At 53.2% G+C, this 67892-nt stretch overlaps 7 protein-coding genes across 7 annotated transcripts in view; 4 read left to right on the plus strand and 3 right to left on the minus strand.

Annotated features, from left to right (window-relative positions):
- Positions 1 to 13218: 13218 nt before the first annotated feature.
- PPCDC (phosphopantothenoylcysteine decarboxylase) lies at positions 13219 to 28248 on the minus strand. The gene is made up of 6 exons (XM_065641803.1): positions 28124 to 28248; positions 26973 to 27139; positions 22561 to 22656; positions 20094 to 20222; positions 17959 to 18127; positions 13219 to 14515 (listed from the first exon to the last, which is right to left on the minus strand). The coding sequence occupies exons 2-6, from the start codon at positions 27123 to 27125 to the stop codon at positions 14430 to 14432; spliced, it is 633 nt and encodes a 210-aa protein (XP_065497875.1). The 5' UTR covers positions 27126 to 27139; positions 28124 to 28248; the 3' UTR covers positions 13219 to 14429.
- Positions 28249 to 29757: 1509 nt separating this feature from the next.
- On the minus strand, positions 29758 to 37376 carry SCAMP5 (secretory carrier membrane protein 5). The gene is made up of 7 exons (XM_065641675.1): positions 37291 to 37376; positions 35829 to 35905; positions 35450 to 35578; positions 33495 to 33651; positions 32643 to 32744; positions 32346 to 32463; positions 29758 to 31676 (listed from the first exon to the last, which is right to left on the minus strand). The coding sequence occupies exons 2-7, from the start codon at positions 35833 to 35835 to the stop codon at positions 31482 to 31484; spliced, it is 708 nt and encodes a 235-aa protein (XP_065497747.1). The 5' UTR covers positions 35836 to 35905; positions 37291 to 37376; the 3' UTR covers positions 29758 to 31481.
- A 6027-nt stretch (positions 37377 to 43403) lies between these two features.
- RPP25 (ribonuclease P and MRP subunit p25) lies at positions 43404 to 44051 on the plus strand. The gene has a single exon (XM_065642121.1). The coding sequence runs from the start codon at positions 43404 to 43406 to the stop codon at positions 44049 to 44051; it is 648 nt and encodes a 215-aa protein (XP_065498193.1).
- Positions 44052 to 47451: 3400 nt separating this feature from the next.
- LOC135992752 (cytochrome c oxidase subunit 5A, mitochondrial) lies at positions 47452 to 53941 on the plus strand. The gene is given in 6 exon segments (XM_065642122.1): positions 47452 to 47538; positions 47540 to 47711; positions 50593 to 50709; positions 51645 to 51766; positions 52958 to 53078; positions 53777 to 53941. Coding segments are annotated over 5 exon segments (597 nt in total). The 5' UTR covers positions 47452 to 47466; the 3' UTR covers positions 53072 to 53078; positions 53777 to 53941.
- Positions 53942 to 54585: 644 nt separating this feature from the next.
- On the plus strand, positions 54586 to 61119 carry FAM219B (family with sequence similarity 219 member B). The gene is made up of 6 exons (XM_065641538.1): positions 54586 to 54639; positions 58090 to 58192; positions 58475 to 58565; positions 58997 to 59074; positions 59348 to 59396; positions 59934 to 61119. Exons 1-6 carry the CDS (start codon positions 54586 to 54588, stop codon positions 60090 to 60092), a joined length of 534 nt encoding a protein of 177 aa, XP_065497610.1. The 3' UTR covers positions 60093 to 61119.
- Positions 61059 to 64447, minus strand: MPI (mannose phosphate isomerase). Its single transcript, XM_065641536.1, has 8 exons — positions 64363 to 64447; positions 63915 to 64042; positions 63458 to 63658; positions 63234 to 63375; positions 62884 to 63066; positions 62603 to 62776; positions 62248 to 62456; positions 61059 to 62065 (listed from the first exon to the last, which is right to left on the minus strand). Exons 1-8 carry the CDS (start codon positions 64376 to 64378, stop codon positions 61847 to 61849), a joined length of 1272 nt encoding a protein of 423 aa, XP_065497608.1. The 5' UTR covers positions 64379 to 64447; the 3' UTR covers positions 61059 to 61846.
- A 472-nt stretch (positions 64448 to 64919) lies between these two features.
- SCAMP2 (secretory carrier membrane protein 2) overlaps positions 64920 to 67892 on the plus strand; it is an 11646-nt gene continuing 8673 nt past the window's right edge. Inside the window, exon 1 of the mRNA XM_065641486.1 lies at positions 64920 to 65045. Coding sequence (XP_065497558.1) covers positions 64989 to 65045 — 57 coding nt within the window. The 5' untranslated portion in view covers positions 64920 to 64988. The remainder of the gene's footprint in view (positions 65046 to 67892) is intronic.

Here is a 67892-nt window from a genome sequence, read left to right on the forward strand (position 1 = left end):
AGTAGCTCCAGGACATCCCAGACCCATCTGTCCCGTTCCCACCTCCAACCTGTCCTTGCCCATCTGCTTCTTTATCTTCCACCAACAATAACTGGTGAGATTAGGGGGTGAAGGCGCCCAGGAACTGATCTGGATGGAAAAATCAGATAGCAAGAGGGAAAAATAAAGTTCTGATCTCCAACTCCACCCAGTTCTCAACTCCAGGGCAGTTTGCAGCCCATGCAGCAGACCCACGGGGTGGGAATTGTTCAGTGGGTTGGGTTTGGTTTGGAAGTGGTTTCCAGCAGCAAACACCGAGGATGTCGAGTCGTGTCTGTGCCATGGGGGTGGTACAAATGCTGCTACATCTACCTAAAACTCAAGAATGGTGCATTTATTTATTTCTCGATGTTTCCCGGTCTGGGAATGGCTGCGAGACTCTGTAACCTCTGGATCCCATTCTCCATCACTTATCTCTGTGCTCATTCAGGCCAGTCTGCAGCCATCGACCTGGGAGCTGCCTCTCACCCATCCAGCTGCGCAGGTCACTGGGCACACAGAGACGCTGCCAAAGTCTTTGCAGAGGTCATCTCTTCTTCTCCTGCCTCTTCTCCTCCCAAACCGCAGAGCAAGTTGTGAGCATTGCTGGTCCCAGGCGACCAAAACTGAGTGTGACGGAGGTGAAAAAACCCCTCAGAGCTGGTGGGAAAGCGCTGCCTTGTTCCCAGCGCCACCTCTTCAAGGAGCTCCATGCAGGAGGGGATGTCACAGGAGACTAGCTGGAGCCACATGTTTTTCTGCAGCCTGCAGAAACGCAGCGTAATCACTGAGGTGGGACCGGGAAGAGGAGACTTCTCTGTTTACTCACATAGTTTTGAGGTGAATAACACAGATGCAGCCTGGCTCCGGCTCGACTTCGGTGGGGCTGTCAGAGAGCAAGACCTTCCTCACCCAGCTCACCCAGCCCCTGTGTTCTCAGGACGGGCAGAAGAACCTCTTCAGTGGAAGGACGGGGACCATCCCAGCCTCAAAACCCTCAGCCCCAGGCACAGCAACTCTTTGTACCCTTTTACTCTCGCTCCCCCTTTGTTTTGGCAGGCAGGCAGATGCTCTGATGCCCTCACAATGCAGATTTTCCACCGACAGCCAACCCTTGTGGTTGGTCCTGTGACTGGCCCCTACTGAGTCATTCCTCCTGCTGTGAAATCCCGGTGGCTCCAGCTTCCCGTGGCCACCTTGGGAAGGGGGAGATCCTTTTCCCTCATCTCCATCAGCAGCAAACCACCCTCCCCTGCTCCCAGCCCTGCTCAGGGCTGCAAGACCTGACCTGGGGCTTAGCCCACCCTTGGCCAACCTGCCCCCAGCTCTCGGACCACGGTGTCAGCGCGGGAGAGCAGATGTGTCCCAGCTGAGCCTCAAAACCCACCTCGCTGCTGGGTTTTCTTGCTCCCGTCAGGCTTTTCTTTTTTCTCCTCGGCTGGAGCAGACAGCCAGGGCAAAACATAAGACCTCGGCGAACAGAAGTTACTTCTGCACCCCTCAGAGCACCCAGCAGAGTGAGCTGGAGGTGATCCTTGTGTCCTGGGGGCTTTCTCTTCCAGGCATCGCTTTTTGAAGCCCTCCTCAGCCTTCTGCATGGTGCTGCCCTACGGCAAAGGGCTCCACACCTTGATTGTATGGATAAGCATCTCCTTTGGGTCACTTTGAGCCTGCCAGCTGCCGGACGCATCTAATGGCCTGGGTTTTTACTAGGAGCTGCTGGGGGGAGGATGCTAGTGGGATTTGGGGAACCTCCCACGCTTGCCGGGGTGCGGGGAGCCCTGTCTGGGAACATCTCGTGCTCTGCAGCTGCTGGCGAGGGGAGGTGGGGACGGTTCCCCACGGTTATTGCCGTACCGGTGGGGTGAGCCAGATCAGCGCGGGGCGGCTGGGAAACAGACCCTCTCGCCGGCGGCTATTGTGAGTGCAATTACCGCCCCGGCGCACCGGGACACCTTATTGCCCTCAAAACCCTCGTTTTGCTCGTCAGACTAATGAATTTTTTGGCTGGGGCAATCGGAGTCTCCTAAAGGGACCGCTCGCCACCTCCCTCCCACTGCCACATCCCCGCTGCGCCCAAACCGCCGGCCTTTGGTGAGACTTGGCTGTGAGAAGAACCACGTTTTTTCCTTCTCCTCCCCGAGGCAGGCTCGGAGCCATTTGCTCTGCAGGGAGAGCGAAGACAAAAGTCCCCCAAACCCACGAAAAGGCCATTTTTCCTCCCCTTTTTGTCTTGCACCCAAGCCGCGGGTGCAGGGAGCTGTCGGAGCAGGAACACTCGGGGTTTTGGCACAACGGGCGCCCAGCAAAATGCAGCCGGCCTGTCCCGTATATAGCGCAGGAGGTGCTGCAGGATCCGAGGAGCCCCCGCGGAGCCAGCGAAGCTGCCGGGGAGCTGGAGATGAACCTGGAGCCGTTCCTCGCCTTGGCAGCCAGCCACGCTGTATCGGCCAAGCGTCTTCTTTAATCCCTTCCAGGCTTTTTTTCTTTTTTTTTTCCGTGCCCAGGTGCATTTCCACAGCGCGGAGTCGAGTGGAAAATCACTGTTGACGAGCCGGTGCCAGGTCTCCACCCTGGCAGAGGTGAGCTAAGGTTGCACGTTTATCTGGGGAACTCCTCACTGTGGGATGCTGCTGCGGCTGAGACACCTTGAAGCAGAAGCTTAGATCATTTAAGAAACGAAACAGAAAGCTATTAGAAAAAATGAAAAAAAAAAATCTATTTTTTATTAGAAACACTCCTCTGGAGAGATCTGCATGTCGCAGCGCACGGGAGAAGGTTTTTTGCAGCCTGGGGCTTGCTCCTCAGAGGTAGCACAAGAAACTACAAATATATCCCAAATGGCACAAAGCAACCAAGATAAACAGAGATAAAGGATGTGCATCAACACCAGCAGCACAGAAACCCAACTGAAGGCCTTGCAAACAGCAACGGCAAAGAAATGCTTCAAAGCCGAGGAGCAAACAAGCCGTCAAGTTTCAACCTGCAACCTCGGGTTTTGCAAGAGGCTTTCCAAGCAAGCAGATGGCTGGAGTTGCTATAGGGAAGGGGGTATATATACTTCATATGTATATATATGTTAAAAAAATACATATAAAACCCCAAATACCCCACCCAGAGGGAAGATGACAGCGTCAGCAGAGAGCTCGGGGTGACAGGGACCAGCTGGTCTTGGTGCAACGATTCGTGGATGGATGGATGGATGGGTGGATGGATGGATGGATGGATGGGTGGATGGATGGATGGGTGGATGGATGGATGGGTGGATGGATGGGTGGATGGATGGATGGATGGGTGGATGGGTGGATGGATGGATGGATGGGTGGATGGATGGATGGGTGGATGGATGGATGGATGGATGGATGGGTGGATGGATGGATGGATGGGTGGATGGATGGATGGGTGGATGGATGGATGGATGGATGGATGGGTGGATGGATGGATGGATGGGTGGATGGATGGGTGGGTGGATGGGTGGATGGATGGGTGGATGGATGGATGGGTGGATGGATGGATGGATGGGTGGATGGATGGATGGGTGGGTGGATGGGTGGATGGATGGGTGGATGGATGGATGGGTGGATGGATGGATGGATGGGTGGATGGATGGGTGGGTGGATGGGTGGGTGGATGGGTGGGTGGATGGGTGGATGGATGGATGGTTACAGGAGAAGAGAGAAGCCCTTTCTGCTAACCAGGGTGTGATTCACAGACCACAAGATGCTGTTCCTCTGAGGACACAGGGGGAACATCACAACCCTTCCGTCATGGGAAAACCCTGATTTCAACACACAAACCAAGGAGCTGAGACCTGGGTGCTCCTCTCACCTTGGGCACAGCATCCTCGTGACCTGCGAGCACCCACCCCAGCACGGTTCCTTGCGGAACTTGCGCCCACAGCCTTTCATGCCTCCCAGCACGTCTCCGTGGGCATTTTCTTCATTCAAGGGGAAGGTGTGGGACCCCTTCGGGCTCTTTGCAAGGGCTGAGCGGGCACCTCCGGGCTCAGGGATGCTCGTTTGACCTGGTTTCTGTACCGCAGGGCCCCGGGGTAGCAGCACCAGGGCCGGCGGGAGGCATGGAGCGTGTCCTGCTTATATCCAGGTCACTGGAAAATCCCCTTGGCTGGGACAGAAGCAGCACATGGACATCACACACCTCAGAGGGCTGAGCGCGGCCTCTCCCCTCCACTCCTGTGGCTCCACGCCTCCAGCCTTCCCAGTTTTCTTCTGAAACTACCCATTTTTGCTGGTATTTGTGAACAGTTTTGGGGGAGTTTGCTCTTCCAGCCAGGAAGGGCAAGCCCAGGCGGGTCACCGTGCCCCGCTGGTTTTGCCATCCCCAATATCACCATCATCTTCCTCCCCCTCAAAAAGCGTGGGCAGCACCTGGGGATCTCCTCCTCCAAGTCACCTGGAAACACATCTTGGTACCACCTGTGAGATGCAGTTAGAAGCCCAAGAACAGAAAGAAATCCCAGAGAATAGATCAATAACCCAGTCCCCAGCATGGTTTTAATTATCATTATTAACGCAGACTTTGATGGGAGGATAGAGAGGAGAAGTGCTGGCCACATCTGGCTGGCGAGGCTGAGGAGCAGCGGCAGCTCTGATTTACTTGGTGAAGCAACGCGCCTTCAACTCCAGTTGTCTGCAGGGAACAAAGATTGAGAAACAGATTGATTGCGTAAAACAGATGTTAGCGCATTTGCAGCCCCAAAAATATGAAAAAAATACCCCAAACCCCCACATTCCTGCAGTGACACGCATCAGCTCCTCCCAAACACACGTGGCTGCAGTTGAGTCTGGTTCAATGGGCAGAAGCTGGTGGAGGAGCGAGCAAGATGCCTTCCTGATTTATGGAGGCTCTCGCCAATGCCAGCTCATCTTGGGCATAATCCCCCCTTTATCTGTGGCTTCGCCATCACCCCTGAGGCTGCTTCTTCACCCCACGGATCCGGCTGGGTGGCTGCTCCTTATCGGCATGGACCAGGGAGCACCACTGCCCTTCTCCCCTCTGGGAAAGTGTGCTGAGCGAGATAAGGATCCACTGGCTCCAGCGCTGGGGTGAGGAGGGAAAGAGGCTCCCCAAAACCATGCAGGTGCCTCCCAAGGACCATCCGGCATCAGACACCCGCTCTGCAATCAGCCCGAGGGCAGCTCGCACGGCAGCCACCCGCCTACGCGGCCGTCGGGCACCCGTCTCCCGGGCATGCTCGTGAAGGCTCATGGAAAGGTGAAAATTAACGTAAGATGAGATAAAACCAACAGAGGAGGTGCGAGAGAAGCGTTGCGCATCGCCGGTCATTTCTAAAGCCCTTTTCTTTAGAGCTTCAGCGGAAGAAAACTGATTTTCCTCCCAAGCTTTGTGCAGATTGAGGCCAGTGGAGAACCGAGACCTTACCACGTGCTTGGGAAAAACCAGACCCATAACCGTGGTGGTTCGCATCTCGTTTTCTGCTGGGCCTGGCAGGATGCTCAGGAGAGGGGGAGCCCCAAAACCCAGCTGAAGGGGGGGTCCATCTCACCACATCTGCAACCAGGGTGGACCCTGCTCCTGTTTTCCATCCACGGGGTAGATGTTGGGGTGGTGAAGCCCCACCTGGTGACGCCCCCCACGAGGGTGTGACAGGTCAGATGCTGCTCCAGGGTGGTTTGGTGATGCCTGAAGAGGGTTCATGGGGAAGCGCCGGGGCTCACAAGAAGCCGGAGCCAAAAGGCAGCTCCCCCGGCACGCCGGGCAGGCTGGGATGTGGCCAGCTGGGATTTTCGGCAGCTGAGTGACACAGCAAAGCAAACATTAGCAAAGAGCTCGCGAGTCGTGTAAACAACCAGCCAATTAAAAGATGAAATAAATCTCCCAGGTACATAACCTTTCCATTTAAACACCGGGCAGGGCTGGAAGAGCTCCAGAGCATCTGACCCAGTGCTGCCTGTGATCAATGTGCCGAGCTCCCGCAGGACAAAAGCGGTTGAGTTTCAGGGAGCGGCTTTAACTTTTCTGCCGTTTTCCCCCCCTAATTATATTATTCTTTCTTTCTTGCGTTGGTTTAATTCAGAGAGAAAGCCCCCAGCCCATTTCCTTCTGCATCCCCTTCCATATGCAGGGCAGGACCTGGCAAGTCGCTGCCTCCCTCCTCATCTGGGTTCCTCCAGCTCTGGAACAGGATTGACCATGTCGAGCTGTTAATTATGGGATTTAAGGCTGGTACATAGGAAATGCGACGGCCAAATTAACCTAGCAGAGTGGGAAGAGAAAAGTAGGGGTTTAAACGAAGGGCAGACATCTCCAGGGAGAGTTCAGCATAAGGTTTTGCAGGGACGAGGATGCTCCTTCCGCAGCGGGACAAGCCCTAAGTGTTTTAAGGCAGAAATCCTGAAGTGGGCTAAAAATGATGGATAAAAGTGTGAGGGATGTTGATTTTTTTTTTTCCCTTGTCTTTGGGACATGCTTATCTTCACCTTAAAGATTCAGGGTGGTTTGGCCTTCATGCCCTGTGCTGGCTGGACAGAGTGCGCAAGGAGCCGTTGTCTGAAACAGGAGCCAGGAAAAACACCGAGGAAAAGCAGCATATTTTCCAAAACCCACCATCAGGCAGGATGAGCTGGGAGCATGGCTTCATGGCTGTGCTGTCCCGGAGCATCCTCACCAGAGCTGATCCCCCCCTTGCCATCCCCATGTCCCCATCTGTAACCAACAACTCCCAGCGCCGCGGGGCCAAATAAGCATCGTTCACTTAGTTGGTGTGTACACATACGCACGCACATCACAAGAAGAGCCAGAGGCCACGAATGCATTGCAAAGAGCAAGTTTTATTTTAGTTACCTCTCTACTGGGGGAGCTCCCATGCAGAGGTAACACAAGCAGGGACACAGGCGCTGGTAAGTTCAGCCCTGTTAAGAAGATCCCCGGTTCTGCTGAGCTCGCCTGTATTTCAAGGCTTCAGGCAGGCGCAGCCTCCAGCTCTTTCCCACAACAAAGCAAGAATCTCAGACATAGTGATAAGGTGCCCGGAGTTTCTCACAGGCCTATGTTATCTAACAGAGAGGTTCTACTCATCAAGCACACAAGGTCAGTAAAACAACTAGTGTGATGTATGTGCTTTTTCTACAGACAGGTGCAAGTCACTTTGAGGGTATTTACATTTAACTAACCTCCTCGCGAAATCTTCCGCTACATTCCCATACAGTTGGTAGCCAAAGGCGATGCTCAGTAGCCACGTGCTGGGAGGTGAGGGCTTCTGGTCCCCTCCAAGGTGCTTGTCATGATGCTTACTGGGAGTGTTCAATAATAAATATATAACAATTCCTTAGAGAAACAACAAATCTGACCATCTGGGTCTGCATCCTCCCCTGCGAACAGTGACACCCTGCTAAAGATTCACCCTAAAGATTTCAGGGTGACTTCTGTGCCCTGCAGCTCAGCTGACGGACCCAGGGACCAGCTCACTGAGCCCCGCAGCCGCTCCACCCTTTCAGCATCCGACCCCAGACCCCTCGCCCGCTCTCAGTTCATCCCCGTGCAGCTGCTCTGCTGATTCAGGACAGCGGGGAACTCACCCCCGCCGGCTTCGGCACAGCCTCTAATCCCGGGTTTAACTTTAATCCCAGTTTCAGGTCCCACAGAGGACAGCGGGCTTCTCCCTGGGCAGAAACACCCCAGCCAAGGTCACGGCCAAGCTACACTGACTCTTTCCAGGGATGGTGGTGGGGGAGAATGTACTATTTTAATTAGGGTTGCTAATTGGTCTTAAATCCGCACACCTGCCCGCTTTCATTGCACTGCATGGAGGCTGCAGCGATAAGGACTGCTAAGGGGAGCACATCGCTGCTTTTCGTGACTGAACACTTATTTTCCACACCAGCGTGATGCCAGAACCTCTCCGCGGCACCCGCACACGGGGTCGTGGCCATCCCTCACCTCTTTTCTTTATGGAGCAAGAAAACACTTGCTCGACTCCAGACTGAAAGCTCTTCCAACCCTTAGTGACAGCATTTCATCTTTAACAAAAATAGCTTCTATTGAGGTGCTCGATGTACCAAAGCACTCTGCTCTGCCCTGCCGCCAGGCCTCTGCTCCTGCAAGAAATATTTTGGGGCGGGCAGGGACCAACAGGAGATGCAGGCTGCTTAAAATACTAAAATATCTCTCAGCTTTGGTCCTCCCCAAGCCCCCGTGGTGGACGGGGCACCCACCTCCGGCAGCACCAACCCCACCTGCCCCAGGGAGGAATTTATGAGCAGAGACCGGGGAGGGAGAAAAATAGACCAAAGCCAAGAAAACCTGCCCAGACAGGGAAGTGAAAGCCCCAAAGATAGCGCTCCCACTCTTTCACATCGAGGCTTTCAGTAATCACAGCTGCTTTCGCTTCTCCTTCGCCCCTCCGCCTGTTCCTCCACGGGTGGGTTTTGGTTCCTCTCCGCTCCCCCGGCACCTTCCCCCTTTCGAGGCCGAGCCTGCAAACCGCTTCAGCTTTTATCTCCAGCTTCTAAACCGCAGGGGTGCCGCCGGTTCCCATGGCCCGTGCTGGGCTCCGAGCCGCCGTCCCCTCCGAGGAGCTGGGGACACGACGGGGATGGGGAATGAAGCTGCAGCCATGCCAGGATCTCTCCCCCTGCGCTGGTCCAGCTCAGATGGATGCTCTGCGGGAGGATGGATGCTCTGGGGAGGAAGAGAGGAGTGAGAAACATGAAGCAGAGCAGAAAGTGGATCTCTGCTTCTCCATGGCTTTTCTTGCGTCTTTGACTTCTAATAAAGCCCCAATAAACACAACCTTTTTCTTTTTTTTTTTTTTTTTAAGAATTGGCAAACAAAGCCGGCACTGAAGGGAAGTGCAGGGCTTTGTTCTGCTTTTGGTAATTTTAGTTCCGACACATGCAAATGCTGGCAAAGGGTCAATATTGACTTTCTGCTGAAGCAACCGGCAGGGTTCATTGACTGGAGGCTCCAGCCACCGCAGCCTCGCTGAGGGCCATACCCTGCCTGCATGCTGCCCTCACCCTGCCCTCACCCTGCCTGCATCCTGCCCTCACCCTGCCCGCACGGCGGGAGTTATTGCCCTTGCTGTGAAAATCCTTACATTTAAAAGCAATTTCATATCAATGCGAAAGTGCTGCAGTGAATAATGTCCCCATTTCAGGCCAGAGCTTTCCCCACCACCACCACCGAAGGAAGCCTCGGCTGCAGCAGATTTGGGGGACCTGAGGCCAGGCAAAGCGAGCTGTGCTTTCCTGCAGCAGCGATAGGTGGTTTCCAGCTATTTTTTTGGGCACATGTTCCCATTTTGCCCCCTTTTACGCCCGATCCCCTGTCCTGGGGCTTCTGCCAGCCACAGGCTGGGCTCTCTACCGGCCACATTCCTTCAGGTTGACGTGGCTTTTCTTTCTTCCCCCATCCTTATCACGCTTGAGTTCCTGAGTCATATTTCTCCAAAGCTATAAACTACCCAAGCAACCCGTGTAAATGAAGCGAGACAGAAAGCAGAGCCAAGCGCGGGGGTTCGGGCCGCTCTGGGGGTATGGCTCTCCTGGGGAAAGGCTCTTCCAGCCATGCAAAAAAGAAATCCCTTTTACAAAGCTTTTATCGCTGCGCTCGGTGCCCCTAAGGCCAGGAATTCTGCTTTCCCTTGTTTGGGCGGTGGGAAGACGAGGCGGCACGCTGCCTGCCCCGGCACGCTCGCCCGCCGTGCCAGCAGCGCTGGAGGCAGGAGGCGGGGGGGATTTTTTGGCTGCCTCTGCCACGGGCAGAGCTGGTGCCGGCGGCTGAGCAGGTCCCAGGGATGCTCAGGCCCCATACGGGGCTGGCACCGGCTGTCGGCGACTTGCCGGGGGCTCGGGGCGCACTGGGCTCTCCCAGCGTTCAGACTGGGGTTTCTTTGCAGTCGCATTGATGGAGCTGGATTTTTGCAGTCCCCATGGCAGAGCCCATCTCGCTGTGCTCCCTCCAGAGAGCCTGCGGTCAGGAGCTGAGCGATCTTATCCTAACTGCAATGACTACATGCCTAAAAGTCGCCTTTATTCTTCATCTCCCCGGCCAGCATGAAGCCTTGCTGCTGGGCCTGCCCTCTTTATCCTCCCTTTTCTTCCCAGAGAGACAGAAAAGTGAGGTACAACGTCAGAGCCAGGATTTCCATTACACAGGCAGGAGAAAAATAAATCCCAGTGTCCATCTGACAGACAACATGACATCGCACAAACAAGAACCCAAACAGGGTGAGACCCAGCAGGGCATGACTGCCCTCATGGGATTATTTCTCCGCCGCCTCCCTGCATCTCTGAGCATCTTCAGCCCCTGCATGACTCTGACAAGTACAGAAACCCCGAGCAGTACAGCCTTGGGGAAATTCAAGCTTCTAATTAAGCTCAATTACTCCTGGAAACAATTTTTAAACTATTCACCGAGGTTGCTGGCCAGGGCAAGAACACTGCACCTGCAAGTTTTAATTGCAAGGTTGTCACCACCAAAGCCAAACTATCAGCGCAGCTGGTGCCAAGGAGTCTGTGCCGAGCGGTGCTGGGTCCTTTGGCACCAGCCTTATCGCGGGCCGGGGCGGCTCGAGACGCAGAAAAACTGATGGAAAGCAAAACCGCGAGGCTCTGCAAAGGCCCCAGCTTGTCAACGGACAGGTTAAAATCAAAGAAATACGATTTTATAGTGACCTCTTTCCCATGCTCGGTGCTCACTCATAGCAGGGCAGCTTTGGGTGGGACACACCGTGAGCTCAGGAGGGGCAGGATGAACCCTAAAGCTTTCTGTAACACAGCCGGTTACAAATAGGTGGATCAGCAGTTCCTTTGCAGCAATTTGGAGCCTGAGACCTGGGAACCACCTCCCTTTGCTGCTAAAAAAGTCCTTGCCCATTACCCAGAGAGAGGTAGCGAGTCGCTAGGCTGAGGACGGGGAGCAGGGCAAGGCTTTGCCAAGCTCACCCAAGGTCCAGCTTTGCAAGAGCCTAACAGTGATCCCACGCTGCCAGAGCCCTGCAATCTCTATATAATCCATAACCAGTCTTGCAATCGCTGTGTAAACCTCACAGAAGCAAGATTCACTTCTCAGGGCTTTATTTGGGGCTTTTAAATTCTGCCCGAGCGGGGAGAGCCCACCTGTACCAGCACCCCCACCTTCTCACTTGCCACCACCGACTTGTCACCCCTTGTCAGCTGCCGCCCTGTCCCAGCACCCGGGCCCGCTGCGGTCGGGGAGGTAAAAAACGCTTCCTGCCGCCCCGTGCTTTTGAAGATCCGAAGCAGGCGGTGTCCCTGCCTCGCTGCAGGCGGGTGTCAAATCTGGAGCTCCGGGTGCGAAGCCGCCGCACGCTGGCTCTCGAAACCAGGAGCACCGCGGAGACGTGACTGCTGAAAGTCTAAAAGTGGGGAGGTTTTGTCACTTTTTAAATTTTTAAACTGGAGTTTTTCCACCACCTGTTCAGGTGCCTTTGCTCCTGCAGGCTCGCAGGACAAAGGTGTGGGATGGGACAGGGATGTGGGATGATGCACGTCCCACCCCGAGTGACAGAGGAGGGACCGGAGATCCGGGGAGCTGACTCCTGCCCAAAGCATCACGCTTGGAGCCAGGAGCATCCGGACACAAAGCATCACCACGGCATCTCCCTCCTCCTCCTCGACCTCGGGAAGGCAAGCAGCAAAGGGATCACATCAAGTTTGGGATGGAGGAGAAGCAGCTGGAGAAAAGGATGCTCAGAGTCACATCCGAGCCCAGGCGAGGAGGAGAGCTGCTGCCTTCGCTGAGCTTTTGTCCCGGCTGTTGATCGCTCCCCAGTCAGTGCTGAGAGAAACAGTTTTAGGCGTGAATGAAATCGCAACGCAGCAGGTTTCACGGGGATGCTGCCTCGGTCATCGGAGACTTTCCTGGGAAAGCGAAACAAAAAAAATCAGCGTGCAGCTTAAAAAGAAGAGCTGAAGGAAAAGCAAAAGCCACCTGCACGAACCCGAAGCACGGACAGTGAGGGATGGAGATGTCAGCGTGTCAGACAGGACTTCTCCTCTTGCTGCTTTCCCACACAGGGGCTGGCAGCTGGCTCTCACTTCATCCCTCTGCCTCCCCAAAGGCACTCAACTGTTTCTTCTCTTTGCCCTGAAAGAAAGACGGTTTGGGCATGCGTTTATCCCAGCCTGGAACACTATCACGACCTGCTGCCAATTAGAAATCACAGCAGTTATGCTGAGGATCGTTTAGCGGCACAATTAGTGCATGTTTCTGCAGCAGCGATGAGACAGACAAGGAGCCGTGTTCTCCACGGAGGAGTTTTGTGGGTTTTTCGGCCACTGTGAAGTGCTCCTCGTTCCCTCAGGCTCTACTCAGCCAGACTTTTCTATATATTTGCAGGACAAATAATTAACTCCCTTTATTCCGGGATCTGTGAGTTCATTGCAAGCCTTAACTTAAGCCTCTCAACAAGGCTGAAAGGCAAGTCTCACTCCTTAGCAGTTTCTTTCTGCCCACTGAGACTCGTGCCACGATCGCCAACACCAGACCTGTGTGCTATCAGGCGACCTGGCATAAATTCTCGAACCAGAAAGGCCACGTTACCCCTTTCTGCTGAATTATCAGACCTTGGGCTTCGCAGCGTACACCGTCCACTTCTCTTGCCCGCTCTACGGTGCCAGAAGCCAGACAATGCCTACCAACATTTCTGGAGCCAATGAACCGGATTTGTAACAGATGAATGCACTTATCAAGGACTTGGTGTTTTGACTTGGTATGAAGAACTTGTCGATTTTTCTGCGTTGCCACGTCATGGACAAGGAGGAAGGATAAGCAACTGCAGCCACGTGAGATACCGCCAGCAGAGCTAAGAGGAGAGCCCCAAGGTCGAGTTACGGTTGCAACTAATGGAACACCTATTTCTCTGTGAGAAGAAGCAACGTTCACTACAAAACTCATGGAAACCAAAACGCATCTCTTCTGCTGCCTTCAGTCAGCCTTGAGTAAGATCCTCTGATAAGGGAAAAGCTTTCACCATGCTGAGAACATGGACAAACATTGGGAAAATGCAAAGTTCATGACCACGGTACCACCACGGCCCTTTGCATGGGCCATGAGCTCTGCTCCCACGAGGCTCCTTCTGACTTTATCCCCAGAAACTCTGAATCCCCAGCTCTCTGTTGGTGAAAAAGCCAAAAATGTGAAAGTTCATAGGTTTTTATTTGTGTGGAATGGATAAGGAAAGCAAACACACCCCGATAACCTCTTCCCTAGTGCGCAGCAGTCTGAAGGTTGCCCCCATGGGCGAGATGCACGTTCTGTACCAAACGCCTTAAATTTGCCTGGGTCTAGTTAAAAATAAACTCTCTGTGCAACCAGTGCTCTGCTACAGTGACGTGTTCCACAGTCCCAGTTTGCTCCCATTCCCCTCCGGAGCGGGATCAGTTTCCAAGGAAAGGCTGGACCGGGAAATCCCCGGCTGGTCTGGTCCACGGGGTCACAGGATTTCCCAATTTTTTTCATGCCAGTCGGTTAATTTTCAAACCGAAAAGGACTGTCATCAGCAAAGTTTGACTTCGCTCCCTTGGGAAACACCCACCCTGGCTTTCCCCTGAGAGCCCAGCCTGCTAATTTCCTGATGGGAACACCCAGACAGGCAGGTGTCGGTTTGGGTCACAGTTGACCGTCTGCATCCCTATCCAGTCAACAGACAAAAAAGGGCAAAGGCTAAGCTGTTTTTAGCCAATTTTTTCCCCATTTCTGAGAAAAAGAGCATGCAGACACAATGATTTAACAATGATGTCAGGCACAACTTCCCCCCTCAGAGCAGCTACAAGAGGCAACTCTTCAAGGGCGGAATTAAAAGGGTTTTTTTATTAAGTTCCTGAAGGGAAAATGCTTTTTGGACAGTGACTCCTGCTGGAAAGGTGAAGTCAGACAGCTCTGGAGCAGACAGGCTGGAAAGGGCTGGAAAGGGCTGGAAAGGGCTGGAAAGGGCTGGAAAGGGCTGGAAAGGGCTGGAAAGGGCTGGAAAGGGCTGGAAAGGGCTGGAAAGGGCTGGAAAGGGCTGGCGTTATCCCCATCACCACAGCTTGCACAGCTCTCACCTCTCTAGCATCCCCCGAGGGAACCACAGGACCCGAAATCCATTGGCAGTTCCTTCTGCAGCCTCCTCAGAGAGGAGCACGTGTGAAATACCAGGGGCCGAGTGGCCTGGGGGAACGTTACTCCCTCTCTGCGAGACACCACAGTTTCCCCACACTAAAGAAACGTGTTCTTGGCTTTGGTTTCTGTAAGCCTGCAGTGATGTACCACATTTCAGTTTGGCACCAGCTGGAAGACAACCGTTTCACTCCTTCGGTTGAAGAGCACGCTACGGGTCTGCGCACCATCTCGACTCAGCTTCCTGTTGGGTTTATCTTCAAATCATCGGGGAGGCACACAAATACAATTTACATGACAAACCATCAGTTCTGCACTGGCAAGTCCCTTTCTTCGAGGATCTTTTTCACACTCTCCACGATGGTCCCCACTTCTGCCATGGCACCTTGACCTGCAGGGTGAGAGCAAAACCACACAGTGAAATCCATGGCATGAGGCACGTGCTTCCTCTCGTCCCACCTCCTCACTTCTCCACACGCCGCAATACTGCGGAAAATGAGATGTACAATGGTGGTATGGCACAGCAGAGCTCAGCGAGTATCTCCCCACGTGTTTCCTCGTGACTCGCCCGACAGAAAGCATCTGCGGGGGGCAGAGGATCTGCTCAGTTCAGCTGGTTCTGCAGGGGTTTTGTGGCGTGGTTGAATGCCATTGGGGAGGAGAACGAAAAGAGTATTCGTGCTGACTTAGTCTGGCTCCTAACTCAGAAGTCTAAGCAGGAGCACAAGCTCCTCAGTCAATGGAGAGAGGCAGAAAACCTTCAAAGGCAACTCATGACCTTAATAAGCACCTCATGTTCTGAATCATCCCCAGAGGTGTCTGCACCTAACCCATGGCCGCACAGGGAGCCGCTGTCTTAGCTCATACTGCCCTGGGCACGAGGGAGTAAATGTGCCCCAAAATACCCTATTTCACCTCCTTTCTCCTGGGTAAACATTGTCTGTGTTCAGTATCTTTTTGAAATGGCCTTTGCCTATAGAAAAGATTTGCTGAATTCCTACCATTCCCATGACTCTGCAGTTAGACGCACGTTAGACAAGCTGTTCTGGATTTGTACCTGCTTGAAGCTTGGGAGGAATTCTTGGAGAAGACCGAGTGCTGGACAAAATAATGTAAAAGCTTTTCTCTCCCACTTGCTCAACATCCTTGGCAATTCACAGCTGGTTTTTTTAGGTTTAGCGAAGTCTTGTAAGCAGCTTGTTTTAAAGCACGGCTCATGCCTACAGGTAGAATCTTCCAGTGTTCCAGGCTCTAGAAATCCAGCCAAGGATGATGAAGATACCAGCAGTTTGGAAACATTTTTGCAAAGGCAAATCGCTACAGGTCCATGTGTGGCGTAGCACCTCTCAACATGGACATCATCAAGGCCAACGGCCAGTAGCTTACATTTAACTATCCAATCAAGGAAACATTTTGATTGGCAACTTGATTTAATTTCTTATTTTAACTCACTTTTAGCTGGACTCTATGTCTAAAAAACACCCATTTACTACAGAAGAAAAAGAAATCAGGTAAAGCTTGTAATGCAGAAACTCAGCGGCAGTCATGATCTGGCCCGTTTCAGGTGACATCAGCCACAGGAGTGGAGGAAGATGAACCTCTTTTACAGCAAGATAAACCACAATATCAACAGACAAAACTGATGCAAACTGAATCTCCTTTCTTCTGCACCAGATGTGTGAGCTTTGCTACCTGCTGGGCAAACTCCTTTGTGGATGAAACCCACAAAACTGAAATTAGTGTGGAAGACGAGGCTTTGAGGTGAAAGGCCTGAAAAAAGAAAGGAAGAATGGAAAAAAGTCCATGGTGGAAACCGTCTTGTGTCTTCAGAGACGTGGAGTCCACTACTGCTGTGCTGGTTTTGGCTGGGATAAAGATAATTTTCTTCCTAGTAGCTGGTGTGGGACTGTGTTATTGGATTTGTGCTGGAAACAGCGTTGATAACGCAGGGATGCTTTGCCATGATTTTCCTACCTACCGCCAGGAAAGTCCTGGAGTTTGCCAACAGGAAAATCTTGTTGTGAGTTGACTCACAAACACAAGCAGAATCGAGTCAGACGTGGCTACGGCTGCCCCAGCTGTCTGTACCATCCTTCTCCTACACGCTCCCTCAGGAGCTTATTCTCACAGTAGAGACAGCTGAACCGAACTTGAAGCAGCTCCCAAATAACTGGCGGTGGAATGAGGTCACTCCCAATAAGCACCAGTTTACTTTGTCATTTTGAGCTGCAAACCACAGCAATTCACATGCTGCCTCTCACACTGCTCACATCCCCCTGTCACAAGGGCAGCAGCCCCCAGGAGAGGGGCAGGGCAGAGCAGCAGGAGGTGGAAATCGCGTTCACCATCCAACTCGACATCCATTCGTGCTGGTGAGTCAACTCACGTGGCCCTTTCGCAGCCCAGGTCCCTGTCTGTGAAATGGGGATGACAACACCACAGCTCTGCCGCAGGTGCATGAACCTGGAGGAATAAGTGCATGACCCATGAGGAGGCAACTCAGCTGCTTACTGCAGCAATAGAGATCCTAGATACGGACTAAAAAAGATGAAGGGAAAAAAATAAAGGACAAAAAAAGCTCAGCCAGATGGCTTTTCCACTTCTGCCAAGATGTCTGCACAGAATGACCTCTTTTGGGCGTTTTCCCTTAACATTATTACAAGTACGTAAGAAATTTGATATAATCAGGTCTAAAATCCCAGCTGACGCATAATTGTTCAGGATATTTCAACTGATGCCTGAGTTACTTGACTACACTTACCTAACTGTAAATATTTCTTGGTCTTCAGCTCCAAAAAAAACATTCACCAGGAGCACTGCATCTTCCTAAGAATTCAGAAACTGAGCCAGCCCTAGAATTTAACCATCAAGAATATTTTAACGTCTTGTCTTCACTACGGACTGTGTATTGAACTACCTGACAGAGCACTTAAAATCCTGCTAGAGTGGGGGTTGTTCAACAAAAGTGTAAGGCCACTACTGCGAAGGTAATAGCACATTCACTATTATGGCCAGAACTGGGGGACCTTTGACAGGCAATTTATCTAGCAAAATTTTGACAAAAAGCAAATCCATTCGATCAAATTGCTTGTACAAAAAAAACTTCTCAAAACCTCCAAAAAGTCAAAATACTTCCAGTTAAAGCAGCTCCTAAAATACAAATGAGACCATTTTAGTAGCATTTCTTAGCACTGCAAGTTAAACTGAGCATGACAACTTTCCCTACCCCCCTCCTTCACTTCACAGATGAGTCTGATGTCAAAACCCCAAATCAGAACTCCATTGGGAAGCTGAAAAGTAACCCAGGCAACAAACCATAACAAATGTTAAATGCACATCCAGCTACACCCTCAGCCACGTCTGCAAAGTGCTTTTTCTCACTGCCTGCTCTCGGGGATAAGATATTATCCCCATGTCAGAGATGGGGAACTGAGGCATGATGCAAACAGCCCCTAGTCACAGCAGAGGGCAAGGTAAGGACACCCAAATCCCAGGCTGATAACACTTACCACAAAGGCTGCCTTCTCTTTGATCTCCTCTCTTCCTGAAAGAGCATTTCTTTTAAATATCAGGCCTATCTAACGGCTCGTTTGAAAGCCTGGCTTGCATGGCCTCTTAAGACTGCTTAAAAATGAATGAAGAAGAATAATAGATACCAGCTAGCACAGGGCAAAGCTTCAGGTTGTTTCTATAAACCCTGGCAGTGAGACCCTGCTCTCCTCAGTCCAACATCTTGAAGGCCACGTGGCAAAAGAACGCATGTCCCTGCAGGAGAAGAGCAGCACTCGTGCAGGAAACCAGTCAGAAGACGTGCAAAAAGACAAAAGGACTGACCTTCGTCTCCACACACCAGTTTCTTCACCATGCAGGGGATCTCTGTGTAGCCAAAGCCTTTCAGCTGCTCCACCTGCTGAGCTGTGAGGGGATGTTCCCACATGGCCGTGTTCATGGCTGGGCAGAAGAGCAGAGGTTTGCTCAGATCCCAGGCGCGGATGACACAAGTCTGCAAGAGAAGCCAAGAGGTTTGGCTTTGGGATGGGTTGTCTCTCCTCATTCCTTCTTATCGCTTTGCTGCCCAGGAGTGCTTTCCCAGCCCGCGTGTTGGCCAAAAGCCTCAATCTGTCAGCGCAGCTGGAATATAATACAAGTTAATAGCAGCCCTGCGGATTTGCCTTGTATTATATTCCAGCACAGCTCATCTGTGATGGGCAAGAATGAGGAAGGAGGCTACAAAGAGGATAGATCCTATCCTACTCCGGCTTGAGGCCATTGCTGGAGCAAGCCAAGCGGGAATACACCACATGCAGACTGCCAGCTCATGTGGGAGAGCGAGGGCAGCTGAGGGGTGGCCACAAAACATATCAGCTATAAAGAAATCCTCAGGCAATGCTTCAGATAAGCCAGCTGTAAAGCTAAACAGAAGAAGCTGGCAAGTGAGTCTTTTTTTAAATGATATGCCAACTGGATCCATAACTGCTCACAAAGGAAGCACTGCTGCTTCCAGGATCCCAACAGAGGATAACATGAACACATCTGGGCTGCTGCAGAAGATGCTGACAGACCACGAACCACCCAGCAGCTCCTGAAAGCTACAGGGAACCATATCTGACTCCTCAGTAATAGAGAGCTTCCAGATCACCCAGTGTTACCTCGTCTCCTTCAAAAGAAAAACTCTGGTTGCTCTTAGTGCAAAGCCCATCAGTTTCCCCAGGCCCAGTAGTATTTAAATCATGCAAAGGGAGCTTCTCAGGTCGCAACCGTCCCTGGTGCAGGGTCTCTGCTCAGATGACACAGTGTTTATGAGAACTCTGCCCATCCTTTTTCATGTCCTGTGATTTGAACCCTTCCCGGCCCTGGGAAGTGTGCTAGAATTTGTTCTAACTTGCCAACCAGCACCTCCAGCACTTGTTTTCCTTGGCTGGAGCTCTTCCCTCAACATGGCTCAAGAAAAAGACCGGCAGGATTTTGTGTGAAGCCATGTGCTCCTAACATCCTTCCTGAGCTACTCCCTCTGCTACCACCATCACATCTCTGGGACCAAGGGGACACAGATGGACAAGACATTGCTTGTCGCCCCCGCAGCTCCTTCTGGCTTCTCGCTGATCTCCAGTGATCTGCTCATACAAATGAGGGCTGTTGCTCTGGGTGTATTTTGTTCATCTATTTGCCTCCCTTCCTAGTTCTAGCCTCTCTGCATTACAGAAGGGTGATGCACCACAGAAACACTTGCAGATCTGCAGCTTCCTGGCAGATCTTTCGAGTAGTTAATGCTTATGACTTCTCCTAATGAAGACTTAATAGCTGGACACAAAGCATTCAGCCCCACTGAAGGTCCCCATCACCCAACAGAGAAGCACATTCTCTTTTAGTACCCTTTCTGACCAGCCTTTGAGCCAGAGCGCTTTTAATACCAGAAAAACAAGCCTGAACAAGCAAAATCCCCCATAACTGAAACTGGAAAGTAAGTAAGTGTGAGCATGTTTGAATTTCTGTGCTATGCAGCGAGGTGAGGGCGGAGGTGAGGTAGCAGGAAGTAAACAATTTTATCAGATCTCACAGGTGTCTTTCCAGATTACATCTAAAAAATGCAGAGAGGAACTCAAAAGTGAGTGTGAGTGTGTATGCGCACGTGTGTGTGTGCACATGCATGACAGAGAGAGGGTGGAGGTAGAAAGAGAGAAATACCACCCGTCAGAAAAAGCAGGAAAAGCACAAAGCAGAGACTGGGAAATACTGGAAGAGAGTGATGGAGCTGCGGAATGGAAAGGGATGTAGTTCAGGGAAGGAAAGAAAAACTAATTGAGAAGGAATAGGGGACCATACCAGAGGAAGAGAGACAAAAGCATATGAAGCGGGAGCAGAACATGCAAATCTGAATGTTCTCGACACTGCAGAAGCACAAGAATTTCCATGAAAGAAAGGTCAGACAGTCTGACACTGGGAGGTGAGAGAACTCTCTGGTTACTCACCAACAGGTTGTCACAGATGCCATTTGCCAGCTTTGCCAGCGTGTTTGCATCAAGAGGTGCCACCAGCATAAGGTCAGCCCAGCGTCTGAGCTCGATGTGCAGGACTGGGTCCGAACGGCCATTCCACAGCTGCGGATGAGAGCAGAGGCGGATTAGCGAACTCTCGCAATGCACACTGTGAACAACGGGAACTTTATCAATTCCGCATTAGTAACCACTATGTAAACTTCAGGGGAAAGAATTACACTCCCATCAAGCAAGATCTGAGAGTGAGGGGAACCAGGAACTGCAGCCACAGTGCTCACTTTTCTGATTTCCTCCCTTCTCCAGAGAAAGCTGCATGTTTAGGAAGCACAGTTAACAGATGGCACCGATAATATGCTGTCCATAAATGGGTATCCTTTCCCTACAGAGACAATTCACACATCCACCAAACACAGATCTCAACTCACAGGAAAGATCTTTCCCCATTCTTATCATCCCTCAGCTTCAGAGTTGTTCATAAGCGCTCCCTCAACACGTAGAATATCTTAGCAGGGAAACGAGCTCCATCCTGTCAGCCAACTGAAGCCAGACAGGCCCAAACCAGCGGTCACATTTCCTGAGGAACTCATGGGATTTAGAAACTTCACGTTTCTTTGACGTGAAGCTGTTCTCTGCCTTTTAACGAGGTATAGACCCCTAACTGCAAAACCACTTCCAATTAGGATGGACGCTCCTCAGCAGCAAAGTAAACCCTCGTAACTACAGTAGGGAACAGTCCTGGTGGCTTTTTCTGGGCTGGATGAGGTTTAGCCAACTGGGGTCCTCTCTTGGCTGAATATTTCTATTTCTATTTCTATTCTCTCTTGGGTGAATATTTCTATTTTCACTAGAGCTCTAAGATGCTCAAGGGAGCCCTGGTTTTTTCTTAAGAGCACAGTTAACTTGGAAAACGTCAAGAGAAACAGCAAACAGCATCAGGTGCTTAATCCTCAGAGGACACACACAACCACAGGCCAGCAAGAGGTGCACCAAGGCCACAAACTGTTCCTTCTCTGAGTCACTGGAAACCACAACAAAAAGACAGCATCCGTAAAGCTGCTGCTTCCTGACACCTTTCCCAGCTCCTCCACTCACTTCTATTTTTTTCTAGAAGTACTGAAAACTGTAGTTTTACCTTCAGAGGAAAATATCTCGCAAACAAATGCTGCGCGGACATATTTCCCCACCCTCTGTCAGAACGGTGTGTTATAAGGGCTCCACACCTGCTTTCCAGCATGCCAGCAGTCCTCAAACCCCAATCTGCTCCTCTTCCAGCACCCCACAGAGGGTTCCTCAGAATTAATTGGCTGGATACCCAGTAGATCTCCAGCAGTCTCCCAGACCAGCCAGAAAGCTTCCTGGCCATTGCCACTAGCATGTCTCTCTCCTCATAAAAGTGATGCTCGTGTGTGAGCGGATTGGTAAGAGTACTGGTAAAGAGTAGATCACCTTGTTCTCAGATTGGTACAGTGAAGTAGGCACAAAATGTGCAGAAAAATAAATGTTGATGTTTATACAATGAACTTCTTCATACCCAGGGACCCTGAAAGCATGTCAGCAAGACTAATCAAGGAAAAAAAACATTTCACAGGGTCTAGTGATGTTCACAGCCCTGACAACTGAGCTGTCCCTTACTGGAATGGCTCTTCCATGTGGGCGCATGAGCACAGACACAGACACCTCTGAGGCAAACACCCCTTCCACCGGGAGAACCTTTCAAACTTCCAGCCACCCATCACACTGGTGCACGACATCTCCAGGTACTGGCCTTCCTCTGCCCCACGACATCGGCACAAAGAACGCCTGTCAGACACCAGGCTGTGCTTTAAAGCAGTGTGGGTAGTTTTGCGAATATCAGCGATGTCTGTAGATTCAGAATACGTAGTGCTAAGCAGAATTAAGCTGTTGACTTGGTGACAAGTGTGACTCATGACAAGCACCCAACACCCTCACCGCAACTCTGCAGTGGCTTTTCGTGACATTTCCTGATTCTCCTCTCAGAGCTGCGGATAGCAGCGGAGCCTGGGGTGGTGAGAGACCACTTCTGCCCTCGTTGCCTGCTGCAAGTCTGCTGGGGCCGGACAAAATCCTGCCGTGCGGCCAGGGCAGCCTTTCTTTTCTTCCTCATCTGCAGCATGGTTGGAACCATGCTCTTTGAAAGCCGTATCCTAAAGCATACGTTACCAGAACAAAGAAGCGAGTCTTGGCCCAGGATTAAAAAATAAATAAATGTGGTCTCTTGCAAAGAAACTTAGAGGAACACTTCTGTTCCTCTACGTGAATCTCCCAGAGAGCCTGCCTTTTTTTTTTTCTGAAGCATGACCCACTGGCCTTCTGGAAGTAGGAGGCATGAATGCATAACAAAACTACTTGAATTACAAAACACGTAGCTAGTGGGGACAGGACAGAAGCCCTTGCAGTCTCCAGAGGAAGAACAACTCACCCGCCACTCATCTTCATCACTGTAGAGTGTGACAGGAATCTCCTGGGCTTTGTAGAAATGCTTTGCTCTCTCAGTAGTGACCACCTTCACTTCGAGCTAATCAGAAAAGACAGAGCAATGGTTAGACTTGAGGACAATCCTGTAAAGCTGGGTAGAGGAGGAGGGCTTGAGCAACAAAAATTTTGAAAGCTACGTAGATTCTCAGAGGACCTTCACAGTTGAAAGGTCAGGCCACTGCAGGTGTTCACAGCAGCCAATGACTCATTTCACATCACCCTAAAATGGGCAGGTGATTAAGCCGCCACCTGCCAAACACGTTCACGTGGCCAGTTCGCAGCAGGGAGAGCAGAGAGGACAGAGAAGGTCAGAATGAGACACAGTTCTGCACCGAACTTCAAAGAGACAGTGAGAGGCAGCAGACTAAAGCTCTGTGAAAGATGCCCTTTAATCTCCAAACACACCCGCCAAAGGGAGCCGGCGAGCACCCTGCTCCATGGATTCTCTTCGCCGCAGCGCAGAGGAGCGCCGAGGGGCGGCATGCCCGGACAGCATCGGCAGGATCGCCCTTCCCACACTTGGAGCCAAGAGGCAGCTCTGTGCCAGGCCATCAAACCAGCAGCCCAGTGGCTTCTCCAAAGCTGGGTGAAAGTATACGAAGGTTCTCTCCGAAACCTTAGATACACTTGCCTGCCTTGGTGAAGGCCAGTGGAACCTTCAGTTATATTGTATATCCTGGTAAAGCCCGATTATGTCCCCTGGATGTTTCAGAGGTGCTAAGATGCCCTATGATGTGAGATTTCATTCCCTCCTGCAGAAATCTGAACAAGTGGGAAAAGGGAAGGAAGTTTCCCATTTTCCTTGTTATTGGCCACCTTCGGCCACTGTCTGCTCCTTCAAGCAGCTGACAGTGCAACCCACTGCATGGTTCTAGCAGCCCAATGGAGAGGTGGCGAGAAACCAGCCTCAAAGACATCTCCTTCCCACCAGAAAACTGCGGCCTGAGGTACAAAACTGATGAAGTGCTTGGTCTGCACGCTCTTGAAAAAACAGACTGCCAAAAACCTCCGACCTCCAAGCAGCTATCTTCCACAGCAGTGGTTGAAGTGACAAAACATGTTAACCTATCTCCCCGACACTATCTAATATTTGACGGGGAATGGAGCAGAGTTGACTATCTGCACGCAACGTGACTAGAATAACAGCTGGGAGCAGGTGAAAATCCCCGTCTTAGCATACCGTGGTCTTTGGCAATTTTTCCCATTTCCCGAAGAAAAAGTAATGGGAAAAATATAGCTGCACATGACACCAGCATTTGCTACTGTACATTTGGTTCTTTGCCTCTTCTAAACATCTGATCTTTTTCAAGCAACCCTAGTTTGGAATCACAGCTGAGTTTCTAGCAATTTCAAGTGTGAAGATCATATTCACAGCAACCAACTGTCTTGTTTCCATATTCACCTCACAGGAAGCTGTTTGGAGCCAAGCAGCGACACCCACAAAGGTGCTAAAGCTGCTCTCTGCTATGCCACGGCCTTTGGGGAGGTGTTAAGGTGAAAGATACTACTTATTTGGGGATCTTAAAGAGCAATATGTAGTTTAAAGGGGCATGTTCTGCTCTCTGAAATGATATGAGTAGGCCAGGTCTGCATGAAAAGTTTTCAGCAGTAATGTTTGTTAGTGGTATTCTTATTTTACAGTTAGTCATAACAACACAATGATTTTTAGGTGACCCAACTCTATCAACCTTATGACATGTTTTGTCACTTGCATCATTATTCAAAATCTAGACCAGAAATATCTAAGGCTAAAGGATACACAGAAATCCCAAAAAGACACTCTGCTATTTTTTCCCATTGTTTAAAGGTAGTTCAGGAACAGGGAACAGCAGGCTCTCGAGTACTGCACTCCATCCACCACACGCTATGACATACCAGAGGGATATGCTCAAGGCCTCTGAGCAGTGGTGATTCCACCTCTCCCCCAAGCAACTCTATTAGTTAGAACTCTGATAGTTAAATATTCTACCTAACTAAGGCTTTCTGCTGCAGTGGGCTCCTGGATCCCTTGTTCTGAGCAAGTCCTTCAAGTCCCTCCACCTACACTGGAAGGAGATCAGTGTTCTCAAGATCACTTTAGCCTACACAGTTTTTTTTTTCTTTTTATTTACCCGGCACACCTTTTGTTTGCCTGTCGTTATATCTCTGCTTAAACAGTGAAGTCGGTCTAGCCACACTCAAACTCCTTTTCTGGAGACAGTTTAGACTAGTTAAGAGTTCTTTCACTTGGACCATTTCAGGCAGTTCTCCAGACAAAGCTTCACTGCTCAACTGCTCTCCTGTGTTCACGCAATATTGTTGGGCTCTGGTAGAGGATTCTGCCGTCACAGCTGTTTCTGCTCGGGGTATCCTGCCAATTTGATTTTTGCCATCGAATTCCTACCAGGACATCCCAAAATCCCAGGAATCAGCCTGAGTCAAGGTGTGTGAGCCTAGCACAACTAGGAGAGTTACCCACAGTGTCCTGACAAGACCCTGGGTGCTGCCTCCCCACAACACCAGGTGTGAAGGGAATAACCCCAAAGGCGTACGCTGCTGCCCTATAAATTTCCTAGATCTTCAAAGAGGTTAAACAAAAGGCAAGAAGACGTAGTCACATCCCTTACCACCCTCAGGGAGATGTTAAAGTTTAATGAGGGCAACATCACACTGGCAAGCTGTTCACCATAGCCAAAACATCAATTTAAACGAACCACTCTGCTTTCAAGCCTCTGACCACATCTATTCTGGCAGCAAAGCCTTCCTGCGCTCCTGCCCCACTTCCACTGATGGCTTGTTCAAGTTCTGCTCCATCAGTAAAGAAGCTGATGCAATAGGCTTGAGCAGGACTTAAACTCAATGGCAAAATTAAACTGACTCAGCAGGCCTTGAAATCACACCAGAAATTAATAAATAATTTTAATTAATAAATTAAGTACCCAAAGCTCCTGGGCTGGATGTTTCACCTTCACTTTGTGGCCACCAGTTTTAAGCTCTGGTTGCATAAAAAGCCTGCAATGGATGTTGCAGAACCTATGGGCCTTCGCAGAGAATTTAGGTCCAGCCCTCTGCAGTTTTTAATCAGGAATCAAATGCTCAGAGAGAAGGAACATGTCTGACCCGGATTCCTACAGTGGGTCATTTCCATCCTTCCCGTCACCTGTCAAGAAGGATGTTCCGAATACCAGGAGCAAAGGAAAAGAGACAACAGCCAGACAGAAGATCCCTGGCTCTGCTCTGCTCACTCCCCTTCCTTGGTATCATTTTTTCTTTGGCCCTCTTACTTCAGACAATGACTTTTGGCCTCACTAATCATTTCAGGTCAAGTAATAAATTAACTGAGGCCCCTCTTTGCAACCCGCAGTGCCAGCCCAACTGGCAGAACTGGTACCCAACAGCTTGCCGCATCTCTGGTATCCTTTGCAGCTTGGTTATCAGCATCAATCAGAGACTTCAGAGTTACTCAGGGACTGTAGCTCTTTTGACTTTAGTTTAATACATCTATAGATCTGAGCTAAAGCCTCCCACATCATCCAAAGCAATAATCATTAAATAATCTAACCAATATATCTGGATATGTAAGTGTACGCTCCTGCTCCTGCCACTTCCATTCCACTGCTCCAAAACAGATGCTTTGTTTCTTAAAAGCTAAAAGTTTCCTATGGTTTCCTCTAACTTTATTCTACAGCAAACCTCTGCACATTTCCCTGTCTGATGCCAGTCACTAGTGGCCTCTGCCGGACACCTCTGTTACTCCAGACAATACAATGTATTAAAAAAAAAAAAAAAAGCACAGACACATATAGTGGCTTGTATTTTCTATTTCTGTTTTTAACAAGCTCTGTTTTCCTTTTGTTGGTCACACAGCAGTGTCCATGCTTGCAAACCCACATCTCACCTATGGCAAACAGCAAGGTCCTAATTAAGAATTTCAAATTCCAGAAAGCATCCACCTGTTTTTGTAGCCAGATCTGAGAACTTGACTGATAAGGACATAGTCCAGAAGAAAAACAAAACAAACCACAAAAAACCAACAAGACAGGACCTATTCAGTCATTTTTGAGAGAATGCAGCAAGCTGAGCTGAACAATAGTGCTTTGATATTCCAGACTTTAAATGTTTGCCTACGGATGTATCCAGGAACAGTTACTGCCCTTAAAACCTGATTTAAAGCTAACTCTTAAGTGTAAAGAAGTATGAAATGATAGGAAAAAGTATAAATAAAAAAAATTATTAATCAGAAGTATCCCTCCCAGAACACACTGTCAAACTAAAGGGCTCGAAGCCAGAAGGAACTTTTCACTTTAGACCTTCCCTCGAAATGAGAAGCAGGATTAACACCAACTTCCCGAGACTTCTACCAATCAATTTACTCACCCCAGGGATTTTCAGCAACTCGGTGACGAGGAGAGGCAGCTTCAGGGCAGCCACGCTTCCAGTCACACCCACCAGGACATGGTATTTTTCCTGAGGCGCAGACGAGCTCTTTTTTGCAGGAAACTCTGGTTCTGGTGGCGAGAAGGGCTCCATGCTCCCACCAAACTCTACAAGCAAAGAAAAACCAAAGACACTTGACTAACGGTGCCTCCAGTGTCTCCCCGAGGGCACAGATCTAAGCCTGGACTACACCAGCCCCAGAGTAATTCAGCCTGAGGATGAAGACACAGCCTCTGCTCTGCAAAGCTTTCAAGCACCAGCAGACTTTCAAGCACAGCAGCAGCCTACTGGTCCTGTTTAATTACAATTTTTTCTCAGGTACTAGCAAACAGAAGGGTAAAACCCACGCAGGCAGGGCCACAAAAGTGTTCTGGTGCAGCCCACGGCCCCCAGAACAAAGAGACGCTCTCACACATTGAACACGGTGTAGAATTAACAAGAAATGCGCCTTTCCCACTGACTGCTGAGAAGACACGCGACCCCCAGCTGAGCTGGTCTCTCTTCACACTCTCTGGTGAGGAATAAATCTGGTGAGAAAAATCTGAGAAATGTGTTTCTAGCAGAGACATGACTCTGGGATTCAGTACAGTTTGTTCAGTGTTACCAACGTCCTTGTAGTTTGGAGAAAACTACTTGGGCCCCTGATGTTTCTCAGCGTGTTTATTAAAGAAATTGCTGGGACGGGAGCAGGATTTGAGCCGGAGCTTCTAACTGCTGATTAGCAAGAGTAATTAGAGGCAAAGAAACCCAGCATGCATACTGGCTAGGTGATTTCAGTGCTACTGCGACACTTTACATGTTTATCTATATCTAATTAAAATTAAGTTAATGCCATCACGGCAAGGAAAACATCCACTTCCCTTATGATTACTAAATGACAATTAAATCACTTTCCTCTCACCCAAACGCAGCTCCAGGGAATCAGCTAAGAGGCCATTTGGAAAGCGAGCAGCTTACAGGCCCGCTTAGTTATTTTATTATCTTTAACTCCGCAGTTACACCGAAAACGACTTCTAAAGGCCGCCGAGACAAACAACAGAACCGAGAAACCCCGGAGATTTGCCAAACTTAAACAAGCCACGTTTCTATACCGGTAGAGGCAGGCCGAAGGTCGGGAGGGCGATACCGGCCCGAGCTCCAGCCCGGGTGAGCGCAGGGACCTGGTCGCGGCCTGCAGCCAACAAGGCCTCTGCCCGCCGTCGCCTAGCAACGGCGCCGCGACCCCTCCGCGCCCCGGAAGCCGAAGGGCACGCTGGGAAACACCGCCCGCCCTGCCCAGCGCTGATTGGTGCTGGCTGCGCCCTGCCCAGCGCTGATTGGTGCTGGCCGTGCATGCGCAAGTGCGGCGGGGAGAGACCCGGAGGGGGCGTCATGGCGGCGGCCGCGCTGCCCGCTCCCCGACCCCGGCCACCCCCTGCCCCCCCCGCGGTGTGTGTGTGGGGGGAAACTGGGGTGAGGAGAGTGTCCCAGGGGTGCTCCGGGATCCCCCCAGGCAGCTGAGCACGGGGAGGCTTCGCAGCCCAGGAGCGAACGTTTTCCTGCGGGATTCAGGCAGGCACAGCGGGGAACGGGGCTGAGAGGAGCCTCGTTCATTGTCCAGAGCAAAAACCCGGGGCAGCGGGGGATCCCCCGTGAAGAAGGAATGTTGTTTTTACAAAACCTGGGACCTGGCGCCTGACCCCAGCCGGGGGGAAGGACCGAGAGACATCGGACTATGAATCCTTGATGTAAAACACAGTCTCTTCGAACTAATCCCAGAATGCAAACTGATTCCTGTATTTAAAAAAGTTAAGCTAGGGGGAAGGGTAACCAAAGAGCCAGGAACCCATATTTTAAATAGATCAGTAAGGGGAGGGGGTTGTTAGAATTAGATGAATGAGACATGTAAACTGAGGCAGGGTCGGGTGGTCTGTAAACCCTGGAGTACCCAATTAATGGGGAACAGGGGAAAGAATTTGAGGCCGGGATTAGGGTGATATAAGCAGGGGCTTTTTGCCCTATTCCGTGTGCCTACCTTTAGGTAGAACACCCGGCCTTGCAAAATCGTTAATGTGTTTTGCTGAGAGATGAGAAAAGGCTGAGGGAGCTCGGGCTCTTGAGCTTGGAGAAGAGGAGACTGAGGGGTGACTCATTCATGGTGATCAATATGGAAAGGGCGAGTGTCACGAGGATGGAGCCAGGCTCTTCTGGGTGACAACCAATGATAGGACAAGGGGCAATAGGTACAAACTGGAACACAAGAGGTTCCACTTAAAGATGAGAAGAAACTTCTTCCCAGTAAGGGTGATGGAGCCTGGACCAGGCTGCCCAGGGAGGTTGTGGAGTCTCCTTCTCTGCAGACATTCCAACCCGCCTGGACACCTTCCTGTGTAACCTCATCTGGGTGTTCCTGCTCCGGTGGGGGGATTGGACTGGATGAGCTTTTGAGGTCCCTTCCAATCCCTGACATTCTGTGATTCTGTTTCCTACACCCTGCCCTTCCCAGGGTGCTCTCTGGGCATCTCCCTAAGGTCGGCAAGAAATAAACAGCAGGAAAAGCAAGAGACAAAGGGCTCTGGGACACGAACAGCTCCCACCCGCGCATTCGGGAGCCACACCGGAGAGTGGGGTTAGATGCTGAAGCGATGTCTGTTAGTTACAGCTCGTTACGGTTATTATTGATGCGTCTTATTGTAAATGCAAAAGGTGAAGTCACTTAAATCCATCATTTCTCAGACATGGATGACAGAGCACGTGATTCGGCATAGTAAATTTTAGGCTAGCTATAAATGAATTGCACAATATTTAAACCTGATTAAGTACATAATAGGCTCAGCAAAGGATTACTTTTCTCCTTAACGTTTTATACATATATATACACGCACACACAGACAGGCATTTTTAGCAGTTTAGTCTTGCCAAGAGACGACTGCCTACTGCAGAACGACTGAAGTGATACCCTTAAAAAGGAAACTATTCTTGGGGTGCTTTGCTGGGAAAGAGAAGTTCCTCTTTGAGGGGATTTCTCGGGGGTGGGAGTCACAGACAAGCATCACCAGAAGGGACAGGCTGGGGACTCGTGCAACCCTGGCAAGCTGCGGGCACGAGCATGAGAAATTCGAGCCACAGGGATGGATCTGCTTCTGTTTGGGCTGCTTTTCTAGGACTTGGAGAAAAATTTGGCTTATTTAAAGTGCATTTAGAGTCTGAAAAGCATCCAGGAGAAGGAACTTTCCTCCTCCTGCCCTGCAGTGTCCATCAGCCCCCATTTCTGAGGCGATCGCCTTCCCCAGCTGCCACAGCCCGTGAGGTGTTAGTCTGAGCTCAGCTGCCTCCCACTAAGGCCCAAGATCATTATTTAAAGTCTGACCTCCCTGACCTGGGCAGGGATTTCTGCACCAGGAAAAATACACAGCTACGCTTCACTGCACTTTTTTAGAAGCGCAAGCAAGCGATAATAGCCTTCCCACCAGCCCTAAAGAGCCTCAAAAGCTAACGGGGACAAAACTCAGCCTCACTGTGTACAGTGAGACCAGTTCTATATGTTTGTGCACGGGGTGGCACGATTTGATCCGGAGCCTAACCCAAGAATAGATCCTCTGAGAAACGCTCTGCCTGTTTTGTAACCGCTTTTCAAAACAGAGCCTTTAAAAAATGCAGGGAAACGCTGTCCTGGCTCCCCAACACACGCACACACGCACACAGAGCGCGCTGGGGCTCCTGCCCACCGCCACGCACAAAAATTGGTCTTTCACATCAAAATGTGAACTAATTTACAACACTGCGCACTGAGAGAAGTTGTAGATCCTGAGCCAAGGTGTAGATTAGGAATCTCTTGGCTTCCAGCATATCAATGGCAGGTTTCAGGGTTTGGGTTTGGTTTTGGGTTTTTTTTCCCTTTTTTTAAAATGCTAAATCAGCCAGCCACCTCCTAGTTAAAAAGCAAAAGAGAAGGGAGAATTCCCAGGATTGCTGAGACAGCAGCAAGTGGCTGGACACTACCAAGTGAAAGAGAAAACTCACACACGTCGGAAACCTGTGGTTCAGGGCTTATTCCAAGAGGGGAGGTGGGTGCTGGTTGCTATTTTTATCTTCCCCTTTTGGGGGGATTTTGGCTGATGTAGTTCTAACATATACCTATCACCACAGGAATTAAAAAACCACCACCACACACTATTTCACAGGGAAAAAGAAGACACGTGAACATACACTTACTACCACGCACAAAAAGAGCCCTGCAGGTCAACTCATGGCCTCTTCAAAATGAAAAATGAAAGAGAAAAGAAGAGATAAGACAGTAACAGGGGGAAAGAAAAAAAAAAAATCCAAAATTATCTCATTACAAAGAATAGGGAAAAGAACCGCTATGGTACACTCTGACTTTCTGAAATAGCTGCACAAACTGGGCTCAGCCATCCTCCTCCTCCTCCCTTCCCCATGATCTCTCGCCCGAGGCCAGAGTCCCGCTGCTCACATCTCGTTGGAGTAGGTGTAGTTGGGGGTGGCCGAATACGGCGTCTCGTGCTGCATCATGGCCCCCTGCGCCGCCCCCATGGCCGCGCTCTGGGCTGCCTGCTGCACGTGGGGGTTCTTCCAGGCCCCCGTGGTCCACTCCTCCTGCGCCTTGCTGAAGCTCCCGCCGCTCCCCCGGTAAAATTTGTGCACCTGGAAAAGAGAAAAAAACGAAGGCGCTGAGCGGCTGCAGCTTGCGCTGAGCCCCAGTTCAGTATCTGGGGATGTTCAGTATCTGGGGATGCAGGATTTGGGGGTGCAGGGTGTACGGGGAAGGATCTGGTGGTGAACAATTTAGGGGTGGAGGTTTTGGGGGATTTCAAGGAAAACGGGTTTGGGGTTGAGGGATTTGGGGAGGCAGAATTGGGGGTGCAAGGTTTGGGGGTTCAGGGTTTGGGGTTGCAAGGATTGGGGGAAGGATTTGGGGTGCAGGTTGTTGGGGGAAGGATCTGAGGGTGCAAGATTCAGGAGTGCAGGGTTTGGGGTTCAGGGTCTGGGTGTGCAGGGTTTTAAGGTGCAGGATTTGGGGGTGCAGGGTTTGGGGGGGCAGGGTTTGGGGGGGCAGGATCTGGGGGTTTAGGGCTTTAGGGTACAGGGCTTGGTGAGGCAGGATTTGGGGGTACAGGGTTTGGGGGGAAGGATCTGTGGGTGCAGGATTTAGGGGTGCAGGGTTTTGGAGTGCATGGCTTGGAGTACGGGCTGTGGGGAGTCAGGATTGGGGGGCACAGGGTTTGGGGGAGCAGGACTTTGGGGTTCAGAAGGGTTTCCTGAAGGAACACAGCACCTAAAAATGCGGCACCCCCCTCTCCTCCCCACCCGTACCATCGTGAGAGCGATGAATGAGAAGACAGCCATCACCGTGAATAGGACGGTAGGGATCAGCATCACCACGGCCGAGCCCACGTTGGTCCCAAAGAAGGAAATCGCTGCGATCCAGCCACTGCGGACAGATTAAAACAACCAGCTCAGGCTCCCCCCCGCTGGCTCAACGCACCCCAGCTCCTCAAACCGTCTCCCCAAGGACAGAAAGCGCTGAGGATGTTCAAACACCACGAGCCCGGAGCACCAGCGCAACAGTGACTGTCCATGCGTGTGACACCAGAGCAGCATCTCTCTTACCAGACGCCCCAGCCCGGGATTCCCACCGCCTGGATGATGCTGATCACCAGCTGCGCCATGAAGGTGAAGAAGAAGGCCATGAAGCTGAAGGAGCTATCTGTCCTGCAAGAGAAGGCTCGGTCACTCCCTGCGCCTCCATCCCCACGGAGATGCTCCCACATCTCAGACCCTCACAGGGCAGAAGCAGCTGTGGTTTAGCGAGAGGAGGGCGAGAAGTGGAGCTGCCCATGGATACCGGAGCAAAACTATAGGCAAAAGAGAAACTGTGAGAGGCTGAAGGTGCTGAGGGGGCACCTGGGAAAGCCACAGGGCACCAGGCCCTCCTCACAGCTCGGCCAGCTCTGCACACCAGGCAAGAGGGCATCTGCGTTGGGACACAGCTCTCAACGCACACCACCCACCGTCAGACTCAACCTTCCCGCACGGGGAAGAAATACACCCCCAGTTTTGTACATTTGGCGATACCGCCCTGGGGATCGACCTCGGCAGCAACAGATAATCAACATAAGCACCTCGAGGGCTCGTGGAAAAACAGAAAAGAAGCCTCAAGGATGGGCAAAGAGGGGAGGGAAAGTTGGCACCCCAGCTGTATCCTCACCGCTGCCCCCGACGCTGCTCAGAGACACACGTCAGGTCTTTCTATTGCCTGGTTGGGGTTTTGGACCTTGGGAAATCCCAAACACTCTTGCTTTGAAGGTTAGAAAGTCACACTAAAGGGCTGGACAGAAAGAGCAGAAACTCACTCAAATATTCAGGCAATGCCCCAAGCTAAGTGCTAACTGTTTAGGAAGGAAAACAAACAAACAAACAAAAAAAGACCACAAAAAGCCGGGCTCAGGCGTGACCACTTACTTGAAAGCTTTGTAAATAGGTCTAAACCAGCAGACATAGGAGCAGGGCGTAAAGAGAATGAGCCAGAGAATTGCCAGTCCAAAATTAACAGCTCCGCCGCCTCCGATCAGCCATGCGAGGCAGCCCACGAGATTCACCGCCAAGGTGATGCTGTTCACTGCAAACACACACACACACACAGAGGCAGCAGAGTAGCGCGTGTATGCGAGGACATCGGTGCGATACCAGAGACCCCGACCCCATGGATGCCTGTGTGGGGCTGAGCTCCAGCAGTGTGTTAACCTAGACGGGTTTCCTGTAAATTACCTTAATTTAACTGAGCGGCGCCAGGCTCAGCCAAAGGGGTCTAACCTGAGCTGAGGAGCAAAATGAAAAAAAAATATATATATACATTGCTCAGAGTTGTTATGTCTTAAGCAGGGCCGGGGCTGCAGGGACAGAGAAGGGCCATGTCCCTCCACTGCCAACGAGCTGGGGCACGTTTCCACCAACAGAAAGCAACTGGTATGTTTGCTTCTCCCACCCCTGCTTGGGGTTAAGCGAGACAAGGGCTGCTACTATGAAGCCCAGCTTAGCAGACACAGGACAAAGCCGAGAAGGCTCATCTGCATTCTGACGCCTCCGATTTTTGAGAATGATTCATTATTTCTTCAAGAATTCCAACCCTCCCACTGCCGCCTGCGAGAGAGCTGCAGCTGGCAAGAGAGGGAGCTCAGCTGGCCGGGCTGAGCAGGCGCTCGGCTCCCCGGAGCCCCCAAGGACACCACGGGGACCTGTCAGCCTCTCTGTGCCCACATCTGGCTGGGTGTTTGCGGAGGAGTTGGGGAGAAAATGATCCAGAGAGGAACTCCGGAGAGAAACAGGTTCAGAGAGCTGGTGCTTGTGCTGTGGGAGAGGCTGGAGCAAGAACCGAGCTCTGTTAAATTAAGAACGGCCAGATTGGGATGGGGAGGGGATTTAACACCCCCAAGACAGCTTCTCTAGGGAAACACAATGGTTTTTTTCCTCCCCCTTCATAGAAAAGCTCCACTAACCCTCCTGACACAACGGGGGACGTTACCCCAGGGTCACCTTCCCGCTGGGACACGGTCCCCAAAAGCTGAAGCAAGGTTTTGGGCAGGGGATGCCAGCCCAGCGCTGTGCTGAAAGCAGGAACACTCGACCTGGCCAGTGCCAGCTCAACCCATAAACTGCCTGCAGAACACAGGGTGTGCCCTACGCACTGATATGCTTCCAAAGTTCAGGGAAAACGCCTGATTAAGGAAGTAAGTTCTTCAAGATAAAAAGAAAACGCTGGTGCCGGCTTGCCCTGAGCTGCACACGTACGTTTCTACATACATCAGGGTACGATCTGTCCCTCTGGCTCTTCTCCCCGCACGGGGTTGGTAAGGAAAAGAGACCCAGGCTAGTTTTAAGAGTTAGAAGACAGTGACAGCTCTGTTAGCACAGCACGGCACACAGAGGCATGCAAGAGGAACAGGCAAGAACAAGGCGCAAGGCTTTGGGAGAAGCCCTGCGCTCCCCTGTTTCGGGGAGCAGGCACCCTGGCCCTCCAGTCCAAGCAGCATCTCCAACTCAGGCCGCTGCCAGAGGACTCTCAATGGCAGAAAAAGCCCTTTTCCCCAGCCCGGCTGCCAGAAAAAGCCAGGGGAGGCTTGGCAGCTCAGCGAGTCAGAGAGGGGAGTAAATCCTTGGGCAGGAGGACGTGTGGGTGGTGAGCCGTCTCCTCCTCGCTCCAGTGCGACACCAAGGTCACCGACGGCCCTCGGATGCTGAGCCAGCTCCACACCCTGTCCTGGAGCCTGGAACCCCCCGAGGGGTTTTAACAGGGGACACTGGGGCCTGGAGGAGCAGAAGGACTTCCCCAGGTCTCGCTCTGCTCTTTCGACCGGTGCCTTCCAGAGGAGAACCCTTCAGAGAGGGAAACGCGAACCCACCCGAGCCCACCGACTCACACATCCAGAGGTAGTAAAGCCGCTTGGCCATGGTCCGATGCTGCGGCGGGATCTCTGCGTCGAAGTCCTGGTAGAAACACGGCTTCAAGGGGATGAACTTCGGCAGCGGAGGGAAGTTGTTCACTTTTTCTGCAAGAAAAAGGTTTCGCCGCCTTTGGGCACCGCACAGAGCTGAATGCGAATCAAGAGCCTTCTGAATTGGACTCGTTCAACCCCAAGAATTGAGGGAGGAATTAGGGATTTCCCCTCACAACCACCCACACGCACAGAGACAAATTTAGCCCTGCAGATCCTGCAAGTGCAGACACCCGTAACCCCACCAGGGACCAAGGAGGTGACATTACAGCCCCAGGCCCTTTCGGAGCCGCACCCCCCGTACCTGCCATGCTGGCACACACTCAGCCTCTCCGTTCCAGAGGAAAAATTAGGGATAAAAACCTGGGAGCTTTACCAAAGCTGGAGGAAAACGAGAGAAAAAGTGATGTGAAGTGGTCAGGGACCTCCCCAAAGAGCGTTCACCTTCCCCCCAGCTCCAAAATAGCTCAAGGACAGCGCTGTAAGAAGGCAGTTTGTTTTATTTATGCGGACACTCTACACTATTCACACGTCCGGGCTTACTGCCGGCACCTGGCTGGCAGCAGAATAAATCCCTGTCTCTAGGGCCCGAGGCTTTATGCACCGGTTAAGGCAGGAGATTAAGAGAAGATCCAGTGATGTGGGGCAGGGCACGGGCTTAACCTCCCTCTCCTGCCTGACCTAGATCCAGCCCTGGGAGATGCAGCCCCACCGGAGGCAGCCGTGGGCAGTCTGAAATCCTCAAGTTCGTTACTTGGCCCTAAACCAATTTTTTTTTTTTTTTTTTTTTAATATTGCTTTTTGCAAGGAGAACCAGCACAGGGAACTAGCGAGCTACCTCCTGATGGCATCGCAGCTCCCATCTCTGCAAGCCCAAGCCAGAAACCAGGCCGAGAGGGAGCAGGGAAATAGCTGAAAATATCAGCTGGGAAGGAAAAAGGAAAAAAAAAAAAAATCAGTGGTGATTGTCAGTAATGAGTCACTTGAGTGCTGGCTTGACGATTACTCATATCATTTGGCACCTTGCGCGGTGTCTTGCAGGTGGGAGAGGGGGGAGCTCAGCATCCCAGGATGGTCCCGGCCCGTGCCCTGCTCAGCTCTGTCCCAGCAGGGAAAATTAAGCAGAATTAAAGCAAAATATAAGACCTGAGGTTTTAAATACGAACACGAAGATGGCTATCCTGCGCATCCCCGCGGGGTCTGCCCTCTCCCGGGCACGTTTCTCCCGACACGGGGTGCTTCGGGCTCTCGGAGGGGGTTTGGGGGTCTCTACCAGGGCAGCCCCCCCCGCCAAGCATCACGCAGGACACGGGCCGGGCAAAGCAAACCCGATACCCGCGGGCTGCCCACGGGCGGCTCCCCAGGCAGCAGCGCGGCCCCACGCACGAGTGCCGGCAGCGGGGACATGTGGCCGGGCGTGTCCCCCACTCCACCGCGGCGCTGCGGGAGCTGTGCAAAAACCAGGGGCTTTGGCAAAATTTGGGTGGTTTTTTGTTTGTTTGTTTGATTGCAATGCGCCACCGAGGAGAAACCCCAACATCCCGCCCCACCCGGGGCGATCCTCGGGGAGGGCGAGCAGTGCTCGGTCCCGGTGGGGGATTGCACCCACGCGTGTGCGGGCGGCGCCGTGGGCGCCTCCACGCCGCGCACCCACCCCCCGCAGTGGGGTGCAGCGGGCGGGGGGTGATGCGGAGGGCGGTCGCCCCGCTCGGGGGCAGCATCCGATCGTGTGTCCCCCCCACACACCCCACGGCCCCGGCACTCACCCGCGTGACGTGACGTGACGTGACGTGACCCGGCCGGTCCCGCGGCGGGTGGCGGCGGCGGCGCGCCCGCCTGGCGCTGCTCCTGCCGCAGCGGCCCAGATCTCGCGAGACTACGGCGACCGCCGCCGGTCCCGGCTACCGGCGGCCGCGAAATCTCGCGAGAGTAGACTGCGCTGTCCAGGGTCCTGGCGCCGCCGGCGGGGAGGGGCGGGGCCGCCGGGAGTGGGCGGGGACACATAGGGTTGGGGGCTCTATGGGGTGGGAAGGGACCCAATTTAAGGGACCCCACGTTTGCCCCCCTGCTGCGCTCCAGACCAGGGTCCTGCAGTGTTGAACGCCGCCCTGCTTTCTGTGTCACAGCCGTCACACTGTCCAGCATTTTGCAACTATTACTACTTTTTAATCCACCTTATTAATCCTTTAACCAAGCACAACGGGGCTGGTGGTGCAGCAGCAGGTAACACACCCACGCGTGTGCACCTCACAAAACACACAGGAGATGGGCTTGCAGGGCACGGGCTGTTTGCAATCCCCTGCAAGAGAGGTCAGGGAAGTTGGTATTTTAGTGAGAAAACAGCCTAAGAAAAGCCAGGTGCTGCAGCAAGTGTGCTGGCGGTACAACGGGAATTATTTCTCCCTCTGGGTCACCACCAGCCCCACTCCCAGGCCTGCCAGGGGAGCTGCCCTGCTGTTATTTTTCTCATCTCAGGGCTGCTCCCCAGGATGGCAAAAATCCCACGCCACTGTTTCTGAGAGCAAGAAGCTTCCCACTGTTCCCATCATCCCTCCTGCGCTCCCACAGTGGTCTGTCTCACACCCAGTGCTGCTCTGTACAGTAATTAACTTCATGAAGGTCAGAGGATATGTTGATTGCTTTCCCAGGTCATGCTAAGGTTGGGAGGCAAAGGACAGGGGCTGGACTGACTCACAGGTGGGCTTACGGTAGGGACAAAAAGCTTCTAAAGGGGACATAAATCCCAAGTCACCCTGAGGAGGCCAAGCAGCATGAGGAGGACCCCACAGGCAGTATCTCTTGTCCTCAGTGTCATCACAAGGAGCACTTGGACCTCCTGCCTTGGTGCTTGGGAGCATGTCAGTGCAGTGTCATGAAACTGGTTTTATTTGACAACTAAACTGCCCTCCCTTCTGGGGGTCCAGCCTTGAGCTTCAGCACACTGTCATGATTTATTGGGCATGAAGGGTCAGCAAGGACAATGTCCCACCATAGGAAGGGGTGAAGAGCAGGGCAGGGAAGCAGCTAAACCACCACCAGTGAGCCTTGGTCACCAAACACCCTCGGCAGATGAACGGCATCACTCCACAGGGATGCTAGGAAGGAAATCTGGCAGAAACGGGGAAAACACCTATTTCACAGATGGTGAAATAGAGGGAAGCAGGAAAATAAGCATGCCACAGATGACCCCATATCTGAGGGCCCAGCTGTCCATTCTAAGCTCCTGCTGGGTCTTGGGCCCTGAGCTGCTGGTCCCTGCAGAGAGCAGAACCCCCATGCATCCTTGTGCAACAGTAGGAGAGCAAGGGACAGGACACCAAACAGCAAGGGGTGAAGGGGATGTGGCTGTGGATCCCCATTCTCACCAAGTATCACTGCTCACCCACGGGCAAGACCTTACAGGGGTGCTCTGAGACCCGGAGAGCTGCGCTGGCCCTGCCTGCATGCCCTGGAATTTAAGGCTAGCCATACACCCCAGCCCCGCTCCCTGGGGAGGATTCCTCAGCAGACTCAACTCAGTCCTGGTTTTACTGTCCTTATTTCTCATTTCTTGGGTTTCCTCTGATCAGGATTTGTTCCCTACCTGGTTCTCTGCCTGTCTCAGGTCCCCCAGCACCTTCCCACCTCATTGAGACTTTGGGGATGGCCAACTGCAGAGCTGTTCCTTGCCCTAGCACCACTGTGTTTCCACCTGCCTGCAGGTTTTACAAGAAGAAAAATTCAAAACCAAAGGGGTGTGTGCTCCCCTTGCTTGCAGGGGATGCCCAGGGAGCCAAGGGTATAACTGGGGTTGCCCAATGCTCGTCCCACACTACCTGAGCTGGGTGGGTTCAGCCAAGAGTCCAGATCAACCAGCAAGTAGAGAGGTTCAAAGCCAAGCCACAAAGTCAACCTGTGGGTCAGGTTCAGTCCATGGGTTAGAGCCCAGACATACAGATAGCTGCAGCTAACCTAGAGACCAGCCCCAACAGAGCTCAGACTAGGACTAAGCCCCCTGGGCTGAGCTTAAATAGAGTTCCCAGGTGGTGGGCAGGATAGGGGTGGGGGGTCCCAGATGGGGCTGATCAGGATCATCAGGGTTTATTAACACCCTCAGGGCCCTTAGGGTGTCTCCCTGCTCATTGTGCTGTAGATCTGCAAAGAGACTTGCCCTATAAAAGGTGGCTTTCCCTTTTTCTTTTGCTGCTTACTCAGGGTAAGGATTACCTTGAGCTCTGCTATTTTCTGTTTAAGGTAGGGATGAAGGGTTTCCTTTGTTGGCTTAGTTAGTGGGGAGCTGGTACCACCTCAGGATGCTCTTAGGGTTTCTCTAGCACCTGGAGTCTAGGGTTGTGTGTGTTGGGAAGCAGCAGCTCCCAGAACCTGGCTAGGACTGGGGAACCCCACAACTGCAGCACCTCGGGGGTCCCTCTGTAACCTCAAGCTGGAGCTACAATCAGCTTGGGTGTCAGCCTGCAGCTGAGTGCAACGTGATGAGAGCCTGAGACCTGAGCTGGGCCGATGTGACGCAGAGGTGGATGTTGGCGCCAAGTCTTTCCTTGTATCGGATGCTTCAACTTTCCGAACTGCTCCCATGAAGGGACACCTCAGATGAAAGAAAATATAGAGAGGGCAGGTGGAGGACAGGGGCTCAGGTTACTGCTCCTCTCCAGCTGATGTGCTTTCCCTTAGGAATATGTTTCTGGGTTTTTTCCCCTTCACCTTTTCCCAGGTTTGGCCAGGTCCCCTGTCAGCTCTGGCTCTACACCATCCCCTGCAGCCTTCTTCATCCCTGCCACTGCCAGCCCTCCTCTGCCAAATGGTCCTTCTAAGCTCACACCTGCTGGGGGATCAGGGAAGAGGGTCCTGCAGGGATGGGGCACCCCCCAGGATGGGACCCCCGGCCCTGCAGGGTGCTGGCAGTGCCTGGCACTGGGATGTGGGATGCTCAGAGAGAAGCTGCAAAGGGAATGGGAGGAAGAAACCAGTCCCTGGGTCCCAGTGTGATCAGAGTGGGTGCTCAGGGAGGACAGACATGATACGCAGGGTGTACTTGCTTTATTCATATTTTTGTTTTCCATTCCTGCCTTTGCCATCTGCCTCTTCTCCATTTTAACTGATTCCACATTCTCTCTCCCAGTGGTTTTCTGCTGGTCCCCCCATGGCTGGGGCTGCCTGTGCCTTTGTGTCCCCGCATCCCCGCTCTCCTCCCTCTCATAACCCCTGCTCCCTGCGGCTGAGCTCATTTCAGCTATTCCTTCACTTGGAACAACCGATCCACTCTGTTGTCCTCCAACAAATAAGCTGACAGGCTAATGAATGGCTTCAGAAGGTAATTAGCGATGGAGTTGCTAATAATGAATTGCATTTACATTTTAAGCACTGCAGAGGAAAAGCAAGACCCTGTCATTAATGCCCCCCGCACCGTAGCCTTAGCCGTAGGGGGAACGCACCCTCCGCAGCCCTTGGAGGGATGCAGAAAGCCTCGGTTGTGATTGCGCCTCCTCTGCCTCCATTTCGGAGGCTGCAATAAGCAGAATTTGTTAAGCAACAATTAGAGGCAGCAGTGGGGAGAAGCTGCTGCTGCTTCCATTGTCTGATGGGTGAGGAAGGTGCCCTGACGCCACACAAAATGGGTCATGGGAGGCAAGAGCTGGTCCTGGGCCAGGAAAGATGGGCTGGATGGTTCACCCTGCTCCAGGGATACATCTGGTGCCAAGCAGCCCTCAGTGGCCGCAGGACCCTCCTGTGCTGCCGGCAGCTGTTTGTACACTTGAATAACCACTTGGAGGGATTTCTTGGCTCCCTCAACCGCGCATGCCCTGCAAATGGTTGCTAAAATCCTTCCTGATTATGTTCCTAAGGTTTTAGCATCTTTTGAAGGCAGCAGTTTCCCCGAGAGGCTTAATCCATCCCTGCCTGCCTGAGGAAGGAGCCAAGTGCCTTCAGCAAGGATGCTACAGATAGTCATCAAGCAGAAAGGGGGGAAAAAAAGCAACATTGTGTTGTCTCATATGAGTGAGGGATTCACGGTGGAAGCGCAGCGAGCAGGCATGCTCGCTGCCACAGGGCTTGGGGGATGCTCAAAGCCTGAATCTGGCCCTGGGGGTGAGCCTGGGAGTGTTCTGTGCCCTGCCTCAGTTTCCCCTTCTGTGTCAAAGGGCCTGGCGGGGTGTCAGCTGGGTCAGGAAAAGCTGCTTTCCGTCCCCTCGCGTTTTCCAGCACAGTGGGACACTGCGTGGATGGAGTGTCCCATCCCACGTGGGTGACACACTGGCACTCTCCTCCCATCGCCCGCAGAACCCCAGACCCCAGCCTGGTGGTCAGATCAGGGGGTGTCCCATGCCCCCTGGCCCCCCTTTTAGGGCAGCGGTGCCCACAGAAAGCTGCTCTGGGGACCACTGTGATGCAGGGGTTTGCCTCGGCTGGTAGGGGACAGCCATATCCTGCCCTCACCTCTGTGGCCATTGGATAGATTGATTTATTTATGTATTTTTTTTCAAGCCCTGCTCTGAGTGAAAACAATCCAGGGGCCTCTGGAGGCCGATAAGTTTTGACTGCAAGTCAATACTCTGCATGTCTTTCCACTGTGCAATGATCCTCCCTGCCTGTCGGGTGGAAGGCTGGGGGTGCTGGGGACAGGCAGGTGACAGGAGCAGGGACATTGCCTCTGCCCGGGGCAGAGACTGGGGGCAGAAAGGGGACAGCTTCTGGCCTGCAATAGGTATCTCTGGGGATATGTTGCCAGGGGCTCAGGTAGTAAATATGATGGTGACCCATGTTGGGGACATGGAGATGAGCAAGGGACAGGGTCTGGGAAAGCAGTGGAGAGCAGGAATGGGAAAGGAGGAGGAGGATGGAGGTAAACCACCCGTGAAAACCGGCTCTGCCATGACATCTGCTCTTCAGGGCTTTTGGGATGGAGATGTTTGAGCCAGGGCTGAGGCTGTGGGGTCTAGGGGGAGCAGAGCCCCGGTGTGCTCGGTGCACGTCCCAGCCCCGCAGCCAGGCACAGCCACGGTGCCATATGCCAGGATTCCTCCTGCCTGCGGGTCCCAGTAGCTTCTCTGATGGCTGGTAAGGGTTGAGCTCAGGCTGCTGGCTTTCTCCAAGTACCTCCTGCACCTCAGTGCACAGCGTGGCCAGGACCCCTCATCCCCCTGGGGATGCTGCCAGGGCGGCAGGGTGACAGGCAGGCCCGCTGCCCGCACTCTGCTGACATTTGCAGTTAGCAGTTGGCGTCCTTGAGCGGAGCAAGCACCCAGAGAAGGGACCAGGTTCTCTTTAAGGGGGCAGGACTCCGGGAGCATCATGAAGGCAAGAGTGAGCTTCTCCCTTCGCCTGCCACCTTCCTCCCCTTCACTCCCCTGCCTGCTCCTGGCTGGGGACCTGGGCTCCCTGCCCTCCCCTTCACCTTCCCCGGCTCTGGGTGCGGGGCAGGGATGAAGGCAGGTGCTGGGATGGGAGGCTGAGCGAGAGGAGGAGGAGGGGAGAAAGGGGGGAGAGAGGAGGGAGAGGGGGAGGATCTGCTAATTACACCGAACAGCTCTGGGGGCTGCTGAAGTCCAGAATGAAGCAAAGAGCAGCAGAAGCGAGCGCTGCAGTGGGAGCAGAGGAGCCCGAGCGTCACCGAGAGCTAGAGCCAGTCGTTCTCCCTGCTGAGAGCGACCGGGGGCACCCAGGGGATCCTGCAGCCCTGTCTCCCCCAGGGGACATCCTCCAGCACAGCCACCGAGCCCACTGCCAGCTCCGGGTGAGGAGAGGGGAAGGGGCTGGCAGTCCCGGGGGTGCAGGGTTAAGCTCAGCCCTCCGGCAGGCTGGGCTGGAGGGCAGTGGAGTCAGCCCCGCCGTGGTCCCGGGGGGCTAGGAGCCCAAGCGGACCTCCAGGAAAGGGGGAAGGATGGCTGCCGAAGGAGGGGGAGCCAAGCCCGTCGCCCGGTCCAGGATGGAGAACTTCCGAAAGGTGAGGACCTCGGAGGAGGAGAGCCCCTTGCCCTTCCCCGACCTGCCCCCCGACGTGGTGGAGATGAAGGTGAAGGAGGGCAGCAAGATCAGGAACCTGATGAACTTTGCTATGGCTCAGATGGAGCTGAAGGGCAGGCGGCAGATCGTCTTCAGCGGCTGCGGCAGGGCAGTCACCAAGACCATCACCTGCGTGGAGATCATGAAACGGAAGCTGGGAGGTCTTCACCAGGTCACCAAGGTGCGCTACAAAACCTTGCAGGAGGTCTGGGAGAACCAGGACCCGATGCTCGGTGGCACAGCACAGAGCCTGACTGTCCACAAGAATGTCCCCTCCATCTGCATCCTTCTCTCCAGAGACCCCCTGGACCCCAACCAGATGGGCTACCAGCCCCCGGAGCCCCAGAACGGGCTGGGGACGCAGCTTGGTGATGCAGAAGACGCATCCAGCTCCTCTGCCAAGGGGCTGAAGCGGCCCCTGCCACCTCCCCGCGAGGAGCTGCTGACCAAGAAGTCGCAGGTACAGGCACCCAACAGCCCGAGGGGCTCGGGGACCCCAGACCACCAGCCAGACCACCACCACTGACCCCACCACCTCCTGCCCTGACCGCCATACGTTGGGTGTAGAGGCAGGAAAATGCTCCCTTTAAAGGCAGGAGATTATATGCTGAAGAAACTCTGGGGGGTTTTTAGCTGCTTTGCTGTAGATAAAGGCACAGTGCTTGTTTTGGGGTCACTGGTGTGCTGCAGGGTCCCCCACCTGCTGCTCCAGGTGAACCCCGTGCATGGGGGCTTGCAGCTGGGGGGGGCACCATGTCCCCAGATTTGGGGTGAGGGTTAAAGAGTTAAACCTGCCAGCCCTTGGTTACGGACTGAAGCAGGGAGGGATGTGTTTTGGGGAGCCGCTAGCCCCACGTTCAGCCCCCCAGAGGCAATGTCCCCCCCCCCAGTGACCCCACGGAGCCAGAGCGCCTGCTGCCTGTCACCGAGGGCTGCCCAGAGCGGGGATGGCGGCTGCACATCATCGCTCCCCACTGCGGAGTCTCAGCCATCAGGAGCGACAGTTTTGCCCCAAGCCCGTTGGAGTAACACCTTCATTGTCAAAACCGCTGCGATTACGTCCGGAGAAGAGCTGTCAGGTTTATTAATGCTGGGCTCAGCGCCCTGTGGAGCCGCGAGTCATCCCGAACAAAACACTCCCATGAGCAGACGGGCCGCTTTCTCCCTGGGGGACAGCAGAAGAAAATAAAACAATTATTCTCCTCCCCATGTCGGATATTCAGGTCTTTGCTCTCCCAGAGGTGTTTGCAGGGTCTGGAGCTGGGGTGCAGCCCCATTGTCAGGAGCTGGGGGCTGGATGTGGTGCCCAGGGTGGGATGGAGAGGTTTTGGGGTGGTGGGCTTGGCTGCAGAGCCCTTTGGAGCAAATCCCTTGTTCCTTCAGGGGGTAAAGGGAAACAAATGGAAAATAAAAGCTTTTTAGACATAGTTGAAATATGTTTATGGGAAAATGGGGGGGATCATCTCGGCTGCGGACCACAGCACAGCAAGGGTGAGACTGCCGCTGAGCAAGGATGAGGAGATCCTGGCCAAACCCTGTCCCAAGGGGGAACGGGATGGGGAACGGTTTCTCCTACATGCCCTGGACTCGCTGGCACGGCGAGCCTGGCAAAGCCCCTGTGCTGGGGACCGGGGATGGGTTTGGGAGGCCAAGCAAGCCCCGAGCCCCCTCCTCACCCTCCGGGGATGGTGAGAATCCCCTCTTTTGGCAAGGGCTTGGAGTGGGCATGAAAGGAGACAAGGAGAGTGAGGAGGAGGAGGAAGCAGGGGGCTGTTTTGTTTGGCTATGACCTTGTTCTCTCCCTCAGCAGCAGCTGCTCCTCCAGGCTGGAGGCTCATGCTTATCTGCCCTGCCACAGATTGAGTCGCTTCACTTATCTGCTGCCCTGTAGTTGAATATTAATTTCCAATTGTGTGGCGGGGGGTGGGTTTTTTTCCGATGACTATTTTTTGTAGGTTTAGGGCTAGGAGAGCTCTGGGCTCCATCCCACCCAGCAATCGTTACACCATCCTCCCCTCGCAGGTGTGGGCGCCGTTTGGGTTCAATCCTCTGTCGGAGCACCAGGTATGGGCTCCTACCCCACATGCACTTAAAATCATTTTAATAAATAAAATCTTCTGTAAATACTCTTATCAGAGCCTAAAGACTGTCCTGAGTATGAACAGCCCTTCACCTCCCCAGTGCTGCCCCACTGCTGCCCTCTCACATTGCTCGCAGCAAAGAGGAAAAAAAAAAATATAATTCGTTTATTATTTTGTTAATGCGCAAAATTACTTTTAATTGATTTTTATATGCAGGCAATTTCCAACCTTTGAGGCAAGAGGAGCCTGGGGATTTAGCACTCCTCACTTTGTTGACTGCGGACCAAGGATTTCCTGCATGAGAAGACGGTTAAAAAAAAAATTACTGTAACCCAAAAAAACGAAGCATGTAAAATAGCGTGATGACACCCGGCTCCACAGGGTCCTAAGACGACGCGATGATGTTGTGGTACGGCGCTGAGGCACAGCCCCGGGTGCCCACAAAGAGCAATTTTGGGGTGATTTTTTGATCCCGATGGTGTCCCGAGAGCCGGTGGCCGGGTCAGCCCTGCCCTCCTGCTGGCACAAGGGGCGATGGGTGCCGAGGGTGGCACCTGTGAGGTTTGGGGACAAGTGAGCAACTATTTGATGCTTTATTTTTTTTTTGATTGTGTGGCCTCGCACCTCGCTTGCCGGTCACACTCAAATAATTTTCCGAAGACAGAATTAATTTCTTTGAAGTGTCTTTGGTTATGTTCGTGTCAATAAAATCAGTGCTTTACAAGCGTTAGTTAAATGCTGGTTCACACAAGAGGGACTGTTCTACCCTCTTGTAAAGCTAGGTACCTTGGGACAAGAAGATTAAAATTTCAAGTGTCTGCACGTATTGAGGACCTGCTTTGACATGTGTAGGGCCTCATTTGCCTGGGGGAGGTTGGAGCTCGCAGTATTTTGTATTTTTGTACGTTCAGGCCTCAGTGCGCCATCCTCAGATGGCTGGTGTCCTGTCCAGTCCGGTGTCACCACCCCACGTTCCCCATGTCACCCACGGGGAGAGCACAGAGGTGTTCGCTGCCTCAAGCTGCAACCTAAATAACGTCTAAATTCGTTGTGTGAATTTTGGGCTTGTCATATGCAGGGGCAGGAGCTGGACTCGATGATCCTTGTGGGTTCCTTCGCACTGTAGGAAACAATTATTCTGCAAATAGAATAGGCTCAGGCGGGATCTCTCAGCAAAGCGATTTTTTTTTAAATAACGATATTGCAGCACCGGGTGTTCCACCTAAAGGCAGGCACACATAATAGGGCGAAAAGCCCCTGTTTATATCCCCAAAAATCCCAGCCGTGATTTCCCTCCCTGTTCCCCATCGGTTGGTCCTTCAGGGTTTACGGACCACCCGACCCTGCCTCAGTTTACCTACAAAACCCTTCCCCTTATCAATCTATTTAAGGTATGGATTCCTGGCACTTTGGGTACCCTTCCCCATAATTAATACAGGTATCAGTATATATTCTGGGAAGAGATTGTGTTTTACATTAAGGATTGATAGTCCGATGTCTCTCAGTCCTTCCCCCTAAATTAACTTGTAAAAACGGGTGTCAGTATGTACACAGGTACCAGTATATATTCCGGGAAGAGACTGTGTTTTACATTAAGGATTCACGATGTCTCTCGGTCCTTCCCCCGTGCTGGGGTCAGGCGCCTCAGTCATGAGAGAACAACAGCCCTGGGCCAAACGTCCCTCACACACATGCGTGACAGGGCGGGTGTCAGGGGCAGGGCAAGCGGGAACAGGGAAGGCCCCGCCTCGCCCCCCTGTGGCCCCGACCCACCAGGGGACACGGGTGGGAGCCCACACTCTGCCCACGCCCCCACGGGCGCAGCGACCGCAGCCCCGGCACCGCCTCCCCCGCCACAAAATGGCGGCCGGCACCGCCCCGCGGCCGCCGCGCCAAGCCCCGCCCCCTGCGGCCTTCCCGCCCTCAACGCGGTGTGTCCCCGCGGCGCCGCCGTAGCCGCCGCCGCCTCGCGCCGTCCGTGCCCGCAGCGCGCGGTCCGGTGCCCGGTGCCGCTCCCGCCGCCATGCAGGCCGCCGCCGCGCTCCTCCGCCGCTGCGCCCTCTCCGGCCTCCGCGCCGCCGTCCGCCGCCCCGCCGGCCCCGCAGGTGAGCGGCCGCCCCGCGCCTTTCCCGCCCGCCCCGACCCCGCCCCGGTGCGGCTGGGAGCCGAGGGGCCCGGGCCCGGCGGGTGCTCGGCGGCGGGGCCCGGCCGGTGGCGCCGTGTCCTTGTAATGACCCGCCGGCGTCACTCGAGGGCAGGCCGCGCCTGCGGCCTAGCGCGCCTCGCCGCCGCCGGGCCCGGCCGCTGCCCGCCCCACCACGCCGTCCCCGGGCCCCCCCCCCACCCCGGTGCCACCGGCCCCGCCGCATCCCGGGGAGCCGGGTTCCATCCCGGGGGCTGGAGCGGGGGCCGGCGGCGCCCTCCCCGGGCCTCCCGCGAAGGTGACATTGACGGAGGTCGGCGGTGACCTCCGCAACCGGGCGGCTCAGCCCCGGCACCGGCAGCACCGGGAGCACCGGGCCTCCCCCCGGCCCTGCTCCCGGCCTGCGCTCGCTTTCCCTCTTAACACTCCGGTTTGTAAAAAAAAAAAAGGAAGAAAAAAAGCCATAGACAGTGCGGCACATGCTGGGCAGAGCTCAAACACCGAGACTGCAGAGCAGCCGGTGCCTGTGCAGCTCAATTAACAGCTAATTAACAGCCAGCGATCACGTTTAAAAGGCTCCGAGACCTGTATTTGCTTTTCCTGCAGCATATGTAAATTAAACCGTTGCCATAGAGAGTGGATTGCTGCATTTTTTTTCAAAAATGCAAAGTAACAAGAGGTGGTCGTTCTGTTTGCATACTGGGATTCCTTAGATACTTCTTAAAGACTTTTTTTGTTTTGGTTTGGGTTTTTTTTAATCCATTAAAATTCTTTGCTCGCGGTTCCTTTGTCCCCCAGCGGCTCCTGGCCCTCGCTTCCCTTTGCTCAGGACCGCGCTTCGTGTTCCCCTTCTCCAAGGTCTTGTCTTACAAACGCCCCGTTCAACACGTCTGACCCCGTTCAACACGTCTGACCCCGTTCGCCTCTCCCGCTGCCCTCGGGGGGTTGCGTTTCGGCGAACCGAACACACTGGGTTCATCTGGCCAGCCCGCGCTCTGCTCCTCTCCCTGCGGCTTTAGTTTTTACGATACATAACGCCCCTGGGCTTGTCGCTGCCAGTCTGGCCTTTTTCAGTAAACGGATGCACCTCTTGATGGGTGTTTTCCATCTGTGGTCATTAACAGGGAAGATGTAACACATGTTTGTGTAGTATTAGATGATTATAGGCTTCTCGGGCTCTTGAAGCTTGTTAAGTTGTCTTGAAAACGCGCCTCTGCAAACGTACGTGCCCTTTGCCCGTTCCCTGAGTTGGGAATCTCCGCACGGCTGCTTTGACTGTCACACACATCGAACGCGTGGCCGTGACCTTGAAGGACCCCGCCGAAACGCGAGGCACCGGCGGGTTCCTGCGGCGCTTCTGCTTTGCTGGGGTGCCTCACAGCCCAGAATATAAATGTAAATATTGGCATGGAAAACAAAGGGTGGGAAAGAAACGCAGCAGCGACTGAAAAACACCTCCTGGAAATCCAGAGCTCAAATTCTTGTGGTCTTTTTTTTTTTTATTATTATTATTCAGGATCCTTCTAGTCTAACCAAGTCGTTCCTTTGTTTAAGACTAAAGGGAATGGTTTCGTTTTGGCCTCAGTGGAAAGACATTTTAGTTTTTTTGACTTAAAAGTGGCATCGGAGGGTTTTTAGCAGTGTCCTCTCGCTCCCTGCCTGGGCACAGGGCATCTACAGGAGTGCTCTTACTTGGAGCTCAGCTGGGCATGGGATTTATCGGAGAAAGCAGCGTCAAGGGTCTGGTTTGGAGCTGGAGAGGGAATGGGGAGTCTCCCTACAGAACGGCAAAGGAACATTAGCATTCTGGCTTGGCTTGCCATTTACTTTTCTCTTACCTAATTATGTAGATCAAACAGGGAAGAATTGAGTTTATAATCACATCAACCTTATTTGCCTGTTGGAGTACAATCCACTCTAGTGCCTTATTAATTATCAAATATTAATGCGATTACAACCCTTAAATCCAGGAGTTTTATCTTGATTAGATACAGAGACAGCAGTAATTTTGTTTTCTCCTTCAACTCTTCAACAGCTTGTCTTAGCTCTTGTCCCTTGTGCTCTTGAGAGACTTTATAGTTGGGCATGGGGTCATTTTGCACAGATTCCTAAAAACACAACGAGCCTTCATCAGCTCCGACCTCGTGATGGAATTGAAGACCTGCAGCTCTTCGCTATTGAGTCATCCATCAGAGTCTGTTGGTTGTGAAATCTGCTTTTCCTGGATTACAGGATCAGTTAGGGAGCAGTTTCAGGAGTAGGAAGTTAGTCCAGGATAAACCAGTGGATTCATCTGAAGTGGATAACAGTATAACTAAAGGGCATAGGGATTTATTTCTGGAAGGAATGCCTCTGCAAAACTGATTCATGTACCTAAACTTGCTGCATGGACATGTCCTGTGGTTTTGCGAAGGGTTGAATGCGAGGAACAGAACAATCGTGCTACTTCGAAGTGTCTGATGAAGTGCATCTATGTTAGGTTTGTCTGGGTCGCGTGGCTCTGGACAGAGGGAAAATTCCCGTATCTTACAGAAACAGGGATCCCAGAAAACTTCTCTGAAGGACTGGTTATATGGAAAGTTTTCCTCTTGCATTTCCCTCTCTCATAAAATAATCCTGCTCTTACCAAGGGTCTGGGAACACTTTGAAAGTCTGATGTAGAACAGAAAATAACGCTTTGCCACGGAAGAAGCAACTGGTATTTAATAAGGTATGTTCATCCCATGCTTATCCAGACTGTAGTGAGTTAAATACATATATTATGGCTTTTGGTCTCTTGGTCAGGACTAAAGTGCAGTTATTTTCTGTTTGCTCAAAGTGTCTTCCTTTCTTTTTGCATTCAGCTGTACTGCCTGCCCGCTGCTACTCTCATGGATCACAAGAATCAGATGAAGAATTTGATGCTCGCTGGGTGACGTATTTCAACAAGCCAGATATCGATGCCTGGGAGCTCAGGAAAGGTATGTTGAATGACAAGGGAAGAGTAACATGGAGTAAATATAGCTGCTTTGTAAGAGGTTTGTGTCCAGAAATAACAACTTATTTTTACTTTGCTGTTGGAGAGCAGAAATAGTCAAAACGGGGAGTTTGGTGTAGGAGAGCAGTCCCGTAAATACCCAGGCTGGAAGGAACCGCACACACAGAATGAGGGAGGTGGGTTACAAGGCAGAGGGAGTCTTTGTAAATTTTAATGCTCCAGAATACGTATTTTAACACCTGAGTGGGAGGGGGAGAAACCTTTGCTCCGAGGAAAGTGTATTTGAGCTCAGTTGTTGCTTAGCAAATAACCACACACATTTTTCTTTGGATTTCGGTTTAATGGCGTGGCCATAACTCACCGTGGACTGTCTGTCTGGTTGTCTTCAGTTGTTATTTGCTGTGGAGTTGCCAGCTCCTATTAAACTACCCCAATTAGGGTTTATAAACGTGTTTGCATAACAGCCAGAGGGGTCATTCCAGCATCACCTGGATGACTTATGTGTTGGGCTCTTCCCTTGGAAAGGAGAAGAAGGGAAGAGATGGCAGCTTGAATTCTAATTTCATTACACCTGTAGGAATGAAGTCATTAGGATTTCTTAATGATTCCTTAACCAGTGTGCTGTGGTACAGACACTTTGGAAGCGTGGATGAAACTGGCCCAGTGAGATTTCATGAAATCCACTTAAATTATGGGGTGGTGAGCAACAGCGAGAGGGAGAAAAGCCAAGAGTTTTCCTTGGCCTTGTGTGTGTGTGTCCCCAAAATAACAGTGAAAATTGTCATCAGGTTCCAATGTTGACTGGTGGCGTGGTAACACTTAATTCTAAAAAAAATAAAAAATAGTGCTCACCATGTTCCTTTTGACAGCACAATGAGTTGATGCCAAGTTCCTCTTGGCGCTTCCTTCTTTTCATAGGCATAAACACACTGGTGGGTTATGACCTGGTTCCGGAACCAAAAATCATCGATGCGGCTCTGAGGGCGTGCAGACGGTTAAACGACTTTGCCAGCGCTGTCCGCATCTTAGAAGTTGTAAAGGTGAGTGGCACGGCAGCCCAGGGCGGAACTGCTGTGTCTGCGTTGCTGAGAGCCCGGCAGTGCAAGAGTTTTTTTTCTCCTTGGCTTACTCTTAAAGGTGCAGAGGGAAACCCACTATTTCCTGCTGCCAGAATCAATAGCTTCGCTATGAGCATGTGCTCAGTGGCTTGAAATAGTTGTTTTGAGGTCAAAGTACTCACCAGCGCAGCTTCACAAGTGTAACATTCGTACTTTCATATTTTCCTTTCCTGATGCTTACTCTGATGGGAAAGTCTCATTTTTCTTCCTTCTTATTTTTTTAATACGCATTACTAGGGATATCTAAAGCCAAGGAATCTTACTGGCTTCTTAAAGTTGACTGGGAGTAGTAACTCAGGAAGCTGCATAGGCTTGGAAAACAACATTAAACCAACACCTTGAAACCCCAAGCCCAGCCTTCGCTTATCAGGGAGTTAAAATGGGTGGAGATTTCAGTCCTAGAAGCCAGCAGTTATGCTCTTCAAACTGATTTTTTTGCCACAGCTGAGGGGGACTGGCACGGAGGTCTTTGCTAACTGCTAAATCCACTTGCTTCGAACTCTACTCCACAATCAGTTGCTTCTCAGTTTGCTATTTCTGCATTCTTCTGTAGAACTGAAACTCTTTCAGTGGTTTTAGAGATGTGAAACCAATGGAAGAATCTTCACAGGTTTTCCTTATCTCCTTTTCTTTCCTGTCCTTTTGTCCCCCCCCAGCTAGGGGACAATCCAGTTTATCAGAACTTGGGGACAAATGTATGCTCTTCCTGGAGCTCCACCTAAATATATCTCAAGGGATGATGTTTTTCCCTTGATTTCCAAGCAAGTTAAATTTTCTCCCAGGTCTGCCCAAAAGCTGATTTTATGGGTTTTTTTCCCTTTTACTGATCAAATGTCATTTGCATTCCATTTCCAAAGGTGTGAGACGTTTTTGGGCTGGTTTGCAAAGCCTCCCTTGTTCAAGGAGCTTGGCTCGGCCTTTAGTTTTGTGTGGTGTGACACACACATCGTGAGTCACATCGGTTAAGTGCGGGGAAGGGTGCCAAGTGTTAAGAATAATCTGCAAATCCCGCGAAGGGCAGTTCAGACCCTTTTGCGAACAGGCACCCAGCAGGCGTGCGGTGAACCTTGACAACAGCCGGCTGTCGAAATAACACCGTTCCTTTTCACCTAGGACAAGGCAGGACCTCATAAGGAAATCTATCCTTACGTTATCCAGGAACTTAGACCAACTTTGAGTGAACTGGGCATCTCCACTCCAGAGGAACTGGGCCTGGACAAAGCATAAACTATCGGTAAGGGATGCGGTCACCGCCCAGCACAGTTGCTCAGGAAGAAATAGGGTGGTTGACAACCATACCAAACCTTGCAGAAATGTCTTTTTCTGTAATTAAACGCTCATTTGGAGGACCCCTTGCTTCCAGAATAAACAGATCAGTTGTAGCCCAGCCAGAGCTTAACCACTCTGCGCAGAATATGGAAAAGCATCCGTAGATAATTTCAGAAGCCTCAGAAAGCCACCTGTTTTATTGTCTTCTTAGACCTGAACTTCTGAGTACTTCCCAAACTTGGAAAAAGCAATAAATAAGGCATTTACATCATAAATACCAGGCTCTTGCATGAACTGCAGCGCATGAGGGCGTTGTTACCAGCTTCTCTGGTTAATGAGAATCTGTCATGAAGTATAAGTGAGACCTAATGTGCTATAATCCCAGACTAAAATGAAGCCCTAAATAAAAATCCTCATGGAAGTGAAGTTATGTACAGTCTCTTAACTTCTTTCAGGAGATGGCCGGTGTCATATTCCAGCCTTTTTCTTTTTTTAATATTATGCTTATAATAGAGCTATCAGGTGTCAGACTACAAATTTGGAAGCTGCACAGGGTTAAATTGGGATTTGAGTGTAAAAGCAAAGAATATAACACACTGGAGACTTGATGGAAACTCTGTGGGGGTAATGTGCTGTTTTAATGGCTTTTCTGTTCTGTTCCAGGTGCATTACTTGAGCATTTTACTGATGCTACTTGATTGTACACAGTCGCCTGGAGACACAAATGTTAAAATATTACCTTATTTGAGAGAACTTCCTTTATTGAGTCACAATGTACATGATGTGGAGTTGGACCTAATAAAGGAAAAACCGGTTTGACTGATGAAATTGCAGTGGCTTGTGTGATTTTTTTTGTTGTTGTTTGCTTTTATGGGGAAATGGTGACCCTCTTGCATGCACAGATTTGAAGAGGAGGAGAACAAGGACTCGCAAAACTCACTGCCCTGGGAGGAGGAATTTCCCTGTGACAAGTTGGGGCTTAATGAAGCTGCTGAAGTGGCGCCTGTCTGCAAGGGCTGCGCTTGCCGTGGGGCCTGTGCAGGCTGGGAGTCTGTTCCGGGAAAGATGTTGCTGCAAGGAGCCAGTTTGCCACCTCGGTTCTGGTGCAAGCAGGGATTTTTGGCAGGAAAAAAAAAAAAAAAAAAAAGGGAAATCCCTTTATTGCATTTTAGAAGGAAATTCGAAACAAACATAACCAAGAGGAACTGGGGCAGGGAAGTGGCTCCGCGTTGCACAGTGGGCTCACAGCGTCCCGCTGTCCCCGCGTCCCGCTGTCCCCGCGTCCCGCTGTCCCCGCGTCCCGCTGTCCCCGCGTCCCGCTGTCCCCGCGTCCCGCTGTCCCCGCGTCCCGCTGTCCCCGCGCTCCGCATGCGCGGCGGAGGGGCGCGCCGCTTCCCCGTCTCCCATTGGCTGGGGCGCCGCCGCTGCGCGCTGCCATTGGCGGGCGGCGCGGGGGCGGGGCAGCGGCGGCCATGGCGACGGGCGGCGGAGCCGGGAGCGCTCAGGGCGGGCGGCGGGGAGCGGGGGTACGTGCGGGTGCAGGGCTGGGCCGTGGGGGTGGCCTGGGACAGCGCAGGATGTGTGCATGGGGATGGTATGGGGCAGTGTAGGGTATGTGCATAGGCGGCGTAGGGCTGGGTACGTGTCTGGGGCAGTATAGGGCATGTACATAAGGGCTATAGGGCTGGGTATGTGTGTGGGGCAGTATGGGGTATGTACATGGGGCTATAGGGCTGGGTATGTGTATGGGGCAGTATGGGGTATGTACATGGGCAGTATAGGGCTGGGTATGTGTGTGGGGCAGTATGGGTTATGTACATAGGGGCTATAGGGCTGATATGTGTGTGGGGCAGTATAGGGCATGTACATAGGGACTATAGGGCTGGGTATATACGTAGGGGCTATAGGGCTGGGTATGTGTGTGGAGCAGTATGGGGTATGTACATAGGTGGTATAGGGCTGGGTATGTGTGTGGGACAGTATGGGGTATGTACATAGGCAGTATAGGGCTGGGCATATGTGTGGGGCTGTATGGGGTATGTACATGGGGCTATAGGGCTGGGTATGTGTGTGGGGCAGTATAGGGCATGTACATAGGGGCTATAGGGCTGGGTATGTGTGTGGGGCAGTATAGGGCATGTACATAGGGACTATAGGGCTGGGTATGTACGTAGGGGCTATAGGGCTGGGTATGTGTGTGGGGCAGTATGGGGTATGTACATAGGTGGTATAGGGCTGGGTATGTGTGTGGGACAGTATGGGATATGTACATAGGTAGTATAGGGCTGGGTACGTGTGTGGGGCTGTATGGGGTGTGTACATAGGTGGTATAGGGCTGGGTATGTGTGTGGGACAGTATGGGGTATGTACATAGGCAGTATAGGGCTGGGCATATGTGTGGGGCTGTATGGGGTATGTACATGGGGCTATAGGGCTGGGTATGCGTGTGGTGCCGTATGGGGTATGTACGTAGGCAGTATAAGGCTGGGTATGCGTGTGGTGCCGTATGGGGTATGTACGTAGGCAGTATAGGGCTGGGTATGTGTGTGGGGCAGTATGGGGTATATACATGGGGCTACAGGGCTGGGTATGTGTGTGGGGCAGTATAGGGCATGTACATAGGGACTATAGGGCTGGGTATGTACGTAGGGGCTATAGGGCTGGGTATGTGTGTGGGGCAGTATAGGGCATGTACATAGGGGCTATAGGGCTGGGTATGTGTGTGGGGCAGTATGGGGTATATACATGGGGCTACAGGGCTGGGTATGTGTGTGGGGCAGTATAGGGCATGTACATAGGGACTATAGGGCTGGGTATGTACGTAGGGGCTATAGGGCTGGGTATGTGTGTGGGGCAGTATGGGATATGTACATAGGTGGTATAGGGCTGGGTATGTGTGTGGGACAGTATGGGATATGTACATAGGCAGTATAGGGCTGGGCATATGTGTGGGGCTGTATGGGGTATGTACATGGGGCTATAGGGCTGGGTATGTGTGTGGGGCAGTATAGGGCATGTACATAGGGGCTATAGGGCTGGGTATGTGTGTGGGGCAGTATGGGTTATGTACATAGGGGCTGTAGGGCTGGTATGTGTGTGGGGCAGTATAGGGCATGTACATAGGGACTATAGGGCTGGGTATATACGTAGGGGCTATAGGGCTGGGTATGTGTGTGGGGCAGTATAGGGCATGTACATAGGGGCTATAGGGCTGGGTATGTGTGTGGGGCAGTATGGGTTATGTACATAGGGGCTATAGGGCTGGTATGTGTGTGGGGCAGTATAGGGCATGTACATAGGGACTATAGGGCTGGGTATATACGTAGGGGCTATAGGGCTGGGTATGTGTGTGGAGCAATATGGGGTATGTACATAGGTGGTATAGGGCTGGGTATGTGTGTGGGACAGTATGGGGTATGTACATAGGCAGTATAGGGCTGGGCATATGTGTGGGGCTGTATGGGGTATGTACATGGGGCTATAGGGCTGGGTATGCATGTGGTGCCGTATGGGGTATGTACGTAGGCAGTATAGGGCTGGGTATGTGTGTGGGGCAGTATAGGGCATGTACATAGGGGCTATAGGGCTGGGTATGCATGTGGTGCCGTATGGGGTATGTACGTAGGCAGTATAGGGCTGGGTATGTGTGTGGGACAGTATGGGGTATGTACATAGGCAGTATAGGGCTGGGTATGTGTGTGGGGCTGTATGGGGCATGTACATAGGGGCTATAGGGCTGGTATGTGTGTGGGGCAGTATAGGGCATGTACATAGGGACTATAGGGCTGGGTATGTACGTAGGGGCTATAGGGCTGGGTATGTGTGTGGGGCAGTATGGGGTATGTACATAGGTGGTATAGGGCTGGGTATGTGTGTGGGACAGTATGGGATATGTACATAGGTAGTATAGGGCTGGGTACGTGTGTGGGGCTGTATGGGGTGTGTACATAGGGGGCATAGGGCTGGGTATGTGTGTGGGGTATGTACCTAGGCAGTATAGGGCTGGGTATGTGTGTGGGACGGTAAGGGGTATGTACATAGGCGGTATACAGCCAGGGCATATGCCCAGAGGAGCACTATGGGGCAGAGCACGTGCAGAGGCTGTACAGGGAGGTACAGCACACACGGGTGCGGGGACATGGGCAGAAGTTCGCTGCCCGCCCGGTTAATCCCGCTGGCTCGGGCAGCCCCAGCTCCCCGTGCACAGTTATTCCCGTCTGTAAGGCTCTGCCCTACTAATTCTGGTTTAAGACACTGATGCTAATCCTGGTTGTGCTCTCTGATCACCACCCCGGGTCCTCTGCCTTGTTTCTTCATTATCTGCTTCCTCTAATTCCCTGTCCCTTCTGCACCAACTCTCTGCTCATTTTCTGACCGTTCCTCTATTTTATTTATTAGTTATTGTATTTGTAGAACTGTTTTTTCTGCCCGTTCCCATTCAGCAGTTCCAGGTCTCCTTGAAGATAAATGCTTTACAGACGGAGGAGGCTTTTCCTTAAAGCCCTGACTCTCAGACCTGATTATGCGACACTACTTTCATTTTAATGATGTGGTTTCATCATTGCATGGGGAGAAGCTTGAAAGGCTTAAAACCCGTGGAGAAATTAAAATAAAGTATCCTCATGTTCTGTTTTATGAACCTGCTAGTTAAATCTCCCCTGTTGCATCATCTCCCAAGTGTTATTGGAGTTAGGCTTGCAAGGAAACTGCCGGTCACCATGTGAGCTTTTAATTTAGCTTCACCATTCCCAAATAATCCCTTCGGCTGCTATTAGATCTGCTTATTCCTTTTCCTCTCCCTCCTCCAGCTGCAGCGCAGGGCTGGGGAGGAGGTTCCCCCCCAGCCAACGTGGTGGCACATTTCCCCATTGATATTGAGTTGCCAAGAACGACCAGATGCTCTGCGATGACTCCGCTTGACTTCATCCCCATAGAGAGATGCTACCAAATTTGCTTCTTTTTTTTTTTTTTTCTAGCTGATCCGAGCTGAAAGCAAGAGGCTGAACAAGCCGATGGATGCGGTGGAGAAAAGGGGACCGTACATCATGAACAAGCCTCCCTCCCTTCACGCCAAGCTCCGTAAGTGATGCTCGGTGTTGTCCCAGGGGCTCTGCCGGGGTTCGGCGAGACATCTGCACCCCCCGCCCAGGGCGGGAGTGACCGAAAGCCTCTTTATTCCTTGGTGGGATAAAACCATTTAAAAAAAAAAATAAACAAACCACATTTAAAAACCCACAGGCCTATGGAAAGCACTGCAATGCCCCCATGCTCTCCCAAGGACCCACCTGCAATGCCCCCCGCTCCCGAAAGAAAAAAAACCCCTTGGGTGTTTGTAGCTCTGTCCCTGTGCTTGGCTTTCAGAACGGCAGCGCGAGCTGGCGAAGGCAGCGCTGCGGAGACAGGGGCTGCTGGGGGGACCCGCGCCGCACCAGCCGAAGCCGGCGGCGAAAAGGTCTGATCCCGTTTTTGCTTCTCCCAAAATGTTATTTGTTTTATTTATTTTTTTTTTTCCCCCCACATTCCAGGGGAACTCGGGGGATTGAAAAGTGAGTTTGGGACCTTAGTCTGCTGGCTCTGTTCCAGCCAGCAAGCATCTGATATGGAATCAAATAATAAAAGAGGGCCCTTCCCCTACAAAAGTTAGGAGTTGCTCTACCAGGGGCCACGCTGCTGCTGCTTGGTTTCGGTGTTAAGGATTTAATCAGGTAGCCTAGAGCATGGCTGGAGTTTATTCTCAGGTCGTGGTGGCCCTGGACAATGCCTGGGTGGGTAGGGACGTTTGGAACAGGGATTTCTGCCCTGGCTCCTCAGTCCACCAGCTTTGTGTCTGTGTTTTCACACCAAAAATGCCTGTTGCGAGCTCGCTCTTCTGCTTTCCTGCAGGTCGGTGAAGTTTAACAAGGGCTACACGGCACTCAGCCAGGTGGCGGATGAGAACCTGGTCTCCCTCGACTCAGACAGGTGGGGAGCGGGCAAATATCCCAGGATTTTGGGTGGGGGCGTGTTGCAGGCTCACAGCTGGCTCTTTGTGGGGATTGATTTTCCTTGTAGAGCATCCCCGATTGCACTGGGCACCTCTCAGCAGCGAAACGCTCCTCTTGTCCCAAATTGTGCCCAATTTAACAAATCCCTCGGGGTTACACTGCCGGCTCCCCTTTTCCCCTCCGAGATTCCCTTGTCTGCATCCCAGGCAAAGACTCCCGGCTGGCTCTGACCGTGTCCTTCTTCTCTCAGCGACGGGGAGCTGGGATCCAGATGTTCCTCAGGCTACTCTTCGGCTGAGGCAAGTCCTGGGGTTTCCTCCTGACGGCGCGGTCCCCACCGGGTTCCCTCATCCCCATTACATCGGGGTCCGTACAGGGGCTGAAATGAAGCATCACCCTATGGAGTGTGTATGTGCGTGTCCATCCCGCAGAGCTCTGCTTTGCAAACTGCTGCCCAATGTAGGCACGCATTTAAGCCACGCATAAATCTCCCTTTTGCAAGCCCCAGCTGGCTGTCACTGCTTTACGTTTTGCATCTAGAGCATCGTTTCCCCACAAACGCTGCAGTGGAGCTGTGTCCTGCCAGGGGGTTGCAGCCTGCAGGGTGTTTTGGGGTGCATGGGGTGTGTGTTGGGGTGCTGCAGCCCAGGAAAAGTGCTTCGATCTTTTGCTTTAGTCTTCTCTGGTCTGGTTGTGCTGCTTCTCCCTGTGCAAAGGCACTGCAGGGAGGATATGATGCCATTCTTGCTCGCAGCCCTACCCTTTGCAAGACCTACATTTTAACTGAACTGGGACTAATTTTAACCAACTCCGCCTCCTTTGTTCCCCCCCCCCAGCAGGTGAACCAGGACCTGAGCCGGCAGCTGCTGCAGGACGGGTACCACCTCGACGAGGTCCCCGACGATGAAGATCTGGATCTCATCCCCCCGAAACCCGTCGCCTCCTCTTCTTGCCCCTGTTGTTTCGGAGAAAATCTCTCCTGTGTGATCCAGTAGACGCCGCTCAGCCAGGGCCACGCAAGAACAGGTCACAAGCCAGCACTTTCTTTGTCCCGTGGGGTGGCTGTTGGTGTCCGTGTCCCACGCTGGGACGGGGACACGAGGACTGAATGATGCTGCGATGTCACTCGTGGTGCGCAGCACCAACCAACCAAGCCCAGAGGACTTTTCCTTACACTCAGCAATATCAGGGAGAGGTGGCACGGTGACATTTAGGTGACCTGGATGGGACTGGCTGGGGTGGGAGAGGAGGAGAGGCAGAGCCCAGGCACCTCTGTGGGGTATAAAGGGAAGGAACTGGGAGGTGCAGCAGCAAATGCTCTTGGGTTTGCCTGACCTCCTCTTTTCCTCATTTAACCAGCCACCTCGAGGATCCGCCCTCCCTGTGAAGCGGTGGTGGACGGTGGGGTCATATTCTGTGGTGTGGGATGGGGCCGGGAAGCCCTGAGACCCCTTTTCTATTTATTTTAGCTTTAGTCACCCCTCTTCCCTGGCTGGCTGAGGCCAAGCCAGCGAGATTGGGGTGAGCTGGCAGAGAGCTGCTTCGTTTACCGATCTCGTGCTGCTTGCGATTAATTGCGGCCGGGTTTCCTCCTCCCAAAGCCTGGGCTCATCTGAACCAAAGATTGCAGCTCTGGTGAAGAACGTGGGGGCAACCCAAGGGGCTGGGATCTCCGCGCCTTCTGCCTCTCGAGGGACCTGTTAAGTCTGAGGGTTCTGGGTTTGGAGCTAACGGCTTGTTCCAGTTCTCCCCAAAGCTGCTCTGAAGCAGGCGAGGGGCAGCACAGACCCCTGTGCCGGCTCCACACGGGTCTTGGTGCAGATTCGGGGTGGCTGGGGAGTCTACCTGCTGTGAACCTTCAAAGCTGCCTTAAGTCACGTCCTGCTCTACTACATAGAGGACAATCAGCTTCTTATACAGAAACCTTATTTAAATATTTCATGTCTAGACACCTGAACTGTTTTGGTTCTTTTTTGTATTTTCTGTGTTGAAGGGAGCACTCAATAAACTGGATCTCATTACTCGGAGCGTGTATTGGTGCCGTGGCAGGGGGCTGAGCCCTGCTCGGGAGAGCTCCTTCCCCACCCTGGCACATTTTCGGAGCAATCTGGTTTCCCTCGTCCTATTTTATCCTGAGATGCCACAGCTCCGGTCCCTGAGCCCTGCAAGCATCACAGCTTCTCCTCACACCACATTTCCCTGCGCTGAAGACAAAGTCACCACTTTATTCACAGCACTGCAGGCTCTCCAGCTCCGTCACCCCACCAAGCAGCCCCCTTTTACAGCCGGGGAAGGGGTGACATGGCTCAGAAAGAGCCCACCAGGCACCCGGGAGCAGCAGAAAACCTCAGTGTCACATTGGCAGGAGGGAGCAGCAGCTCCTGGAAGCCAGAGGTGCTCAAGACCCAGGGTGCAGACCTCGGGTCTCCCTCCTGCTTCTCGGCAAGAAGGAAAGGGGTTAAAAAAATAATAAAAGGAGTCGCCGTGTGGCATTAGCAGCACCCAGAGGGGGCGATGCTACAGGGACCTGGCTACTGAGCTGCGAGGGGAGATGCTTTTCCTCTGCCCGCTCTGCTCTGTGCCACATCCAAGGAGTCGATTTGTGGAATTGCTCTCTACACATCAGGTGGGGGCTGTCTGGGGGGGGGTTTAATAGACGGAGGGGAAACTTCCAAGTGAGATGGCTTTACCCCGGCCAGTTTCTATCTACTCAAACACGGAGCGCTGGGGGAAGTGTCCCAGGTCCCGCTCAGAGGAGGCAGCAGGCTCGGAAGAGCAGCATCCCGTCGGGTGAGGAGAGCTGGAGGGAGATGCTCTCGTTGGCAGAGATGAAGAGCACGGAGCCGCGCCGCAGGGCCATTTCGGAGGCTGCGGCCGTGGAGGTGCCCACGGCTGTCCCTTGGATCACCAGCAAGATGCTGGCGGAGTCCACGGCGGAGACGAGGTACAGCTTGATGGAGGGGGGGATCTGCAATGGAAAGGGTGACCATGGTGTGAGTGTCCCCAAGCATCCCTCCTTCCTCCCTGGAGCACTAACTACACAGGCGAGCAAACTCAAGCCAAGAAAAGCCCCCCAAAACCCAAGATGTTCTACTGCAAGACGGGGAAAAAGCTGGTGTCCCCCTCTCCGTGTCCCCTGTCACCGCTCACCTCTATCCTCATGATGGCGAAGTCTGGCACAGGGGGGTCGTAGAGGTAGACGCTGGGGTCGAGCGGGCTCTGCGCAGCCGGGAAGATCTTGGAGCTGCTGGGCGCCGGCGTGTAGTTGAGCATCTCGCACAACGTGAGGACATCGATGAATTTGGGGGTGAGCCCGGCACGCACCGTGTTATCCGAGCACGCCATGCACTCCACGCAGTCTGCGGGGACCAGGCAGCGCTGTCAGCCCCCCCACCAGCCCTCTCCCCCATCCTGGGGGGGTCTAACCTTGTGCAGGAGACTGTGGCCACCCTGGGGGACAGTCCCTGCGAGGTCCTGGGTGAGGACAGCCCGCCGTGACGCTCACCTCCGTGCAGGTAGGCGTGGGGCTCGTTGGCCCCCAGGAACATGGCCTCCCCCGGCTCCAGCCGCACCAGGTTGAGGAAATAAATGGTGAAGCAGCCGATGTCCCCTGGGTACTGGGAGTGCAGCCGCAGCAGCAGGTCCCCATTGCTCCCCGACGTGTCCTTCCCTTCCGCTGCTGCATGGGCAGAGCAGGTGCAAAGCTGCGGGGTGCCCCATCCCCTCCCCTTAACGCAGCCCCCCCAAAACCGCGCTGGGGGGCTGCGGCGGGTGGGGAGGACCCACCTTCCTGGGAGATCCTCTTCACCAGCATGTTCAGCTGGTCAACGAAGAACTTCTTCTCGCTCTTCATCAGGCGGGTGAAGCAGACGCGGAGGGCGGCCGAGACGCCGCGGGGGTCGTCGCTCCCGCTGCGCTCCAGCTGCTCCGCCGCCACCTCCCCGATCAGCGCCCGCAGCTCGGGGACGGCTGCCCGGGGGGGACAGCACGAGTCACCCCCAGTGGCCGCCACCACCTGGGAGCCCAGCACCCCCAGCCCGAGGTACCAAAGCCACCGTCCCCACCCCGAACACGCCACGGGGAGGGAAGGTGACACCGGGCTCCCACCTCGTGACCGCCGCCCTCGCCATCCTTACTCTGGAGGAAGGAGACGATCTCCTCCACCGGCCGAAAGCCGCACAAGCCCTCGAAGGGGGTGAGAGCGATGGCCATTTCGGGCTTGTGGTTTGCGTCGGGGTAGTGCTCGGGGAACTGGGCATGCAGCTTCGCCGCCAGCTCCTGGAGAAGGGGCAGAGGAGCTGGGTCACCTCCCCAGGGACACGGGGTCCGGCCGGGGCTGCCCCCCCGGGGCTCTCCCTACCTTGTTGGGGTGCGCCTGGATGGAGAGGGCGGTGTTGACAGACAGCACCTTGAAGAGGAAGGGCAGGCGGCCCTGGAAGGTGTCCTTCACCTTGGCCCCCAGGCAGGCGGGGTTGTCGGCGATCCACTGGCCCAGCGTCTTTTGGGGGATGCGGTTATCCCGGATGAGGGCATCGCCCCGGGGGTGCGCGCCCATCCACAGCTGCGGGAGACAGACAGACGGATGGACCCGCGAGCTGACAGCCGACTTTTCCCCAGGCTGTTTGGCCCCGGAGGTGATGGACGTGGCCAAGGGATCTCCCTGGGGGGCTGAGTCACGCCGGGCTCCTCTCCTGCTCCCAGGGCTATAGGGGCCGGGCAGGGAACCCGCATCCCTCCCAGCCCCGCGATGGCGAGAACCGCATGGGTCGGGACAGCCACGCGTCCAGGCCGGACACACGGCCAGGACGGACACTCACCTCCGCGTAGGGCCGTTCGGGCTGGATGCGGACCATGGGGTCGCCACTGGCCAGCAGCTGGGCCACCTCGCTGGCCAGCCCCAGCTTGCCCCACGAGTAGCTCTGCACGGCGCAGCACAGCGGGAACACTGCGGGGGAGCCCAGCGTTAGGGGGGCACGAACAACCCTCTGCCCCCCAGCCCTCCCGGGCAGCCCCAAGTCCCCCCCCCAGTGTGGGGTGCGAGGGGGTCAGGGCACCACGGGCTTTGTATTTTGGGGCGCGGGGTGGGGGGTGTTCAAATCATCATATGGGGGGGCTCCAGGCTGCGAGCGGGCGGCGCGGCGCCTCTGCCCATCGCCGCGGGGGTGACGCGCCCGCCCGAGTGTCCCCACCCGCCGGGGCGCCCCGCCATACGGACGGTCCCGCGTCCCCCGGGGGCATCCCCGCCGCCCTCCGGGCCGCGCTCACCGCGGATCTCCGCCATGGCACGGCACGGCACGGCACGGCACGGCGGGGCAGGCCGGGAGCCGTAGTCCCGCGGCGGCGGCACCGCCTCCCCGGGCCGGGCTGGGCGGGGCAGCGCCTTACGCGCACCCTATAGCGGCCATAGGGGAGGGCGCACCCTATAGCGGCCATAGAGGAGGGCGCACCCTACAGCGGCCCGAGCACCGGCGCTGCCCGCCCGCACGGACCTCTGCGTGGCCGATGGGCGGGCTATAGAGAGTATGCTATAGGGATTGTGCTATAGGTGACGTGGTATTGGGGACGAGCTATAGGGGACAGGTTATAGGCCCTATAAGGACACCCCCTGAAGAGCCTTCCACCCCTCCATAGGTCCCTCTATAGATGAACCCTGTAGAGCGCGGCGGCGCCTATGGGGTTAACGGCGTCTATGGGGTTAACGGCGCCTATAGGGTTAACGGCGCCTATAGGGTTAACGGCGCCTATGGGCGCTGCCCGGCGTTGTGACGTCACGCGGCCCCGCCCCGCGGGTCAGATCACGTGGCTGGCGGCGCAGGCGCCGCGGCTGCCCCGGAAGTGCCTGGCGCGGCGGCGGCGGCGCGGAGCGGAGCGGAGCAGCGCGGACCGCGCCCATGTCGGGCTTCGACACCAACCCGTTCGCCGACCCGGTGGACATCAACCCCTTCCAGGTGGGCACCGGGCCCGGGCGGCCCCTTCCTCTCCCCGGCCCTCCCCGCTCTGTAGCCGCCGAGACGTGGCGTTGAGTGAAGCGTCGCTGGCCAATGGCGGCACCGCTCCTGCGCGCTGTGGCCAATCAGGGCGAGGGGGCGGGGTCAGGGGGGTGCTGGGAGCGGGACCCCCGAGTCCCCTGGGCTGGGGGTTCCCCCGGGTCCCTGCGCCCGCTCCCCGGGGACGCTGTGACCCAGCCGGCGTCCTTCCTGCCCCCCGTTTCCCCCTTTCCCTGTGGGGAGGGCTCCCACATCGCCCCGTGCCCCCAGCCCCATCGCCGCCCGCCCCGCCAGGCTTTGGGGAGCGGGGTTCGGCGCCAGCAGGCAGCCCCTGCCTCAGTGGGTGCCAAAGCGGTGCCCGAGTTGTGGAAATATTAAAAATAATCCAGCCTGAAGCCTCTCCTGGCTGTGCTGCGTGGGGGTCTGACTGCCTGCTGCGCTCCGGTGGGTCTGGTTTGAACGTGTCGTAGTGCCGGCTCTTAAAACCGGGCCTACGAGGCCAAGCGCATCCTTAGGCCGCGCTTTTCAGCGGCCGGAGCCTTGGAGGTTGTCGGAGGCTTCGTCCGCTCCCGCTGGGCTTCTCCCCTGTGGGATCGTCCCCCGTGGTGGGAAACGCGGGGAGACGGTTGGAGCGGCCTCCGGGGCCCGACTCGCGTGGAGACGGAGAGAAAATGAGCGTTCGGCTTCGGCGTTCGTCAGAGAGCGGCCGGACCCTCGCTGCCCGCCCGCGACGGGATCCGCGGCGTTTCCCGGCCTCTGGTTTCACCGCCCAGCCAAAGCGAAGCTGTTTGTTGGTGGGGCTCGGTGTTTTGAGGAGTCAAAGCGAAATCAGGAGGAAGGGGAAAAAAAAAAAAAAAGAGAATTAATTCTCACCATCGAATGAGTGCGTTCTTATGCATCTCGGGGTTTGGGTGACCATGTTCCCGTGATATAATATAGAGCGGCTCATGCATACAGTCACTGTTTCTTTATTGCTTTGGCACCGAGGAAGTAAATATTCTGCTTTATGCACATTACAGCTGCCCTGGTATCTGACTGAACGGGGCCGTGCTCACACTTTACTCACTGTTTAAACAAAAAAGATCGGAGGCGATTTACAACAGGTGACTGTGATGTCGGGCTTGCTTTTTAATGAGGACAAATATACGTTGCACCGTGGATGCCCCTGTGGTTGTGTGGTGGCTCTTTAGAGCTACAGCTGGTGTTTGTGGTGGGCTTTATATCCACTTTGAATTTCCTTGTTGTGGATCCCATTAGAGCGCTTGGTACCCTGCGAATCCTGAGATAACTGGGGATCTTTGCCTTTTAAGGAGACAGTTTCACGATGTTCAATATGCTTGGTGCAAAGTAAGATGGTTTGGTCCTGTTCAAAATATCTCTGGCTCTTCTTTCTGTTGCTTATTGTAACCAGAGGTGATTAACTGCCTTCCTTTATTTATTAGCCTGCTATGAGTGGCAGCTGCCTCCAAAACCTTGATGCAAGCTTCAGACAGGGCTGGAAACTTCCATCTTCTTTAGAGATATTGATAATAAAGTCCTGAGGTTTCTCTCTGTGCATCTTCCAGCTGGTGCTGCCTGCAGGACTGGCAGGATTTGGGACAGTTACTGAGATATTTAGAAATTAAGTCCCAGGTGATTCCAATTAGATATTAAGTTCCAGGTGATTCTTGTTTGAATCCTGTGGCCTTGATCGCATCTAGAGACGCATCTCATTTTGTTTTGTTTTGTTGATTTAACCTGTGGGAACAGAAAGAAAAGGAATCACCGACTGTAAATTGTGATATTTGTGGGCAATTTCTCGTGTTTCCCCTCCTTGCTGTCAGTCTGGGCTTGCGGAAGCTGGTGCCTCTGTATCACCCTCGGTTTTACAGCTGCTGTTTTCCTCCCTGCCCCATCCAGGGCACAGAGACACGTGTCCAAACACACTTCAGCTTTGCTGCAAATTCCCTCCTCCTGTCTATTTTAGACACGCTTGCACAATAGCAGGCAAGCTAAGCTGAACTACCTTGCCTTAAACATACTGCCTAATTAAGTAATTTTTTTTTTTTTTTTGCTTTCCTCTTCTCATACCTTTAAGGGCGTTTCTCTTCCTTGTCCACTTGTCTTCTGCTGGACTTTAGTCAGGCTGGGACCTTGCCTGGGCTGGACTAAAGGATATCGCGCTAACATGCACTAACTGACTTGTAAGCTTGTGTCGACAGCCCATGTGTCTGCAAAACTCTTTAAAACCTCCGGAGGAGTAAATAGTGAAATAAACCCTGTGCCTTGACTCCTTGCAGCTCCTGCTTCCAGCGTGGCGGTTCTGCGGATGCTCCGCATTTCTTTTGTTTTTTTACAGCCAGGGAGTTTTTCTTCATCCAGCAGCATCTGACACCTCGTCTGACATCCCTCGGCCCCAGGGGGTGATTCATAAACGAGTGCAACCTGTTGCGTGGGGAGCGCGGCTCTCGAGGAGCTGCGCGGTTACTCATTAACCGTCCCGTGGGCACCGTGCTGGGCAGAAGGCTGCGCTCGAACCCCGGGAACGGCTCGGGCGGGTTGCACACCAGCCAAGGGATGTTTCCGCAGCGCGCGGTGCCGGGCAGGCTCTGCACGCCTCGATTGCTCGCTCATGCCGCCGCCTCAATTGCTTCTCACCCCATTAACCACCAAATCAAAATGATTGAGCTCAAGACACTGGTTGCTGGGGGAGAGACAAATAAAAAGCCGCTCTTTCATTTTTTTTTTTTTTCTTTTAAAAATTTTTTTACCCCCACCTAGCTCTCGGGTTGCCAGGCTGTTCTCACAGTAGGATTTCTGAGTTCAAAA

The sequence above is a fragment of the Caloenas nicobarica genome, chromosome 10 (genome assembly GCF_036013445.1).
Source record: "Caloenas nicobarica isolate bCalNic1 chromosome 10, bCalNic1.hap1, whole genome shotgun sequence".
NCBI lineage: Eukaryota > Metazoa > Chordata > Aves > Columbiformes > Columbidae > Caloenas > Caloenas nicobarica.

What these genes read in the sequence shown, in the direction of transcription:
- PPCDC (XM_065641803.1), bottom strand. Translation starts at nt 27,125, where the DNA reads ATGGAGCCCTTCTCGCCACCAGAACCAGAGTTTCCTGCAAAAAAGAGC. An exon ending in GTGATGAAGATGAGTGGCGG is followed by an intron (nt 20,223 to 22,560) that starts GTGAGTTGTTCT and finishes TCTCATCCGCAG; the next exon opens with CTGTGGAATGGCCGTTCGGA. An exon ending in ACTGGTGTGTGGAGACGAAG is followed by an intron (nt 14,516 to 17,958) that starts GTCAGTCCTTTT and finishes CTCACCCTGCAG; the next exon opens with GTCAAGGTGCCATGGCAGAA.
- SCAMP5 (XM_065641675.1), bottom strand. An exon ending in ATCCCGGGCTGGGGCGTCTG is followed by an intron (nt 32,464 to 32,642) that starts GTAAGAGAGATG and finishes ATCTGTCCGCAG; the next exon opens with TGGCTGGATCGCAGCGATTT. An exon ending in CATTCATCGCTCTCACGATG is followed by an intron (nt 31,677 to 32,345) that starts GTACGGGTGGGG and finishes TCTCTTTTCCAG; the next exon opens with GTGCACAAATTTTACCGGGG.
- RPP25 (XM_065642121.1), top strand. Translation starts at nt 43,404, where the DNA reads ATGGCTGCCGAAGGAGGGGGAGCCAAGCCCGTCGCCCGGTCCAGGATG.
- FAM219B (XM_065641538.1), top strand. Translation starts at nt 54,586, where the DNA reads ATGGCGACGGGCGGCGGAGCCGGGAGCGCTCAGGGCGGGCGGCGGGGA. An exon ending in GCGGGCGGCGGGGAGCGGGG is followed by an intron (nt 54,640 to 58,089) that starts GTACGTGCGGGT and finishes TTTTTTTTCTAG; the next exon opens with CTGATCCGAGCTGAAAGCAA. An exon ending in CTCCCTTCACGCCAAGCTCC is followed by an intron (nt 58,193 to 58,474) that starts GTAAGTGATGCT and finishes CTTGGCTTTCAG; the next exon opens with AACGGCAGCGCGAGCTGGCG.
- MPI (XM_065641536.1), bottom strand. An exon ending in TCCAGGCGCACCCCAACAAG is followed by an intron (nt 63,376 to 63,457) that starts GTAGGGAGAGCC and finishes CCCCTTCTCCAG; the next exon opens with GAGCTGGCGGCGAAGCTGCA. An exon ending in GATCGTCTCCTTCCTCCAGA is followed by an intron (nt 63,067 to 63,233) that starts GTAAGGATGGCG and finishes CCCCCCGGGCAG; the next exon opens with CCGTCCCCGAGCTGCGGGCG.